General features: G+C 38.3%; 2 protein-coding genes across 9 annotated transcripts; one reads left to right on the top strand and one right to left on the bottom strand.

The window, feature by feature from the left end:
• The first annotated feature begins 25,625 nt into the window (after nucleotides 1-25,625).
• mak (male germ cell-associated kinase) lies at nucleotides 25,626-63,621 on the top strand. 6 transcript variants are annotated; one of them, XM_084103380.1, is made up of 16 exons: nucleotides 25,626-25,692; nucleotides 25,778-25,812; nucleotides 33,473-33,704; nucleotides 34,700-34,754; nucleotides 35,414-35,535; nucleotides 36,995-37,077; nucleotides 42,862-42,994; nucleotides 44,807-44,978; nucleotides 46,252-46,419; nucleotides 51,150-51,398; nucleotides 52,691-52,857; nucleotides 53,154-53,296; nucleotides 56,945-57,073; nucleotides 58,881-59,000; nucleotides 62,346-62,441; nucleotides 62,907-63,621. In XM_084103380.1, exons 3-16 carry the CDS (start codon nucleotides 33,604-33,606, stop codon nucleotides 63,065-63,067), a joined length of 1,899 nt encoding a protein of 632 aa, XP_083959506.1. In that variant the 5' UTR covers nucleotides 25,626-25,692; nucleotides 25,778-25,812; nucleotides 33,473-33,603; the 3' UTR covers nucleotides 63,068-63,621. The 6 variants fall into 6 exon arrangements, with proteins under 6 accessions (XP_083959506.1, XP_083959507.1, XP_083959509.1 ...); XM_084103381.1 differs by lacking the exon at nucleotides 36,995-37,077 and adding an exon at nucleotides 35,709-35,788; XM_084103385.1 differs by adding an exon at nucleotides 35,709-35,788 and having other exon boundaries at nucleotides 25,673-25,812.
• On the bottom strand, nucleotides 43,828-68,767 carry tmem14ca (transmembrane protein 14Ca). Of its 3 annotated transcripts, none has more exons than XM_084103386.1 (5): nucleotides 68,647-68,767; nucleotides 68,241-68,325; nucleotides 67,258-67,359; nucleotides 67,024-67,111; nucleotides 43,828-44,119 (listed from the first exon to the last, which is right to left on the bottom strand). In XM_084103386.1, exons 2-5 carry the CDS (start codon nucleotides 68,317-68,319, stop codon nucleotides 43,981-43,983), a joined length of 408 nt encoding a protein of 135 aa, XP_083959512.1. In that variant the 5' UTR covers nucleotides 68,320-68,325; nucleotides 68,647-68,767; the 3' UTR covers nucleotides 43,828-43,980. The 3 variants fall into 3 exon arrangements, with proteins under 3 accessions (XP_083959512.1, XP_083959513.1, XP_083959514.1); XM_084103387.1 differs by having other exon boundaries at nucleotides 43,836-44,119; nucleotides 68,651-68,753; XM_084103388.1 differs by lacking the exon at nucleotides 43,828-44,119 and adding an exon at nucleotides 63,654-63,862.
• Between the last annotated feature and the right edge of the window lie 3,322 nt (nucleotides 68,768-72,089).

Raw genomic sequence — 72,089 nt, 5'->3', positions numbered from 1 at the left:
CCGTGACGGGAAGGCGGACCGGGTGCAGCTGGACGGACTCCAGGATGGTCCAGGCGGTGACCTCCCTTCGGTTGGTCGAGGAAGAGAAGACTGAGCAGGAGACTACCCCTCGGGCGGTCCAGGCAGAGCAGGCTGGTCAGGGGACCATGGCGGTGCAGGCTGAGGAGGTGGCCATGGTGAAGCAGGCTGAGGAGGTGGCCACGGCGGAGAGGACCCTTCGGGTGGCCATGGCGGAGAGGACCCTTCAGGTGGCCATGGCGGAGAGGACTTATTGCCCCCCAGAAGACTCTGTGCTGGACGGGACCAGAGGTGAAGGCTCTGTGCTGGACGGGACCAGCGAAGAAGGCTCTGGGCTGGGCAGGACCAGCGGCGAAGAGGGCTTTGAGCTGGGCAGGACCAGCGGCGAAGAGGGCTTTGAGCTGGACGGAACCAGCGGCGAAGAGGGCTTTGAACTGGACGGAACCCGCGGCGAAGAGGGCTTTGAGCTGGGCAGGACCAGCTGTGAAGAGGGCTTTGAACTGGATGGAACCAGCGGCGAAGGGATCTTCAAGCTCGGCGGGATAAAAGAAAACAAAAGCTCTGCGGGCATGACACTGTCAGTCTCTAGCTCGGCGGGCATGACGCTCACTGTCACAGGCGCGGCGGGCATGACGCTCACAGTCTCAGGGGTGGCGGGCATGACGCATACTGCCTTGGGCTCGGCAGATCTGGCGTGAAGTGCGGGCTCGGCTGGACTGGCGTGAAGTGCAGGCTCGGCTGGACTGGCGTGAAGTGCAGGCTTGGCTGGACTATGGATGAGGATGGATGGTGTGGCGAAGATGGCTGGAGACGGTGGCGTTCCGGACCGGGACGCAACACTCACCAGACACCGGAACACAGTCTCTCTCCAAGATAGCCCGGTGGTGTCTGGGAGGTCGAGGGGACGATGGAATGTGATCCCGATCCGGAACAGGGTGCTGAGGGTTTCATCCTCCAGGGAACTGCTGAGGGCGAGATGAAAAAACTTTCTGGAGAAGTCCAGGATATCGTGGTTCCCCTGAGCCAGGTTGATGAACTGGATGCGTTCCTCCATATTTGTGGCTGGTTATTCTGTAACGTCAACGGGTGGATGAAGAAGAAGAAGGTAGGCGAAGATACACCATACTCAATATTTATTTCCATAGGCAGAATCCAAACAAACTCGAAACAGTGTGCGTGCACAAACAGAGTGCTAATCACACAAACAATAACCAGCAATGAAAAGGAGTGAGAGGGGAACTTAAATACACAGATAATGACAAAGACAACAGGTGACGGTGATGATGATGATGACGGTGATGAGGAGCAGGTGCAGGTGATGATGACAGAGGATTCTGGGAAGTGTAGTGAAGACACAGACGATGAAGAAAGCGGTGAATGTGACAGATACATTTATGCTTATCAAAGCTAAAGTTATTCGCCACAATAATCGCCACACAATCATCATCAGGTTTATTAGACTGCAGACACTTTAAGCCCGAATGCAGATCTAATACATAACATATTTTCTCGCAACTATTTACTTTAATTTAAGACAAATGGTGTTTAAGTGAATACTCGGCAAGCTGGTCATTTTGACATATTGTTGTGTGTATTTGATTAGGTGTAGTAAAGTATAATTTGCCTGTCTAAGGTCCATTTCGGTGCGCACACACATAAAGCCTCTCTGAAGTTGGAAACAGTGTCTCTTTGCAGATTATTGTGCTTTTAATACACTGTGCCACTTGTGTGGGTTGTAGACTCCGTCTCATGCTACCACTAGAGTGAAAGCACCGCCAGCATTCAAAAGTGACCAAAACATCAGCCAGGAAGCATAGGAACTGAGAAGTGGTCTGTGGTCATCACCACCTGCAGAACCACTCCTTTATTGGGGGTGTCTTGCTAATTGCCTATAATTTCCACCTGTTGTCTATTCCATTTGCACAACAGCATGTGCAATTGATTGTCAATCAGTGTTGCTTCCTAAGTGGACAGTTTGATTTCATAGAAGTGTGATTGACTTGGAGTTACATTGTGTTGTTTAAGTGTCCCCTTTATTTTTTTGAGCAGTGTAGCTCTTTTTATTATCAAACACATCTCGCAATTTAGCAACAGTAGAGACTGCATTTTACAATAATCACTGATTGTGCTGATTCTGGCATTAAGTTTGTGTTTTATTGGGAGAAATGACAGCGCACCGCTGTAAAGCGCAACGTGGCTAGTTTTTAAGAGTTTTATCTCAAATATCTTTTTTCATAATCATTGGATGCCAAAATCGAAATTCAAATTAGATGAATATCACAGGCCTAAAGTGTAACCAGACATTTTAATGTTTAGTTCTCTCGGCCATCAATTCTCATTAAGCAGGGGCTGGGTTTCTGTACCCATCCCTAGGAACTATACAGACTTTATCAAAGAAGTATTAATTGTTGGTGATTTTTAATATCCAGGGCTGCATTTCCCGAAACCTTCTTAACGCTACGCCGTTCTTAAGTTATACCTTAAGCTATATACGTGTTTCCAGAAACGTTCTTAGTTAAGTATACCTTCTGTAAGTCATATGTTCCGAAGGTTGGTCTGGACCACTCTTAGCTTTCCCTTATCACTGTTAACAGGTGGCCACCACTGCAAAAAAAAAAAAAAAAACACACAGTGTTTAATTAGGCTAGTTCAATTTTTTTCATGCACAGAATAAAATTGTAATTACACTGATTGTTGTTAGCTTTTTAATTATATTAACCAAAGGTACATCAGATGGCAAACCATTAGGCAGTAAAGGCTTAGGAGTCTATTTAATGGCAATGATTGTGAATGATTGCTCAAACTATGGCAGCGATACAGCGAATAGTTGTGCTAAATGAAAGACAGCGCCATCCTCGGAGCCCTTTTAAAGGCCAGTGAAAACATACTGTCAGTTTAGACGCTAATAGTTTCTCATGGGGTCGTATGGTATTTTAAAAATTTACAGGGGTTAGTCTGTGATTTTATTGCTGTCCGAATCCAGAATGTCAGTGTTTTTCTCCCACCACCCGCATAAAAGTCTCCAGCCAAATTACCTAGGCTACTGTTTTTTGACAAACACCAAGGTCGTGTGGTGATTTAACTGCCGTCCAAATCCACATCTCTAAGTTTACAAGAGATAACTTCAAACTTCACTGTTTAATCCTTTTTGATCACTGCCGAGCACCGCATGTACGATATACACTTTTATTACCGAAATGCTCGAAAGTATTTACAGTAAGTAAGAACACCGCTTTCTCACATAACGCAGTGAAGCAGCCCCTGCATAAGTGAATAATTGATTCTCGAGCCATCGATATCAACAAATTCAGCACCATCGCCACGGTCAGCACATGGTAACGTTGCACGTAAGAAGGTATATCTTAAGCCTTGTATGGTGTTCGGGTCTGTAGGACCCGTTTTCATTTTTTATCAAAAGAAAAATGATACGATTAATTATTTTTTCAACCTCAGACTCATTGGCCATTTTCTGTGAAGAACATATATCAGAACACATTTTCAATGACCACACACTGTACACATTTATATTACACAAAGGATGTTCGGGTCCACTGGACCCGGGGTTAATAAAAGTGTGAAAATTTTAGGTCCTGTTTACCTTTACTCTGTCCTTCTCCTGTCAGGGCTTGCTGTTATTGTGTGTGTGTGTGTATGTGTATGTGTGTGTGTGTGTGTGTGTTCTTGTATATGGTTTATGAGGACACAAATGTGTATAATGACATGGGTATTACAACGTAAACATGGTTTATGAGGACATCTGTTTAGGGGTAGGGTTAGTGTAGAGGGATAGATTATACAGTTTGTACATTAGTAAAACCATTACGCCTATGGAGAGTCCCCGTAAACCACATATCCAAGTGAGTGTGTGTGAGTGAGTGTACGTGAGTGTGTGTTTGTGTGTGTGTGTGTTGTGTGTGTGTGTGTGTGTGTGTGTGCGTGCGTGGGTGTGTGCGTGCATGTGAGAGAGATTGTGTGTAAGTGTGAGAGAGTGTGAGTCCAAAAGTGAGTTTTGTTTCTACCCCTGCCGTTCCCGCACAAGGTTGCAATTCTTAAATGTGATCTAACAAAGCTAAAGAGGAAATATTAACCATATATGCTGTTTATATTGCTTGTAATTGGGATGAAGTAAACATCTGTTGAGTATTTTAACATAAATTGTTTGATTATGTTGAATTAAAAACCCCAAAATGCAGCTGGTCCACCAGACCCACGAACACTGGCTGAATAACAAAAATATGAACACCACTCAAGGGTTAAGCAACTTCCTAAGGTATGGTTCGGGGAACACGCCTAGAAATGGTATACGTTTAGATGAGTCTTAGATGTATCGTGCTAAGAGACAACGTTATCGGGAAACGCAGCCCTGATTGTTCCAATCCAATCTGACTTCTGACCTATAATGCTGTCTGAATCATAATCATACACTGTTCATTCGCTGGCCAGAGAATAACTGGCCCCCCAACTGAGCCTGGTTTCTCCCAAGGTTTTTTCTCCATTCTGCCATCTGATGGAGTTTTGGTTCCTTGCCACTGTTGCCTTTTTTCACCTTTGTTGCCACTGGCTTTTGGCTTGATTAGTTGGGGACATTAAATTTACTATCACTTCTACCACTAAAGATTTCTTTATAAACTATCTTCCGGATTAGTCTCAACTCCTCAGCATGCCAGATAGCTTAGAAGCACTCAAAGTTGCAACAAATTCTTGACTCTTTTTTGTCACTTTAGACATGGTTGCTGTTTCACGCTTAAAGAAGATTAAGGAAAACAGTCCGACACTGTGGAATAACGAGCACTTTCATGCCCTTAAGAGAGCAGCCCGGAAAAATGCAATGCAGCTGGAAGATAAAACTAGAGCTATATCGCATTGGGTGGAAGGATAGTGTTGCTGGCTACAGTAAGGCATTAAAAATATCTAGGTCTGCTTACTTTGTGACTCTCTCGAAGAGAACAAACACAACCCATAGGTATTTATTTGATACATTGGCTAATGAGAAATAGAGCTTCAGCAAGTTCAGACATTTCTCAACACCACAGCAGCAATGACTTTATAAATTTCTTCACTTGCAAGATTGATACAATTATAGAAAAAATTATAACCATGCAACCTCTGTTATAGGTCTGGTTGCAGCAACGAGAAAACAGGATCTATATACAGCAGTCTTTATTAATCATAAACTCAAACTTACAGAAATACTCACAATACTAGTGAGTACACAATCAAAGAAACAAGACACATCTGACATGACTTATGAGACAATGACTGATTCTGTCCATGGCAACTAAGGAGTGGCAGAAAAAGTTGAGGATCTGGTGAGCCAGCTTATATAAGGGACATGACCGCAGACCCCCCTGATGGTTTATGTAAGATACCATCAATGTGTTGTCTGTACAAACAAGCACAAGTCTGGAGGGAAGTGTTTCAATGCCTGAAACACGGCCAGTATCTCCAGGCAATTTATGTGCCACGAGAGCACATATGACCAATGATGGTCCCGCCACAGACCCCGAGCCGAGCGGCCTAGCTTTAGCTTGCCTCTAACTGAGAGATTTGAGGCGATGTGAGCAGGAGACAGACGTACCTGCATCGTCGTCGAATTCCATATTACACCTAGAAAAGTGGTCCTTTGAGTTGGAGAAAGCACATTCATCTTGGCATTCAGCCTCAACTACAACTTTCTCATATGGGCGAGAACGATATCTCGATGTCGAATGGCCAGATGCTCAATTGAGATAAAATAAACCAATCGTCAATATACTTAGTAAGCAGATGCCCTGGAGTCTGCATCCGCACACTTCGTGAAAGTGCGAGGTGATAAAGCTAGGCCGTCAACAAATCTACTAGGGGAACCAGTCTCTCAAGACTGGCCTCTGGTGTAGCTTGAGAAGCCAGTTCGGCACCCTGAAGTGGCGAACCGGTAGGGAACAACCGACTTGACTGCTCTAGTGCCCTCCTCGGAGGGAGCGAGCATCCCGAGGGGGAGTACAGGTAGCGACGCTCATCTTCCACATTTTGGATGTTAGAAAGGGCATGAAGCGCTCAACGCATGCTTTCACCATAAGCATGGATTTTAGTAAATAGAATTTCATGCAGGCATCTAACTTCTCAAAGCTGTTTTACTTAATTTCTCAAAATTAAATGCTGCCAAAAACAAACAGACAATTAAACACGGTCTGAATGACATGCTGAATATTCATATTAGAATCTAAAATACAAAAAGAATCATAAAATCACAGCTTGCAAACACAATATTTGGTTGGCAAGCGATCATCGGAACAGAGAGAAAGGGAAAGTCCCGTCAACTCAGTTCCCTCCGTATATTAAATAGATTGCAGATCCATGATCTACGCAAAATTGCCTCAGCAAACGGGAGATCCGAGCCACTAGATTATTTTGTACAGAGCCATAACCTACGCGCTAATGCAAGATCAAATGCGAGATCTGAGCCATTAGATTCTTTATTGCAGGCCCGTAACCTACGTGCTTTTCTTACACACAGGGACATTTTATAAATGAACAATGTCAGCTGATGCACATGTAGGAGTCTGAAGTGGATCCTGTCTCGATACTAACAACATCCAACTCCTCAGAACTGGATAATAGTAGTCACCTTCATTTATATAGCGCTTTTAACAATATAGATTGTTTCAAAGCAGCTTTACAATGATAATAGGAAATGAAAGTAACAGAGATTGTTTTGGCTTTACAGCAGCTCTAGAATAAAGTTATTGTCCAGCTAAAGTTAGTTTTGATTGATTCACTTCCATTGTAGAACTTGTGTATCGCTTGTTTCTCTGAGTAGCCGTAAAGGCAGAGGACCTGTAACCAGTGCCTTACTCATGGTTTTAGCCGTCATCATGTCTGAGGACCTGTGTATCGCTTGTTTCTCAGTGAGTAGCCGTAAAGGCAGAGGACCTGTAACCAGTGCCTTACTCATGGTTTTAGCCGTCATGTCCGAGGACTTGTGTATCGCTTGTTTCTCTGAGTAGCCGTAAAGGCAGAGGACCTGTAACCAGTGCCTTACTCATGGTTTTAGCCGTCATGTCCGAGGACTTGTGTATCGCTTGTTTCTCAGTGAGTAGCCGTAAAGGCAGAGGACCTGTAACCAGTGCCTTACTCATGGTTTTAGCCGTCGTGTCTAAGGACTTGTGTATCGCTTGTTTCTCTGAGTAGCCGTAAAGGCAGAGGACCTGTAACCAGTGCTTTACTCATGGTTTTAGCCGTCATGTCCGAGGACTTGGGTATCGTTTGTTTCTCGGTGAGTAGCCGTAAAGGCAGAGGACCTGTAACCCAGTGCCGTAGTCGTGATAGAGAACGTGTGTATTACTCGTTCTCGTTATGTAGCCGTCGAGGCAGAGGCCTTGTGTGTCGAGTGCCCCCGTGATCTTGTGTTGTAGCCATCAAGGCAGAGAAACTGTTTATTGCTCGTGATGTAGCCGTCAAGGCTGTGAACTGTGAAGTGGTCCATCGTCGGGTCGGCGATGCAAAAGCGTGGGGTAGATTGTAGTGGGATGTACTACTGCGTCTAATTAATCTAATGCGTTCGGGCGTGAGTTCAATCATAACGATGCGGGACCATATAAAAAAGGGTTTCGAGTCACTGTGTGTCGTCTGCGTGGTGCGTCATGGCCCGGGCACCACCTCTTGTTCCTGTAGTGCTTCCGCTTTGAGCTTCGGGATAGTTCGCGGCTGTTGGCGGCTCCAGCTCTCACGTTACATGCCTCTCTTGCAGTCCCGTGTCTCATGATGCTTTGAGCTGTGGCGTGAGCTTTGAGCGACGGCTGCTTCCCCTTTGCATTCCCGTGCTTCGGGGGATGTTGTGTCCCGTTTCCTGTGTATGCGTGGCGCGGATGGGCGACGGGGTTATGAATTTAAAGGAGGAATAGATGTTCTGCGACGCCTGGTGGGCAATGCTGATTTGACGCTGCTGCTTATATTAAGTTTATCTCGATAACAAACTCTCTTCCAACACACGTGTGTGTGCGCAGTCAAGCATCTTGTGTGACGCCCGCTCGTTCTCCAGTACGTGCCACTGTGACTGCTGGGTGTCTTCTACACTACGTCTAATTGTTTTGTATTTTGTTTGTCTTTGGTATTTGTTTTTTTGGTATTTATTTTTCTACCTTTTCCAGTATATTCATTTATCATTGTTTGTGTTACTGACTGTTCTGATTGGTTTATTTTGAGTGTTTTGCAGTGTTGTATTTGTTTGATTTGTGCATGTTTGGAGTGAGTGTCATTGTTGTAATTTGAGACCTATAGTAATTTCTTAATCTCGTTACAGGAGCCGAGGCTTCAGGGCAGGCCGCTAGTAGGCCCTTACGCGGTGGTGGAGGGCTCGTCACAGAGTGCTGTGTGGCTATTTCTTGACTTTAGTGCAGTGTGTGTGCTGATACTTGTACACGGGGTGCTGAGAGTGATATAGAAGCCTTGTGCTTACTGAGTTTGTGCATCTGCCGTCAAGCCTCGGCCCCGCTCCTCCGTGAGAGATACGAGACCGGTGCGTCGCGCACGTGTCGCTCATTATCAATCACGCCACCGGCCTCGCTCCGTCCTCCCACCGCCCTCGACCTCATCGTGCTCGCCACATCAAGAGCTCAAGTCGAGCCTCAGGTCCTACAACCACCATCAGCGCCTGAGTGGATAGATTCAGTGGCTCCGCCTCCGGCCTCAGATCATCTCGCTCCATCTCGCTCCATCGACCTGTCGGTTCCACCTTGGCTCCTCCCTCCTTCGGCTCCACCAGACACCCTCTGCCTTACAGCTCCACTGGGTTCCCTCGTCCCACTGGCTCCCCCTTGGTCAGTTGTCACACCACCTCCGCCACAGACTTAAAAATGTGCAGCATACAGATAAACGTTGGGGTTGTAATGTTCAGGAACAGTGTTTAAAATAACTTTTAACCACTCTAAGTTCGTCAGTCATAGGAAGGTCAAACAAATGAGTTTTGGAAAGGGGGTGGAAAAAACAGTGTTTCTCTGAGATAGTGACAACACTGTCTTCTCTAACTTAGCTCAACCAGGCCTCGTCCCCTTTTTTCATTCCATGGATGGATTCGTTGAAGTTCTTGGAAAGTGGATTCTGTTAAATAAAATATCTCCCTTTGGAGTGGACTTTGAGCTTTGTAACCTTGCAAATCTTTTTATACTTATCTTATACTCAAACAGCAACATTACACACTAACTAAAGTTAAAAAAGTGAAAAAGCATAATCATAATCATATCTTATATGATTCATATCTTAATATCCTTTGAATGCTCAGTCGTGTACCTGAGTCACTGTGGCACTGATGTATGTGCTAGACAACACTATAAATACAATATAAAGTAGCTAGACCTAAATCCGGAGGATCACTCATATCATCGCTTTATCGACATATCGTCCAGCCCTAAAATTTGTTCTATGGTAAAGAGTCTTCTCATGCAGGGAGACATGTTAATGTTTGTGTGTTGCCGAAGTGCAGAGGAAATATTAGTCATCACTTTGCGCCTGGCTAGGATATGTGTATGGGGGTGGTTAATGGCCAGAATAAGCTAGAAATCTAGTCTTTCTGTGCAACACCTGAGGAACAGTCAGGAGAACATGGCTTCAAATATTAATGAGCATTTATTAGAGAGTCAGCATTAGAATGCTGCTCCAGCGGGCAGCATTCCACATCACTATATCCCCGTACCTGCACCAAACTAAGTTTTCAGAAACACACCAACACAAGTCACATGCAGTTATCAACCTAGTGTCAATTATCAACCTACATGTAACACCTGATTATACATAATAATTAAAATATAATAGAAAAATAATCACTATAAAACAGTGGAAAATCAATTCATGCTTTGAAGATTTTTTTTCAGACTGTAATCGGTCCGATGATATATTGAATGCCACAGTATTCATAATTAAAAAATAATAACCATCAGAAAGGCATATCCTTATGTCATCCATGCATAGGTGTGGCTGATAACTGAAAAGCAATCTTTATGCATGCATTCTTACTCTGCCCAAGAAAAAGTTTGCACAACCTTGCCTTTGAACCACAGACATTCTGCTTTTAATCTCCATATCTGAATCAAACATCACATTTATAGCACATTACTTTAGACAATGTTTGGGCTGAAATCATCAAAGAGCTATTATGGGAAACTCAAGAGTAAAAAAAAAAAAAAAAGAGTTCTGATAAGTTTTCCAGTGGGGTTCAAAACCAACCAGAATGACTCAATTTGTTTTTACCTTTGAGAGGTATTTGTATTAGCTTAAAAAACAAAACAAAACAAAAAGCAGTTAGATCATTGCTTGGAGATAAAAATAAATGAACAAAATACTGTAGAAGTCTGTCCTAACTAGGTGTGATTTGACAGGATTCCAGCAGCAAGCAATTGGTCTATCCACACTTAATGGCTGGTTAGGACAAAAACTCTGATGCCTCTTATTGCTTGTCGCTTTATAGAATCTTGTTAGGACACAATGTGGAAGTAGGCTACTAAAAAATACAAAATGGTTCACAAGTAACAACAGTTATCTCTCTGGTTGGTTATTAGAAGCATTGTGCAATCAAATATTTATGTATAAAGAGGGCTAAACTTTACAATTGATTGTCGCTCCAAACAAGTTTTTCCCTACATAAACAAGCATTTAAACTTTTAATGTCTCTCCTATCAATTCAAACTTCACATATTCAAACAACTTATAAACATATTTTGTAAGTAGCAATGTAATAATAGGCAATGTATATTATCTCTTAGTGGCATTTTGCATGCTGATTTGGTGTTTTGTGTGTGGAAAAAAAATAAAGCTTCAGTTACACATTATTTGAAGGTGTTCTTGTTACAGTGTAATTACACCAATTAGTACTGAGTAATATTAGCTTTCTTACTAAAGTGTAAGTGTTTGGTTCAGTGTTAGTTGCTTGTACAATAGTAAGCATATGTGTAACAAGGATAGTGTAAAATAAAGTGTTTCCTAAGATCTGATTTACTTAAATAAGACTGTCTGTTATTGTCTGTTATTTGAATCTATTTTTATTGCTACCTTTGAAAATATCAGATAGAATGTTTCTAATGATACAGCTATACTGCACAGGAAATTTTAGAATTTTTTAACAGACGCTTGGAGACCTGTGGGTGAACTCTGCGATTGAAAGCAGGGATAAAAATCGAGAGATGGTATCCACCACACAAGTCACATACAAGACAATTCATTCAAATATGTAAACTAGAAATAAGTCCTGCTACGTTGACAGAGTGGGCTTGTTTACTCTTTGGTGGATTGCACAATGCCAATTCTGACATGCTTTAGTGCCGGCATATTAATCATTCTTGGTAACTTGCACCATCTTAGGTATAACTTTTGTCATCAGCATCTTCAACAACAGAAGAAACTGGCTGCATTCCAGACAGACAGCAAGCCGACCTGAAAATTGTGGCAAAACATCGCACCAGTCTCTTTGTAACCCAATCCCAGATGAACAGATAGAGCACAATGCTTAGAACATCTGTTGAGGCATACAATGCAAAATTATGAGTAGCTTCAGAAAGATGAGCAAAATGGCAGCCATCACATTTTAAGCCTTCTTAGTTTATGTGTCTGGTCTTTGTATACAATTACATTCTTTGCAATCTCCAGACATCAATGATTCACAAAACATGCTTTCTTGTTTAGATGATGTGGAAATGCTGATACTTTATCAAAGCTACCTGCATGAACAGGAGTTTTCTTGGCTGCATATTGGCATATGGCCCATAAGCGTCAGTAATGTCTACGTGCAGATCAGAGATCTTGAGAGTGAACTGGCAATGGTTTTCAGCTTTGTCGGGAAGATTAAAGACATTTCAGTGAGTCTAACCTGAACAGTTCGGCATCAGCGACTCATGCATTCATAGTAAACATTTCTGAGCATATCACTTCATGCGCATACTCTTCCAGCGTGCAATGATCTCTATGCTGCTGGGAACGGTGTTAAACTGGTTAATAAAAATAAAAAAGCAAGATATATAGATAAACAATAAATTATATTTTTCAGTTTTGTGAGAACATCTTTAAGTTATTTTTAATGGGTCTAAAATGCATTATTTTTTTTCATTTTCCAGCAAATGAATAGTGAAAGGAGAAAAACGTGGGACACAGCTGAATATTAGGCTTTTGAAAATTACAGTGAGAACCCTTTGGCCTGTTTACTTGCTGAGATTAAATATATTGTGTACCAACAAAGAGGAAGTATTGACACTGTAATTTGGCCCATTGCATGTTTTTGTTATTATGCAGGTAACTGCCCTCATGAATAAAGAGTTAGCACCACAAGGCTGTGTTTTGAGCCCATACGCTTAAAGCTTACATGCGTTTCTCCACAGGATGTATGGTGTGGTGGTGGTAGCCCCGTGGTTAGGAATGTGGACACAGTGGTTGCAGGTTCAGTGGCAGATAGAGGTGACCTAGGATTGTGTCCTGTCAATGTGCCCTTGACCTGCTACAGTATGAACTTTACCTTATCTTTGAAGATCAAGCTGTTTCATGTAAGCTAATGCACATACATTTTCAAAAAGTAGAATCTATTAGACACTGTCACATGCAATGCAAAACTTTTGAAAATGTATTTCCTGAATTAATTATTGCCATAGATTATTTCTCTAAGAGCCTGTACTACAGTACTGGTTTTACTACCGGTAAGGGGTGTTTTTTTCATTTTTTTTATTTTTTTATTCTTGTCATGCTTAAAACCCCCTTAACCCTGGCAAAGTGAATGTAACATACTCATGTGACTTATTGCTTTTATAACATGGATGACAGTAATATCTTTAACACATTTCTGTCGGGAGATTGGCATGGTAATGGATATGGCCATGTTAATTTGGTCTTGACAGTATACATCTGCTACGCTGCTGCTGCAGAGCAAATACCGAGACTTGCTACTGCCAATACATTCACAGACATTGCTGTGAGCATGTAAGATACTACTGCACATGTACATACATGATTTAACCCCCGTAGCAGATCTATACGGGTGGAGCTGGGGAAGGTGGAGGGTTTCTGAAAGCGCGCTGCACACTGCTATCAGCAACACGCCTGTATTTGTTTGAATGTTGAACCTCAGCTCATTGGATGCTGATGCAACAGCGACCAATCAGCTGTGCCATGTAGAGAATGATGTGATCACTACCAAATGAGTCAAAAGGCTTATCAGCCTGTGCCATCTAGAGTTTCATGCCAGAACTAGGTAATAACTGTAATAAAAATAAATTGTGCAGTTGTGTTTTTTCTATTAGTCACAGACAATAAATCACTAAGCCTACTGTAATGGTATTGCAAACCTTACCCTTAATATCTTACAGAAGATTATATTATTTAATATATATTTTTTTTTATAAATAAATCTATTATTTATTAAAACATTGCCACATATTGTATAACCTACACTGAAGTTATGATGAGGCCAAGTGTCAGACTGTCACAAGTGGCTGTAATGAAGCACACGACGTACAGTAGGTGCATAAACAGAAAAGTCTTTAATAATAAATCCAAACACCAAACATACAGATTACCAGGAATAGAGCATATACTGTAACACAACCACATAAACTAAAGATGACGCAAAACAACGAACAGAGGACACTTAGGGGCCTTTTACACTTTTTATGCGTTTTGGCCAACTTTTGAAAGCGGGTTTCAAAGTGCAAGTTTTTTAAAACGACACCCTTATCATCTCTGTGTAAACTACAAAAATGCAAATCTGTGAAAATGGTGACGTCATGCACATAATAATAATTTGTTACATTTATATAGCGCTTTTCTGGGTACTCAAAGCATACATGGAAGGGGGAATCTCCTCAACCACCACCAATGTGCAACATCCAACCTGGATGATGCGACGGCAGCCATATTGTGCCAGAACGCCCACCACACACCAGCTTACTGGTGGAGAGGAGTGATGAAACCAATCAGTACATGGGGATGATCAGGAGGCCATGATGGACAGAGGCCAAGGGGTTACACCACTACTCTTTTTCGAAGGACATCCTGGGAATTTTTTATTGACGATGCTTTTTGACAGTATAGTGTCCCGTCACTATACTGGGGCATTAGGACCCACACAGACCACAGGGTGCACACCCCCTGCTGGCCTCACTAACACCTCTTCCAGCAGCAACCTGGTTTTCTCAGGAGGTCTCCCATCCAGGTACTAACCAGGCTCAACCCTGCTTAGCTTTAGTGGGCAACCAGTCTTGGGCTATAGGGTGATATGACTGCTGACATGCATAGGCTGTTAGGTCTACGTGTTAAGTTTTAGGCTTTTTTTTTTTCTAATTATTTGTCACATTAATTCAGAGTAGTCACCTTTTCCTAAAAATGATTCAATGATCCCAGCAGAGTTTAATTCTAATGTAAATCAGCTTTGAAACTATCTGCATTGTATAAAGCACTATAAAAATAAAGGTGACTTGACTTTATTGATAGGGCCTATTTAATGCATTCATTAACATTTGGGGTAAACTAAATCAAACAGTATCTATACGAATAAATAATTAGGACTCTGACTTTAAATTAAACGTGAATATAGTGTCAAAATTTAAACTCATATCAAAATGCCATCTGCAGCTTCCTGACAGAATGGTGCATGATTATTTAGTCATTAATTACATAGGTCCATACTCTAATTAAATGTGGAAAATAGACTAATAGCTACCACTAATAAACTGAATTTGATCTAAACTGTTTTATGATTTTTATTGTACATAAATGTTTAGTCATAACTACTTTTCTTTCCGGTACTACAGTATGTAGGGTTTGTTTCTGGTGGAACACTCATTGGTGGAACACTCATTAGTGGCGCACTCTAGGTGCTCGCTCACATTAGTTGTGTTGCTACGGTATTGCTGGCATTTTAATCTAATGTTGACTGCTTTGGTAAACCGAATTGATAATTAAAGTCATGTTTGCATGTGTTTTGTATTGGGATTTTTCCAGGAAGTTATGCATAGTAATTAACTGTATTGTTTTGTAATGTATTTGTATGCTTTGATTAGCTTGTGTATGCGCCATATTTGATTGTAAACGTGCCTTGTGTGTGTCTTTACAGGTGTGTTTGAGCTTTCTTTTGAGGGTAGCCTATATATGTTTAATAATGTAAATGAATAATAAAAGTTTTTATTTATGTTTTAAATATATTTTTTTTTGTTTGTTTGTACTGCTGGTGTAAAGCAATACAAATATTCTACTAGTGCATGTTTAATCGTATTTTATTTAATGATTTGTTAATGCCTTTATTTTTAATGACTTTACTTGAGAGGGCCCATCATTATTAATGATTATTACTACCCACACACTAACATCAACTGATGGCTTGTTAATGCATTATTTTGTCATTACTTGAGAGGGCCCAATCATAATTAATTCACAGTTAACTACTTACCAAATTCAGCTCATGATTTATCATTAACTTACTATCAAATACACATTTAACACAACGAGTATTCAGCCCAGTTAAGTGATGATGTGTGGCTTTTCAAGAAGTCAGAGAACAGAGGTACAGTATCATCACAGCCTGCGTCTGGATGGAGAGTGAACTGTACTGATCCCAGCAAACGTTCCCTGACTATGTTCCCAGTTTGGTCGTTCCTTTGGGAACTGTTCCACAAATATTCTCTGTGGGTTTAAAAAATAAAAAAAAATTATTTAGCTGTGCATAGTTGGGTAAGTTTGAAGGGAAAGAGAACATCACAAAACAGATAAAGACCTTTTTCAAGTTCAGTTGTTAGTGTATTTTCTATGGTTGAAGAGGAGGATCAACTAATCCTGTGCCATCCAGTAATGTTTATGACAAAGCTGCAATCAAAAGAAAAATATGGGTTTTACTTTTTTTTCTTCTTTTTTTTCATGAGGTTCTACATTAAGAGGTTTTTTTTTTTTTTTTTGTCATGTCTATTTTAAAGTCAGTCCAAAAAGAAACCGCGCTGGACTACTGAGTTTTCTGAGGCAGTTCAGAAACGCATGGAGACTGGTATGAGCGGCATCATTCTGTGCTGTCGTCTGCGCCGGTTTCAAAACACATGTGACACAACCTTGTTTCTTGCAGCGACTTTCACCATGTTTCCTATAACAATGTCTGAAGTTTACGTTTTACGTGCCGTGAGAAAGTCACATAAACCATGCAAAATCCGATCAGAGCAGTCAGAATGAAATAGGTTTCCAGAAATGCGATTTCAAACCACATATGGATGCTCGGAAACGGATTTGTAAAATGCTCGATATTGGATTTGTAAAAATCGTGTTTCATGTGTTTTTTGTTGTTGTTGTTTTTTTTTTGTTTTTTTTGTGCCATTCATACTAAATCTGATAGGATTTCAATCAGATAGCCTATACACGAAATTGGATTTGGACTGACAGTCTGAACGTAGCCAAAAATACAATTAACCATAATCCTGACATGCACAGTCATAAAGTTCAGCTAAATTTCTACTTTATTATAGTAAGTTAGGAGAAATTTATTAAAATGAAATAAGATTAAATTCTTTGCCAAAGGGCCACTAATCACCATGGTGATCATTGAAACAAAATGCAGCTATTATTTTTTGACAATTATTTATATTGCAAAGCCTGCCCATCATCTCTGTCCTGGTAATTGAGCAGGATTTCTCAAGAATGGCTCAGTTCTGAGCTTACTTGAGTTGAGATAAGGCTGAAGAGGACACCTTTCCGTGAGAATCCTTATCTCAGCAGGAAGAGAAAGCCAAAAATGTACTGTCTTCTTAAAGAGGCATGAATCTGCTGGCTAAGCCACCGCCTTCCTGATAGTCATCTTATAGTCAGGATATTGTGCATCTCCAATGATAAGCAATCTGCCAGCTGCCTCTCCTGAACCCTGGATTCCATCAGACTATATTTGCTTTTTCTCTCCCTCTCCCTCAATCTACCTCCTTCTCCTGTTTTTTGCCCTTCTGTTTTTGATCATCACCAAGTGGCATTACTAGCAAAACAGCCATTAGCTAGAAGCCACATCTGAGGCGCAGCAGGGGCAGGATGGGTTTCCCTCTTTCTTTCTTCCCATTATTGGAAAAAAATAAAAAAATTGGACGTTTGGAAATGCGATCACATTACACTGATATAGTGATTTATTTCTATGTAGAATGAAAGCATTTGTGTGTAAAAAGAGATGCACTGATTAGCTCTTCACAGATGAGAGAGAAGGTGATCAAACAATTGATTGTGTAATAGATCTGTCCTGACGTAGTTGGACCGTACAGAGATAGGAGACTCATCTGGTCATATACTCGTAAGTCCTGGAGCCATAGGGGCCATTAGGAAAGAAACGATAAGAGCTGCTGCACAGCAGCTTTCAGCATGAACATCACCACTGAATGAAACCAGAACATTCATTGATATTAAACTATTTATGGTAAAAGGTGATTTTTTTAGAACTTGCATTCATAACTTATATTTATTTATAAAGGTTTTCATTGTTTTTTTATTCTATCTTTTAAAAAATCAAACATGATTATTACTGCTCATACTTAGGGCTAAGGCTAAGTATTAAACTATCAAATATTAAATTTTGTACATTGAGAAATGCAGTTAAAATTTAAACCTAATGCAGTTAAAACAATCAGAACATTTTAGCAACCTCATAGCAACACCTTAGCAACTACCCAGACTACTTAGCATTGCAGTGGTGACTGGTCAGAAGGTAAGCAGCACTTACATTTTCTTGTTTTATATTCTATTCTCGCTGACAAAAAATAAAAAGTAAAAAAAATAATTCTGATTAGAACAACACACCATGTACAACGTGTTCCACTGATCACATTTTACCTGCCTTGTTGTTCTCTTTATTTTTCCAAACACAGCTAATTTTCATGACCATGTTTTCTTGCGTGGGCCTTTGCACATGTCAGTCTCTGTTTGAGTAGAGAGATCTCTGATTGCCAGAGATACGGGGCCCCGATTTCAGCCTCTAGTCCTTTGATGAGTCCACAGTAATGCTGTACTTCAGAAGCTGATAAGCATTTCAGTTGATATTATTGTCTTCTGCACTGATGAAAGTGGACTATACTATGATGCTGCTGAACAGGCATAGAGCATTTTCTTGGGGGGGTGGGGGGTGGGGGGTGGGGCAGGGAGGTGTAGATGATTTAGTGCCACTTTAAAAAAAAATAAATAATTAGTTTAATTTTCCTACCTCAGTATCAGGGCCATAAAAACCACAGACAGTGGGAAACATGTGCCACTCCAATTACTGGTCAACCAATATGGGTTTTCATGTCACAATCATTTTAACTTTCAAATGGGCAATCTTTATTAACTTCAATAACTACCCCTAAAGCTACTCCTGTCACAGTAACACTAGAATTCATATAAGATAACTGTTTTGAACGGATAAGTTCTGCTAGTATCATTCAGATTTTGTGTGCCTTGTAACTGATATCATTAATATCAGTTATGAATGTGATATAATAATAACTGATATTAATGATATTTCTTTTTCAAAACATGCTGTAAAAAACAACAACAACAACTGTTTATTCCAAATATTTTTATGAACGTAATAGAGTTGAAAATGGCTGACAACCTTTGCTAGTTATTTTCACAATAGCATGTTATTTACAGAAAGTATTCTTGTGCAATTTGTGACAATCAATCATTCAATCAATCAATCAATCAATCAATCAATCAATCAATCAATCAATCAATCAATCAATCAATCAATCAATCATTCAATCAATCAATCATTCAATCAATCAATCAACCAACTTATCAATCAATTAAACACTAAAATCTGGTTTTGTCCAATAATATATTTAAAATATTGTTTATACTTACAGTGGTTTGGCCATTACAAGTATAAACATGGTGGTCAACTAAAGACTTTAAGAAAATGTCACAGTGGTTGAACAGAAAATGCAGGGACAATGGCAAATTTGGCATTTTCACGGAAAATAATTATCAACAAATATGAAATTGGCACTTCCACTTTAACAGTAGAATAACAGGTTCTGAAATCCTGATCATTTAAAAGCCAATTGAAAATTCCCTGCCAATGTATCTTCGTTTTTCATCACACTCGGTTTGCCATCCAAACATAATTTTTAAAAGAAAATGTTTTTCAGTGAAAAAATGCCCCTTTGTAGTGACCTCCAGTGTGTGCCCCTGCCTTCAGGCTGCGCTGGTGTTTGGATTGCTAGTGTAATGAGGGGGAACAAAGAACAACAAGCAGGAGCTGCCCAACATAAACATACAGGGGAAAGTATTTAGTGCAAACTATGAGCCCAACAAGGCTGAGTGCAGTCAACGGCCCCTAATTCTGCTCTTTGTAATCTGATGCGTACTATAAACACACATCACACCCACTCACACTCACATAATCGATGGACAGCGCAAAACTCAACATGAACAGGCACACCTGGCTGTCAGGTGTAGTACAGTCAGGTGTGTTTCCAGGAGTCAAAGGTTAGGGGTGCTGTTTGATTTATGATGAGGTGATGATTTGAAAATATTATCTGTATTGTTGTAGTGCAGGTAGATCTGACTATCTATATAAATCTAAATAATTTGAAAAGTTATGCTGCATAGCATTGTAAGACCTTGTCAATGTTTTCCAGACTGCAAAAGCTATTTAAAGCGGAAAATCTTCTTCCTATTTCTTTTTAAGATCTCTTATTTATTTTTGTGAACAGCCATAAGAAACCTATATTTAATTGTCAAATGAGTTTTTTTTTCCTTTGTTTTACATACATTTACCATCATAGTCATCAATACTTTCCTTTTCAGGAGAGCTTTATAAACTTTCATTGGCTATACATTACTTTAGTGTGTGTCCCCTTATAAGGCAACCCCCCCCTAAATATTACTAAATATTAAATATATACCTTCAGTTTGCCACAGTATTAGATTACATATATTCTTTTTATATTCTCTGGTTGTGGAATAGCAGAAATCAACAAGAAGTTGATTCAATCATCAAGAAGTTACCAACTGAATTCATCACATGAACATCAAGAGGATCATGTCATCTATGTAGTAAAATGACACACTGTGCACATTTGTGTTTACACAACAAATGTGGACAACTCCAAGCCTGAAGATATGTACATTTAGATCCAAACCAAAACGTTGTTTGCCTTGCTTGAGGTGTTACTAGATTATTACCTGAAAATCACACATGCTGGTGCTGTTCTGTTGGGTTTTTAGAAGCCTTCTTATGTTGAGAGCTCCTCTGACCAAATCTAAAATAAATAAATGAATTGAACAAAATTCAGTTTGTCTTAATAATAATCCTTTACTGAAATTTCTAGTATTAAACACAGTCTATCTGCGTAGCACAGACAGCAACAAATCCCACCTGTCAACACTTCATTGGTTTCACATGGTGGGTGCATATCATCTTTGGCTTCAAGTGAAAGAGTCACTTGACTTTTTAAGAAAAAAGATCTGCATTTAAAAACAAAACAAAAAAACAATTCAGTCCCTGCTGTGGATTTGTGCAAGAGTAATGATTAAATAGGAAACCTGAATAAAACATATCCAATATTTATATTACAATGATAAATAAAAAAATGCATGCCATATGAATGGAAGGTATGGTAGCACAAATGTCATTGTCAGGTCACTTTGTGTGTGTGGCTCCTAGACTGAATGTGGAAATGGAGGTGGCAGAATAAAGTACACCCCTATGAAACTTAACCCAGACATCTGCAGGATATCCCCCTTTACGGTGATGCTTAATGAATTCCAATGCAAACCAAATCATGTTGAACTTCTCAATGACAGATGGATTAGTCTTGCATTAAGTCAAAACAGATTAAGCTATGGATTTAATGTATTTGTGTTTTCTGTATCACTAACCCAGGATTGCCAAGCTATAAGAAGCCTCAGATTGAAGAGCAGATAAACTAAACTCAGGGTTCGTACAGATTCTGTCAAATTAAAATTTCAAGGACTTTTCAAGCACTACTTTTTGGGATTTTAAGGACAACCATCAGCAATTATCAAACAATGTCTTTATTATTTTATTTTAATTTATTTTATTTGTTTTATTACTCAAATTAGAGATATAAGGTATTTGACGTTTCACTTCATAGAGAACCATCCATCGACCAGCATCGTCAGGTATGGGAAAATCACCTTAACCAAGGAAAATCTTCTTTTTTTTTTTTTATCTCTAAAAAATAAAACACTAATTTCATGTATATTGTATGCCACTAATTCAAGCACTTTTCAAGTACCACTTAAAAAAATGGCTGTTTTCAAGGGTTTTCATGGACTTAAATTTCAAAAAGTCCAATTCAAGTACTTCAAGCACTTTAAGAATTGTACGAACCCTGTAAACTAATGTGAAACATCCTTTTTTATCCTGCAGTCATCATATCTTTCAGTTCAGATTTATTTGTTCCTCACCTTTTTAACATTTACTTGTTGTTGATTTAATGCTAGAAGTTCATTGATAAATATTGGGTATAAAGACAGTTTGTACACTTCTGTAAAATTATGAAATTATGGTATCTCAAAATGTAAATATACAACTATCTAAGGAATAATTTTTAGTAATAACAGAAATCTAATCAAATATATTATAGTGAGATTTTCTATTTTTCATAAAACAGAAAATCACCGCTGCATAGTGGCAAATAACGCTTTACAGCTTTGTTGGCTTACAAAATGAAAATCCTTGTAGTGCTGTAGTTAATGTTACTATTAGGGTGTGTTTTGTTTTGGGTGAGACCTAAGCTGCACAAAGCCCTTCCGATTAAAGTGCAAAAACAAAGAACAGTAACTACCATCATGTTGACATATGACATCTTTAACTACCTCACTGCCCATCCGGCCTGACCTTCATAGGCCTGTATCAAACAGCATGGCCCACTGGCTTTCACCTGCTCATATTCATCTCATTTTGGTATAAACACGCAGCAGCACTTCCGCTGTGGGACAGCACTCTGACCTCTGTGACTGTTAAGAGTACTTGACACTCTTGCAGGGCCTTCAATCTGTACCTGTGCACCCGGACTATAGGATATGAAAACACATATATGCACACACACAAAGATAGAACTGTTGTAAGGTCTTTTAATTTTAAAATGTACTTAAGATATTTTTCTGTTGTATTGTACAACACATGACGAAAGTTTTATTATTTAAATCAGTTAGCATTTTCAGCTATCACAAGAGGCCTGAAGTTTAAAGGAACTTTTCAACATATAAGATATTTAATTTGAGTCACTTTTAACATAATATTTGCATTTGTTGAAATTAACTCAATATGCAATATTAAGGCAGAAGGTCTAAAAATCAGGTCATTGTTTACACATGAATGAGTTGTATTTAATTTAATGTAGATTTTAAAATATTGTAGGTTTGTGTTTGCTAATGAGAACCCCTAAAAGAGACAACAGTTTTGTAAATATTTTTTTAAATAACATTTCCTTTTACACAAATTGTTTCTCCATTTTCAATAAAAAGAACTAGAATTTTTCATACTGGAACCATACAAAATCACATTAAGCTCCCTTCTGCCCTTATAATAAAAGTGATGATGATAGTAGAGTGCAGTGAGTGAATAGGTCGAAATAATGAAGTAAAATCTTGCTCTTCTACAACTGATGTCAAACTGGCTTTCCCACTTAACTCGCAATGATCTGGAGCTGGGTAAGCCGATTGCGCCACCTGTCGGTGAAACAACTACGGGCACAGTATAGGCGCAGCAAGGAATTTCTTAATTTTTTTCATATGGAGTTTCTACCAGTAGCTCACGGCCTCGCAAAGTCGTACTTTTCCTCTTGGCTCCACCTCCCCAAAACACAAGTTACTCTTTTAAAAATCAGAACAAGTTATGATATATCATATATAGACTAAATAGATTTAAGTATTGTATAACATAGCTCTCAGCCACTTTCATTTTTAAAGTAGTTCTCAAATGAAATAAGGTTGGAGACCACTGGATCATTCTACTTTCTCCTCATCAGTAGCCTACTGCCATCTGATAACTTGGACAAGAAACTATACCTTCTCCTAATTATGGCTACTCCTCCTCTTTCCGCAAAAACATGAGAGCCAAAAACTCAACCAGCACCGTGTCGTCTTAAGCTCCTCTGGTATTACTTCCAGCTCCAGGGGTTTTCAAACCTGTCCTGTAACACACCCAATAGGCTACTGCACATTTGGTAGGCAAGTCGTCCTTATCTAACACACACTGCAGGGGCCTCATTTATAAACGTTGCGTACGCACAAAAGAAGGCGTACGCCGCTCTCTACGCAATAATTGGTATTTATAAAAAGCAAACTTGACGGGAAAATGTGCGGTTCTTCACGCAAACTCTGACCCAGGCGTAGGCTACACACAAAAACGGGTGAAATGAGAAATGACGACACCGTCGGCAGATGGACGAAACACGTGAAAGTGTGTGAAACAGACCGTTGTGTAAAAGAAATGGCAATAGACTGCCTCTCATAAATATCATGAAGACTTCACAAAGCAAGTTTTACAATTAACAGCCTACACGAACACCCGTTTGATCGATCTGCAGTGTAAAACAAACAAAATCAAACGAAGATTACAACAGAAATGCAAATTAACACATATTTGCAAAAAGAAAAGTGAAATATGTTCTGCAATAATATTGGCATGTTATGCAATTCATCCTCATAACACATCTGTAGCTTTCCCCTTTCCCCCACCCGTGGCAGGCACACGCTAGACGCTTTTTTGCATCGACTTTGATGTCCGACCATTTCTTTTTTATTTCGGCCACGGTCCGATGTTGTGAGGCTGCAGCATTAACGGCGTCTGCAACCTTTTGCCACTCAAGTGCCTTTTTGACATTAATGCCCACACTGTGCCCTCCAAACAACATTTTACTCCTCTTTTCCACCTCGCCAACGATAATTTCTACTTCACATTGAGTGAAGTTACGTTTCTTGGCTTTCCTCTCTGTGTTTGCCATGATTTCGCAATCGATAAATATTAACTTGTGGGCGTTTCACGGACTATTTATGGGCAACTATGGGCGTGACATGAAGCCGCAAAAGCTGCACTACGTTTAGAATTGATTGTGATTTATTAAGGGAAAACTGCGTAGGATGTGCGTGCGCACGGTTTTATAAATCCGAATATTTCTGTGCGTACGCACGTCCTTCATCCGTACGCCACTTCTGACGCAATTCCTACGCAAAGTTTTATAAATGAGGCCCCAGGGCCCGTATTCATAAAGAATCTTAATGCAAAGAGTAGCTCCTAGTGACAAAATTCTAAGAAAATTCTTAGAAATGTGGGCGTTTACTCTTAAAATTACAGAAAAAATCCTAGTAAAGAAAAAAGTAATTCAGAAAGCATCTTAACCCTTAAAAGAGGTCTTAAGGTCAAAATTGTTAGGAGCACGGACGAGGACTTTTAAGAGGCTTAAGAGTTTCTTTAGCAGAGGAGAAAATGGCAGAAAGACAAAGAGGGAGAAGAAATGTGTTGCAGACAATGGATGACAGTGAGTTAATAAGACGCTAGATTAGATCGTGCAGGGATCATGTCTGTGACAGATCTTTTTAGAGACACACTAACATCTCCGACACAGCGCAGAAATGCCATAGCGCCTGAAATGAAAGTAATCACTAGGCTACATTACGATATTTGGCAACTGGGAAAATTCCATGTTTGATACATTAAAACCAACATTCAAACCACCACTTAAACAGACATGCCAACAATCAGTGTAATTGGAAAGAGTGGAACAATTTTTATCATTCTAAGCCAAGCAAATACCTTATAGGAAATTAACAGCATGGTAAATAAAAAAAAAGGATTTATATATATAATGTGTGTGTGTGTGTGTGTGTGTGTGTGAGAACGGTCAAATAGGAAAAATTACGCATGTAATTTCAAAGTGAAGGCTTAGAATAGACCCTATAATTAAATCACTTTTTTCCCCCTTCTTGGACAACCAACCAATCACAGTCTTCAAAATATTGTGTCATACATAGCAACGGGGTCAATCCCGCCTCCTCACTAAGATGAAAGTTTTTGTCTTTTCCTTACTCAGAGTTGCTCTGAGAGGATTCTTAGAATCTTTATGAATACGGGCCCAGGTCTTTTAGGGTGCTTCTCAAACGGAAGGCTGCATCCTAGGCTGTGTCCTTAGTCCAGGGGTGCTTCTCATTTCTAATTTTTGCATTTCCTATCGAAATATTTCTTCATCGTTAGTTGTCCTACGATTAATAATCATGTTCTACGGTTTCTCTCTCCACACCATTCATACAACAAGATATTTAGATGTTTAGATATTATATCTAGTGTTTTATTTAGACCTTAATTATATTTTCTTGTCTCCTATTTTTTCCACTAGCGTTACTCCTTCCTCCTCCAACTTTTCATTGTACTGAATAGCCTATTATGTCTTCCTTTGATTTCTATTGCCATTTTAGCAGCATTTTATTTGCTCTATTATTGACTTGATCTAGGCTGTCTTGCAATAATGTACTTCACTGGCTACAATTTCTTCTTCCAATGTTTATTTTTTTATTATTATTATTATTTATTTATTTTATTTTTTTGCAGGTCTATCAGCTTTTATTTTCATTTAATTCCCACGTGATTAAAAAATAATGGAACAACAATGAACAACAAGCCCCATGAACCTTTGCGTTTCCACGTGACCCTCAGACTTCCGGCTGGCTGAGTGTTGTTTGCTGTCGCGCGTGTCGGTTGCCAGGGTGAGGATGGATCACACCTCTTTAACAGAGAGATAAACTCACATTGTATATCTTTTAAACACATCTGTCATATCTACACACACAGGCAAGGACTAACAGGGAGGAGTGCCATCACAACGGGTGAGTTTACGGAGCAGAACTATGCGGAAGATCATGCGAATGAGCAAAACATTTACAGTCAGCCCACAAGAATAAAATGAACACATTTCAGATGAATAATGGTGAATAACAATGAATGATGCAAAGCTAATAACTCTTTGGACGTCTTTATGTTGCAATTCTAATAAAAAACCCAAAGTGTTGATAGATTATGCTGGTCATATTTAAACGCATTCTCGGAACACTCGTAAAATCATGTTTCTATTTATATTTTATGTTTATAGGTTGATTTTCTGTACCCCCCCCATGTTATTTTACACGTGTTTAGCTTATTGAGTGACCTTGAAGAGCATCTTAAATCCATGTGTTCTCTGTTGATCCAGTAATACCTCTTAAACCAGATTACTGACAGAGATCTGTTTTGTGAACATCATGTACTCCGTTTCACATACAGAACACCATTCATGTTTGGCCTCTTGCATTTGGGCATATTTATAATATATGAGGATTTTAAAATCAATTTAATTATGTTATGTTAGTTTTTTTTTCCCCTCTGTGTGCTGTTTAGGTCATTTTATCAGGATGAATTGACCTGAATGATGAATTGACTTGACTTTAGCCTGACCGATGTGAAGGCCTTGCATTAGAGTGAATCTCATTAAGTGTTTTAAGAACATATCAATCTAGTCATAGGCAAATCTTAAGAGTCTATGATTGGATCATAATTGCAGTGATTATTATGTCTAAAGTGTGCAGCTTTTCATTTATTAAACAACCATGTAGGAAGACATATCATGGCCATATTCCAGGATGCAGTGTTGTAGTCGAGTCACCAACTGTCGAGTCCGAGTCGAGTCTCGAGTCCCCGTGTTCGAGTCCGAGTCCAAGTCCGAGTCACCATTACCTGAGTTCGAGTCCGAGTCGAGTCTCGAGTCCCCAGTGTTCGAGTCCGAGTCGAGTCATCAAGGTTGAGTCTGTGTTATATTTCAAGACTGCCTACATTTCTCTACTCTGGCACCTTTAAAGAGCTGATATAATTATAAAAGAGGGTCTACATTAAACAAAAATGACACCACTGTGTTAACAAATATAGGCTAAATAATAAATAAATACAATATAAATAAATATAAATAAAAACTTTTGATTTCAATAATGTAGGCTATTAGTAGACTAAATGTTAAAATGAACATTAACAATGCTGTAGAAGTGCAGTTTATTTTGCCTAAATGTTAACTAATGTAGTTAACTAGAGTTTAATAAATGGAACATTATTGTAAAGTGTTACCGATTTGTTATACACCGATTCAGACGTCTCGTGAGTTCGTTGTTGGACAGATGGACAGTTGTTTTAACCATTCATTAAAGTGAATCGTTCAAAGGAGTCATTAGTTCGCGAATCGGACGTGTCATTAATGGACGTGTACCCTACTGCACGCCTTGTGTGATTATCTCGGCAGTTTAGGACAGGACAAGATTTGTGTCAACAGAAAACATTTCATCACTAGATAGGTCTTTTCGTTTATTGAAATTGTGGCAAATGTCAGCTGAATGTGCGGAACGCTTTTCAGAGAAGATAAGGCAAACGTTTTTTTTGTTTTTTTTTCAGCACAATTCACACCCCGCGGTAATTCAGGAGAAAAAACTCTGAATGATCTACGTGAAACTTCGGTCTTCCGACCTTTTACTATCGTGTCAATTGATTTTGATTAATATGCGCGAGGAGGGAGCACCGCTTGTGTTGTTTGAAGATGGTGAGAGAGCGCGCGCGCGGCTGGGGCTTTCTCTCTGCTCGTTCTTATTTGCAGGAAAAAAAGAGATTCCGTCCGGTCTTGGAGCCCAAAACAGGAAAAGTGTACCATCTTATATCAAATTTTAAAACTAGTCAGAAACTTCATCCAACGTCATTCATTTGATGAATGCTCAAGTCCGATTTTATATATCCTCGAGTCCGAGTCCAAGTACGAGTTATCAGTCCGCGAGTCCAAGTCAAGTCACGAGTCCTGAGAATAGAGTCTCGAGTCGGACTCGAGTCCAGAGAATAGGGACTCGAGTCCGAGTCCAGGACTCGAGTACTCCATCACTGCCAGGATGACAATGTCAATATTCATCAGTATCAAATTATGAAAGAATGGTTGGGAGGGAGCATGAATAATCATTTTCAGTCCAGATCTGAGTCCAAAATTTATTGAAAGTCTTTGGGATATGCTGGAGTAGACAGAGTGCTTGTCAATACAAGATCCAGACCAAAAATGTATGCACCTCTTCATGGAAATAAATGTCAAGTCACCTTTATTTATATAGCGCTTTATACAATACAGTATGTTTCAAAGTAGCTTCACAGTGATAACAGGAAAATTATGCATTTTGGCTGTTGTTCAGCTGAAGTCAGTTCAGTGTTGATTCAGTTTCGTTGTAATATCACCAATTATGTAATTAGTTAATTTCATCTATAAATAGGGCTGGGCGATATATCGCATGACATTGTTATGCGCATCTTGTCAGTAAAGCTGGTTCCTTGATTAGTAGTAAATCGCCATCACCTGCTTTCAGATGGAGCGGCATTTACTACACAGAGCCGTAGTTCACTGACAAGCTGAGCCATATCGCATTAATTATCACAGGCGATACGTCCGTATCGCGATATATCACCCAGCCCTATCTATAAAGCAGTTCTGCAAAAAATGATGTCATCATCCAGCTCAGTTCAGTTCTCATACAACACAGTCAGTGCAGTCAGATCAGTAATATTGTTGAATATTAAGTGTGCCCAACTAAGCAAGTCAGTTGTGACATTGGCAAGGAACCCGAACTCTATTAGGTGACAGAAATGGAGAAAAAAACCTTGGGAGAAACCAGGCTCAGTTGGGGGGCCAGTTCTCCTCTGGCCAATGACGGAACATTGTGTCATTATGATTCAGGCTGTTTCATACAAGTCAGAGTTCAGATCGGGATTGGTAGCATTCAAATATTTGACCAGTTCCTTTTGTTTGAAGATCGATTCATAACGCCAGTGTGGAGCCGAAGCTTGCCATAGGGTCTGTGCAGAGGACCTGTCTGGTTCTTGAGGTCTCTGTTGAGGATCTGTGCCAATGGCTGTCATGTCGACAAGGCCTTCACAGGCTATAGTCTAGTAGACATGGTCTCTGCTGACATTCGGGGCTGTGTTTTGGTCATGTCTAGGTGCAGGTCCACCATCTGATCTGGATAAGGACCAGATCCGGCTGACTGCGATAACCTCGGGATAAGGATGAGACAGACAGACTAATATTAGCGTAGATGCATTTCTTCTTACGATGTAACAAGTACATTGGGTATTATAGGAAGTGTTCGCGGCGCATGGGTTGGAATTGGGTTTCCATGGCCGAGCAGCTGCATGCAAGCCTCTCACCTCCAAGTACAATGCCAAGCATTGGATGGAGAGGTGTAAAGCACCCTGCTGTGCGCCACTGGAATCATGCTTCTCTGTTGGCAGTCTGATGGGTGATTTTGGGTTTGGTGGATGTGAGAAGAACGTTGTCTGCATGCATCATGCCAACTGTAAAGTTTGGTGAAGGAGGGATAATAGCATGGGGCTGTTTTTCAGGGGTTGGGCTTGGCCCCTTACTTCCAGTGAAGGGAAATCTTAGTGCTTCAGCATACCAAGACATTTTGGACAATGCTATGCTTCCAACTTTGTTGGAACAGTGTGGAGAAGGCCCATTCCTATTTTAGCATGACTGTGCACAAAGCAAGGTCAATAAAAACATGGTTGGGTGAGTTTCGTGTGGAAGAACTTGAGTAGCCCGCACAGAGCCCTGACCCCAACCCCATCAAACACCTTTGGTTTGAACTGGAAGGGAGATTGTGCCTGACCATAGTGCCTGACCATACTGGAGCATACTGGATGAATTCCCACAGAAATGCTCAAATCTTGTGGAAAGCCTTCCCAGAAGAGTGAAGGAAAAGGCGGGCCAACTCCATATTAATGTCTAATTGTCTATGTTTAGAATGCAATGTCATTACGGTCCCTGTTGGTATAATAGTCAGGTGTTCCAATGCTTTGTGCTTAGTGTACATTAACATGTTAAAAATCTACACACACAAGGGTAATATTGTTGTATTGCTTTTAATTATGTTTTTTTAAAAAATTTTTAAGTTTAACACAGTACTGTACAGAACTGAGAATCTAAATTAAAATCCCTATTTGGAATAATGATAATTACCAAGAAAAAAAAAATCTAGATGCATAATGGACGGTACAGAGAATTTGTGAGAAATGTACTGTCATGAATTGCAATGTTAAGTAATAGTCAAGTCAAGTCACCTTTATTTATATAGCACTTTTTACAATATTACAGATTGTTTCAAAGCAGCTTTACAGTGATAATAGATAACAATGATTGTTTTGGCTGTACAGCAGCTCTAGGAGAAAGTCATTGTCTAGCTTAAAGGTGCACTGTGTAATATTTATTTAGGAAGATCTGTTGACAGAAATGCAATATCATATACATAACTATGTTTTCAGTGGTGTATAAAGACCTTACATAATGAACCGTTATGTTTTTATTACCTTGCTTAGAATAAGCAGTTTCTATCTACATGTACACCACGGGTCCCCTTATGTTAAGTCGCCATTTTGCGCCGTCATGTTTCTACAGTAGCCCTAAACGGACAAACGCACTTCGTCACTATGTTGTTCTTCATGCAAAGAAATTAACTAAAGTCAGCGAATAAAACACTGACACAATGATGAACAAGTAACAATAATATTTGCAATAACATTTAATTTTACTGAATAATTAAGTAAACATAATTTCTTACTTCATAAGACAATGGCATTTTGGTGGCCTGAGGACACAAACTTTGAAGTTTTCAAAGTGCAAGTTTTTGAAAACGGGTTTTGAAAGCGATACTGTTGAAACTTCAAAAACAGGAATCTGTGAAAACGGTGACGGCATGGACACTCTGCGTTTGAATGCGTATGTGCACGGGCGTAGTCTTTCTTTGCAAAGTGACATTACTTGTCTGACATGCATAATACAGCGTTTGTCGTGAAAACAACACAACAACAGCAGCCTTTTTGTCATGTCTATGGGGCTGTTTACACCTGGCCACTTCATGCGTTTTCTGTGATCGGATAGCTATCCGATCTTGAAAAGACCAGGTGTAAATGCCCTCCGAAACACTTTCGAGACGGATTTAAATCTGATCGCTCAAACCACTTCAGGAGGTGGTCTGGGTCGCATTCCAGATGAAACTGGACAAGTGTATGCATCTTGTTGTTGAAACCACATATGTAAATTTTACTCCTCCCAACAATGCTAAAAAATAAACGTGTGAGAGCGTGTTATAGGCTATATAACATGTTATAGCCAGATATGACAGCGCTACTGCAACATGCATCACCGCAGATGAGCAGCTGAGCATCTATTCATCAAGCCAATGCACAAACTACCGCAAATCAAAGTGAAAGTAAGTCGCAGACGCTTAAAACACAATCATCTTCATTAAAAGTAAAGAAATGAAATGATCTTACCAGGGCGGTTGCCGCTCTCTCTTATTTCGGTCTTTGATTTTGAAATTAGCTGATGATCAATAAATTGCAGCTCATATTGCATTTGGTGACGTGAACTCCATTAAATCTGCATATAGCATATAATATATATGCACATTATAACACATTTATGTGACCAGGTGTAAATGTAGGCTAATCAAGATTTATCAAGTTTTGATAAATCAGATAGCTATCCGATCTGAGAAAACGCATAATGTGGCCAGGTGTAAACAGCCCCTATGAGGCCTTTGCAGGGGATAGTCTAGTTGACACTGTCTCTGCTGACACTTCAGGGCTGTGTTGTGGTCATGTCTAGGTGCAGGTCCTTCATCTGATCAATAATTGAAGAAATTGATGTAATTGTCCAATAACCTCTTTATCAGGTATGTATTCAGTTGCTGTAGTGTGCTGTCCCATGCAGCAATAATGCAGGAACACATGAGATGTATTCTCAAATAACCAGTCAAAGGCCAAAATACAACACTGAGAAGGTACACTGTGCTCACAGACAAGTTTTATTTGTAATTGTTTGATTGGTGTATACTAGTATCTCCTTTTAGAGATCTCATTAAATTGGAAATGGACATGGGTAGTTGACATCTTTTGGTTTGACATGCTGTGCTCCATTTTAAAATATTTTAGACAACATTTTTCTAATTTGCTAGCCTATAAAATATTCATGCAGCTTTTATGGCCTCATATGAACTTAGAAAGTACATGGCATGTTTAATAAAAGGCAAATTATGAAAACTTAAAATAGTCTTTGTCATGATCAGTTACAGGACCTAAGATATTCTTCATATCAATTTTAAAGTTGTCATGAAATCAAAATTGACCCTATTTATTTTCATGCATGTTGTTGCTATTATTGTGATTAAAATAATTCATTATTTTTTAAAACGTTTTTCTCTTTGGAATCAAAATGTTATAACTTACGAATTAATGATGAGAAATACGGTAGTAAAGTCGGTCGGAACTTCCATTTCATGCAGACTACGCTGAAATGTCCAAAAAAAATGTCCATGGATATGTTATGCGTCAACTACTATTAATAAACAAACTACATACAAACTGTGCACATACATCAGAAATAGTTCTTCAAATTAATTTGCTATCAGTAAAATCTTGAAGCATGATTAATGTCAATAAATTAGATGACGCAACATGATACAGGACTTTTACTCCATAGATACCGCATTGTTCCGAATATAAGACGACCCTGAATATAAGACGACCCCCCCCCCCCATTTTCAAGATGCACCTATTTGGAAAAAGGCTTTTTGAAGACCAAATCCTGTCTTTTAAATTTCTCCTTTAAAATTTCATATTGCAAATTTTTCATATTAACATTTAGAATTTTTGTATTTAACGTATGGTAAATTCTGGTAAAATGTACCAAAAACCACATTCAGAAGTAAACACTTTATGGCATAGCTACCATAAAAATAACCTGAAGTTCTCATTTAGTAGATATGTACAGTGACAGATGCTAACATGTCAAAAAAACACAGGTGTTTAATCTGCAGTTATAACCTATCTGATCCAGGGAATATGAGTGTTTTTTCCTTAGGCCGATCACATAGCGCTGAAAAGACAGCAGTTTCTCCCTGAAGTCGGATGGCAAGCGCTAATCCATTACGCCGCATCGAGGATATTGACAGGCAGTATGTAGCTGAAATAAGAAATGATGGGCCTCGCTGGTGGGTTTGAGTTTGAGGCGAGCTCTTTGCCGATTTCCAGTGCCTTTAGCTGGATGACGGCTGTGGTTATGGGCAGCCCCTCATTTCTTTTTTTCAGCTACGTAGTGACACACTTACCTGTCAGTTTCTTTGAGCTGGCCGCATTTAGGACCGCAGTAAGCTTTTCTTTGACTGTTAAAATTTTTAATTTTTAAGTCTTTTTGGGCTCGGCATCTTCTAACATTACGCTCTGACACAACGTATTTCTTGGCTGCTTCATAAATTGTTTGATGACTCTGCTGCATTTATTAGTCCTGGGCGGAACATTCGTTTTACTCATTGCGGGTGTATTATTGATGTTAAAGTTTAGATCCTGAATGTAAGACAACTCCAAAACATTGTCTTATATTCGGAACAATACGGTACATTAACCAGTGCATGATTTTCCATTTTCTGTATTTGTTTTTAGTGCTAACAGTGGGATGGAGTGGCTTTCACTGCTGGACTTCTCTTAAGCTCATCTACAGGACAGGTATGATCAGGTGATTTGTGAGGAGAGACGTCCGTCTGTCAGTACTGCTTCTCTGGGTGAAGGTAAAGATGAACCGTTACACAACACTCAAGCAGCTGGGCGATGGGACCTACGGCAGTGTTCTGATGGGGAAAAGCAATGAGTCTGGAGAGCTAGTGGCCATCAAGAGGTGCGTCAAACAATTACGTTGCGTCCAAAACCAAAAGCAAACCAAGAACAAACAAACCAAAACTGCATCTGCACATACTTCCAGTATGTTACTATGTTATATTGCATTCTCTGAGGATCTTCTCTTTTAGTGAGTGTAGTAAAAAATAGTTACCGCCTCACCCAGACTTTCCTATGGGATGCAATTATGCAGTTCAGGTTCACCCAACACGTACTTCTGCTCATTGAATGGGGACTGGTGATGTGAATTATAAATGCCCCTCTTAGGTGTAGTAACTGTGCCGGAACAGTTGATTCACTATGCAAATTGATACCTGGGTGACGGTGAAAGCAGTGAAAGTGGCCAAGTCTGCCTCAGTATCAACACTGCTCTCTCTTACATAATTCCAAGTGGGCTTTCAGGCTCAGCTCTCATGCAGTCCTGTATATCAGCTGCTGGAGAGGGGCTATTATAATGAAACTAAGAATTCTAGACTTTTCTTTCAGTATCTTTTAGAAACTGGAACATCTGACATGGACGATGGCTGGCCGCAGTGGCCGGTGTAGAAACGAATAAAGCACAAAGTAGATTTTAAAATGTTCAATGCAAGAACTAAAATACAATACGGAATCTTTTTCACTAAAGGAACGCAAGCAAGAGTGATATTAAATCATATTCATTTATATGCACCAGCATAACTGTACATAATAATAAACAGCAATACCAACATAACTATTTTTTACTACACACATTAATATATATATAAAAAAAGCCACACAGACACTTCTGTGAACATTTCTAATGATGACACAGATAAATTGTTGAGTTGGAGTTTAGAAATGATTCTGAGACTAAAAAAGTGATTCTATGTAATCATGAACACACCTGATGAAATCACATGTAAAGGTATATTAGCATTGTTCCATTAATAACGGGGTGGTAGATTCTGATGATTGACAAACTGTTTGTTAGCAATGACACCATGGAGATGAGATCAGTCATTGTGTTTCTCACAGAATGAAGAGGAAGTTCTACTCTTGGGAAGAGTGCATGAATCTGAGAGAGGTCAAGGTACGAACAAATTCAGGAATAATAATCCAAAAAAGAGAAATTGTCATCAGAACTTTAGAATTTACACTGTGCCTTAATCAGACCAGATGCGACAATATTCCAGCAATAAGCTATTTGTCCACACCAGACGTGACAAGGCTACAAGACATGACAAAATAACAGCCTAAAAATAAAATAAAATAAGAAGAGCCTGTGGGTTGGCTTTAAAAGTGCTGTCTTAAACTTGTAAATAATCAATGAAATAATCAAATTTATACAAAATTTAACTACCTATAGCATACCTATTGACGTATACAATACAATTGTCATGGAATACACTTGTTTGTTCAGACAGAGTTCATAGTTTGAAAGTTCTTTCTTTTTTATTTTCAAGATCTGATATATGCTATCCAGTGTTAAACCAAAATTAAACCTTTTTATGATAATACAAAGCACATAATCAGTACCTGAGATTATCATTGTCATTAGACACACACAGTTTTTTTTTTTTAAATTCTTGTTTCCAGCTGTGACTTCGCAGAAATAGAAACCATATCAAAAATAAAATGCCTTGTCACAAGGCCTGTATCGCTGTTGTACTGGTTAGGACACTGTGTTAAACTGTTAAATCTGGGTGTTCATAATGAATTCTGCTGGTTTTCTTCATGTCTGTGTTGCAGTCACTGAAGAAACTGAATCATGCTAATGTGGTGAAGTTAAAGGAGGTGATACGAGAGAACGATCACTTGTACTTTGTCTTTGAATACATGAAAGAAAACCTCTACCAGCTCATGAAAGACAGGTATGAAGAGATTCCATATTCCATCTACCTTTTCCTGTTATTAAGTGCCCATGATGCCTTTGATATACTAATGAAGTCAAACTTAACCTTGGTCACAATATTTTGAAATGGTCTTTGTGGCTGATTAACGGCACATTGATTGTTTGACAGCTGTGCTGATTCTCTATCTCCAGAACCAAATTGTTCCCAGAGTCAGTCATCAGGAATATAAGCTTTCAGATATTGCAGGGACTATCATTTATTCATAAGCATGGTAGGTCACAGGGCCGTCATATTCATGTCCAAAAAACTAGAACAACTGAGTCTTAGTCCAGTATCAGACAGACCTACTGCAGACTGAATCTTTCTTGGGACTGTTTCTGCTAAAGACTCAGTTGTTCTTGTATCTCTGTGGTGACAGGGTGTGTGAGTATCTCAGCTGCTGCCAAAATGTTAAACTAAATCTGATTATCTGAAATGCCTATGACTTCCCATCAGACAAATTGTATTATAAGCAGTTAAAGGGGTCATATCATGTTTATTAAAATATTTTTCATGTCGGTGCCTTATGATTGGCTAACCTCTTGCCATGTAAAATGGTTCAGCAGATGTGTGTTGACTATTGTTTTATTGCCCCATCCCTCAATAACATTTAACAGTTGTTGCTGAAATGTGCCTTCAAACTGTTAAGATCAAACCAAAATGATTAGGGATCATATTAATAATTAATTTTAGCTACTCCTTTCCTTTCTCATTCACACTGGACTGACAGGCGCTAACCAACGGCAATGGACATTTTATCTGGTTTTGTTAGATCAGCGTTTTTTTTTCCGTTGGTCGGCTATTTTCGCCCACTGAACATATTCCAAATGCATTGGTCAGTGCCTGTTGCAGTGTGAATTAGCATTTGTGTTTATATTTATCAGAAGGAAATGATAAGCTGCAGTTGCTTCTCACAGCCAGAAACAGCCGTTTAACAGATTTTAACACTTTTTACACATTGTTTGTTCTTCTAGCATTTATTCTGCCTTATTACCTTACCTTGAATTGACAGATTGAATTTCTAAACTTTAAAAAAGGTGTTGTGGATGTGAATGAGGGATAGTCATATGTTAATGTTTCATGTTTCTGACATCAGAAAGGTCGGAAGGCATTTTCTAGCTTAGTTTCAATAAATGCTCTTTTTGTACTGTGAAGGACATTTTGAGTCCTGCAAGTTGCAGTCTGTTTTCATAGTACAATGACCTATTAAAATCAAATTTAGCATTCCATGATATGATCTCTTCAAAGAAGATAATACATCTTCAGTGGTAGCTTTCTCAGCTTATACCATTTTCCCAAGAGCTGCAATCAAACAGAAAACCATTGAGTCTCACACATCTTGTGGGTGAATTACTGTTCCTCTCTTATCTTCTGCCTCTGTTTCTTTTTTTTTTTTTTTTTCTCTGTCTCTTTTCTGTGTGAAATTCTCTGACATCAGGGAAAATAAGATGTTTACTGAGAATGAACTAAGGAACATCATGTTTCAAGTTCTCTCTGGTTTGGCATTTGTGCACAAGCATGGTAAGATTTCCTTTCAATACATTGTTATTTGTTCTTCTCTAATGCTTTAAGGAGATTTATAACACCCTTATAAACTCTTAATTAGTACATTTTAAATAGTGAAATGTTGCATATAAAAAATAAATAAATTAATAAAAATAAAAAAACTTTTTACACCCACATTCAGGGGGCGAACCTTTTTGCCCACCAGACACAGGCTGGTGAATGCCTTTTTTTCCCTCATCACCTTAAGAAATGATATATCTTAAAGGGGTCCTATTATGCTTTTTCACTTTTTCAACTTTAGTTAGTGTGTATTTGTATTGGGCTGGGTATCATTAAAAAATGTTCGATACCGATATCTTGACTTCGATACCGGTTCCTGGACGATACTTATTTCGATACCAATTTTATAAAAATAAAAAAATAAAATCTGTTTTAACAACATTACATTACCTAAAAAAAAAAAAAGTTTGTTGACTTTTTTACACTCATATTTTGAGTCTGTAAAAAAACACCAATGCTAGTTTTCTATGTATCCTAATGATTTAACATGTATTCTTTAAATTAGCTCATTGTTTCTGCCTTAACTGTTAATGCATTTTTTACAATGAAACTGAATGAAAATGTAATTGAAATGCATTAGCCTACTTACACACAGTCACCTCTGATAACAGATCACTCTAAATTGTAATTTAGACACATGCATTTTCTGTAAAGCTGCTTTGAAACTATATGTATTGTGAAAAATGCTATAGCTACAAATAAATGTGAATTGAATTAAATAGGCTACTGGGGGTGGAATATATGCCTGGTATATGCCACATAAAGCTTGCCGCAAAGCACGTGCAAAAGTAGCCTAATGATTATGAATGTGCCGGGGAAAAAATAGCAAGGAGACATTTTAATAGTTTATTAATAAACTAGTGTTTTCTGAGTCAGTGTTGACTGCAAAGATGAAGATGCCGATGCTGACTCGTTATTCCAGCAGTATAGTGAACGCACGCGGCTATAGAGAGAGATGCACCTTTCATTTGGATTACAATATATTACAATTTGTTTCGAATTCTTTTAAAAGTAGACATTTCAAGCTTTCTATGTGCCTATTTCTCATGTCTATGAGGCAAGTATCCTATACGCTGAGTTTCGGTTTATTTGTGATGCGCTGCAGTTCTTGCTATCGAAGACTGATCAACTTTCTGCTCTTAAGTTTATTCCGTGCACTGTCAAGTGCTTCATCAGATTTGTCAAGTTGCCGATCTTTGCAGCAATCATCTTGTTGCAAATATTGCATTGTGCGCTGTTGGTATCGAGTCTGGTGAAACGTAGCTACACTTTTGATCTTTTCCACATATTATCTATCTATGTGGGTTAGGACGCTTACACACACACACACACTACAGCCTCATGTGCGAACCACGTCTTTTTGGGCAACCGCGTAAACTAGTGTTTTTCCACCACAGCCAATCATGCCGCATGCACTGACGTTTACGAGATTAACCCCTTAGGTATCGAAATTTGGTACCGAAAAACAAGACAATGTTTCGATACTCGATAGTATCGAGGCAATTCGGTCGGTGCCTAAAAAGTATCGAACTCAATACCCAGCCCTAGTAATGTATGAGCATAAAAAAAGATCTGCAAGGTTACAAAGCTCAAAGTCCACTCCAAAGGAAGATTTTTTTATTGAACAGAATCCACTTTTCAAGAACTACAACAAATGGCTCGTTTAGACTACAACACACTTTTTCTGGATCTTATGAAGTCATAATGTTCCTCATTTAAATAATCCCCACCCACGGAATAAAAGTTGCAGAGGCCTGGTTGAGTTGCGCAAGAGAAGATGAAGAGTGTTGTCACAGGTTTTTCCACTACGGAAAAGTTTGTCCTTAGGCTGACAAACTTAGAGAGGTTCAAATTTATTTTTAACACTGTTCCTGAAAATTATAACCTCAACGTTTGTCTGTGCGCTGCACATTTACGGAGAACAGCAGACACAGAGTACAATGCAGGCTATAAACACAAAAGCTTCTCCTGAAAGATGTAACCGTTCCCATTTTGTCTGGATAATCTGTTGTTTATGAATCACAACTTGTAAGTATGTCTTATTATTTGTAGTTGTGTTTTCTATTAACAGTTCCAATTATAAGCTTTATGTAGTTGCTATGATAGCTATGATGTAAACGAAGGGCAAAGCTTTGCCTCCGCTAGCCTGCTAACCAACATTACAGCATTGATGACTTTAGCTTTTGTAAGCTCTTGCTTTTCTAAGATTGTTCACCACCCCTTAGGAAAATTATCCATGATTTTGTGATCGGTTACTGTTTGTATTACCATCGTTTTCCGACAAATATGATTAAATGGTGGATAACATCGTATCTTTAAGAAAATTACAAAACAAACATACCATTCTGAAACACCCTGTGCAGTCTGTGCTTGCAAAGTCCATGCTTGAAATCCGTTCAGCACGATCCTCTTGTTTGTTTACATTGTCAGGGTCTGAATTGGGCTCGAAATGGTTTGAAATTGACGCCATCGTTAATATTTACATCTAAGCAGAGCTTGCGGTTATGAAGGGGCGTGATATGTCCTGAACACGCGCTAAACGCTGCCAATCACAACACACTGGGCCAGCTAACCAATTACAGCCCATTTCGTATTTCGGAAGGAGGGGATTCTTCGAAAACGACATGTTCAACCAGACTGGAGATAATGTAATAGTGTAATAATGTAAAATATGTGAAAAATAATGTTTTTGTTTTTTTTTTACAATCAAGCATGAACATATTCTAGGATACCTCAAAAACAAAATCAAGACTTCGTAAAAGGGCATAATAGGACCCCTTTAAAGATATGAACAATATTTTTGAAAAACCTGTTTAAAATGTACACATTTTCACAAGGTGAACACTCCGGTCATATCAATAGCTTAATTAAAGCAGGTCACTTTCGAATGGGAACTTGCACTGCGTCCTAGGATGCAAATGGGAAATGCCTCCGGCATGACTGGTGTCTGAAGCACATGACAAAACACGACAATAACATTGGCTGACGACAGCCTATGACGTCACTACTGGTGCGACTTGAGTTTAAAATGGTGCCTCTAGTACACGTCATCCTATTTCGTGTCTTCAGGAGCCGTTTGTTTGTGACGTGTCGAAGGCAGTTATGGCAGTGAAAGTTTTCAGGAAGTGTGTACATCCGTGTCAGTGCACCTGATGATACTTACAATCTGTGCATGATTTACTTGGTCGAGGAGCATGCTGGCTCTGTCCTCGAGGGGGCTGAATACGTTCATTGCGAGAGTTTCTCTATGAGGAAACTCCACTCTAGTTTGTCCCTTTTTTCGAGGGAATTTGGACAATCGTCTGTGCCCTGCGGATCAGGACCTGCTGCAGCGAGGAGGAAACTGAGATGTGGGGCTCTCAGATAGAGCTTGCAGAGGAATTCGAGAAAGGTATGGCTCTTTATCATTCTTCAGTAGCTGATGGGGGTGAGCTGCTGGAGGGGGATGTGCTATCACTCACATCCTCCGATCCTTGCTGCGAGAAAAGCAGTATGTGGCTGTTGAGGACAATGATGTCTCTGAATCCTCACAGCCTGCCTGCCCCACATATGACAAGTTGCTGGATTAGATGTGTCATGGCGGCTTGAGAAAATATTCGTAATCATAATTGTCCAGCTTTTGTAAGTCTTCTGTTTCTTCTGGATCTGCATGCTGAGATTGAAAGATAGTGGAAGAAATTATATTCGGCCTGCATTCATCCATTTCAGCATGCAAATTATGCTTGAGTGAAGGGGATGCGTGAGCGGAAATGAGTCGATGCCACGAGTTGAAGAGATGCTGGCCAGCTACCTCTCGCTGGGGGAGGCATCGACGTTAAAGACTCCTTTTCTGCCGACCAAACCGCTGTGTGTGACATCACATTTGAATGGCAGAGTGTACGCTGCAGCAGGTCAGACCAGGGCTGTCCTGCATACAATGGCTGCGTTGCCAATGGCTGGTGACCTGGCCAGGGTCAGGGGCTCCCCACTGAGGCGGTAGAACCACAGATCTTGCTCTCTGTGCCACCAAGCAAACTGCTGCCGCGATCGGCCGATCTATGGCGGCAATGGTGGCCTCGGAGAGGCATCTGTGGGTGACGCTAGTGAACTCATTGGTTATCTGTGGAGTGTTGTTAGGTCTCCTCTCGCTTTAGAGAGTCGTTATGCCGAGGACTCTGTTAATAGAGCCCAGTCGGGGTGGTGGCTATGGGTTGTATGGCTCTCTGTAACATAACATTCTCATTTTCCACTAGATATTTTCCTCTACATCTCATCAGCAATTTCGATTTTGGCACGTTCTGCAGCAGCTGACCACTAAGGAGCGAATGTACAGTGACGTGACATAACTGCCAGATTCAAACTGTGATTTCGCGCTATGGTTGGCGCTGAGCCAAAGATGGATGCGCTCAGCGCTTGTCATATATCACAACTATTCAGTGTTTTTAACCACATAATGTTTATTTTAGGTTTCAGACTTTTAAATACATATAATTTATAGCAAAACAATACACAATGGTGTCTATGGAAGCAGCAATAACAATCCATTCAAATATATTTGTCGACCTGTTTTATTCATATCAGATACACAGTGTGAGTAACTCTATTCTTCTCCTATTTCACCGGCCACTTACTTTCATGTATTTCGGGAGAAACTGATGAATTCACGTGTTTTAATAAATCCAACAGACAGGAATCTCTGAACTGCGGCTCATCATCGTGATGTCTGTCAGCCATCGCGATGGACGATGGCATCGTCTATCGGCCCAACCCTAGTATCAAGTTGTCAGGCTCTTTTTTGAGCCTCCTTGGTAAGTGGTCCTTAGCATAGAACATAGTTAGGCCTCCTCTCGCTTTTTATCCTTGGGCATATTCCCTTTAAGGTATTATTTGAATACCAGGCCCTGAGCTAGGCTGCCCGATGTAGTCAGGGTATCTGGCCCAAGGGAACAGAGTCACGACGACCGCTGGTGCGTACCCCTAGGAACTGTGACTCCATATTAGTTCTGTTGAAGTCATTGACTTATGTCAGCCATACGGCACTCATTCCTTTAGCATGGTGGACTGGGCATTTCTTCCCTATTAGCATCACAGGACGCAGTGCGAGTTTCCATTTAAAAGGGAATGTCTTTGGTAACGAATGTAACCTTGGTTCCCTAAGAAGGGGAACAAGACACTGCGTCTCGTTGCCATGCTTCAGGCATGTCTGACCACATCTCCTTCAGACAAGAAGTGGATGATGTGTATTACAGGCACCCTTTTAACCTCTGGTCGCACAAGTAGTGACGTCATAGGCTGTCGATGGCCAATGTTATTGTCGTATTTTGACACATGCTTCAGACACCGGTCAAGCCGGAGGCATTCCCCATTTGCATCCTAGGACGCAGTGCAAGTTCCCATTCGAAAGTGACCTGCTTTAATTAAGCTATTGATATGACCGGAGTGTTCACTTTGTGAAAATGTGTACATTCATCTTTTCATCTTTTTAACAAAACGGGTTGACCACCACAGTGTCTGGCAGTTAAGGAAAAATACCAGCCACTGGCAAAAAATACCTGGATTTGACTGGTATTGGGTATTAATTTTCCACCATGTACATAATCTAAGTATAATGTGGTATTTGTTACTTAAAATCTTAAAAAGCTTTAATGGTGTTATATAGGCTCCATATCTTTGTATTTACATTGGGTGCAAACAATACAGATTAAGATGCATTCTAATCTGCATGTTGACTTTTACTATATTTTTGCCATTATCCTGTAGGATTTTTTCACCGGGATATGAAACCAGAGAATTTGCTGTGTATGGGTCCAGAACTGGTGAAAATTGCTGACTTCGGACTGGCTCGAGAGATCCGCTCTAGGCCTCCTTACACAGACTACGTCTCAACACGATGGTAAATTAATAAAAATAGTTTAATGGGACATCACATTATCACTATTTAGGAGGGCTGATGATTTTTTTTTCAACAAATGTGTGATTTTTACAACCTGAAAAATGCACAACAACATAAACCAGCAAAATTAAGCAAATTCTTTGCTAGGAAAATTGTGTATTGAGACATGCCCATAATGTTAGGGGATGGCCGAGAGCAGTGTAATTTTAAAATACAAATCTGCCTATTATCTTTTAGTAAAAATAAATAAATGTGCATTTTATCTGGTACTAATTCCTCTAACTGTCAGGTATATTATGTGTTTCAAGCAGAAGTCAAAGTGGGATATAAATTATATGAAATGAGTTCAATTGTTTTTACTAAAACACTAAATACTAAAATATAGATAAGCTAATAAATCAAGGACAGCCTTGATACTTCAGCAACAATGATACTTACAACAATAGATATGAAATAAAGTATGACTGAATTGAAAGACTGAATCTTTAAAATATATATAACTAATATTATTGGTAACACTTTACAATAAGGTTCATTAGTTAACATTAGTGAACTACCCCTTAGTTAACATTAACTAAGAATGAACAATACTTCTACAGCATTTATTAATCTTAGTTAATATTAATGTCAGCATTTACTAATACATTATTAAAATCAAAGGTTGTATTTGTTAACATCAGTTAATGCACTGTGAACTAAGATGATCAAACAATGAACAGCTGTATTTTTATTAACTAGCATTAACAAAGATTAATCAATACTGTAACAAATGTATTGCTCATTGTTAGTTCATGTTAGTTAATACTGTCGTAAAGAAGAGATAGGATCCAAATGCGAACGATAGTCAGAGTTTATTGAGAGAGCAAAAACAAATAGCTTCTTCAAACAGGAACACAGGTAGCTTGCAGGTTATGCAGTAAAGTCTTTAGAAAGGAAAACAGGACGGACTCAGTAGAAGGTCCCCTTTAAACGGGTCAGCAGCTCTCTCACAACTCTCGCTCGTAGGCTGGGGTGCAGCAGAAAGTCAGGGAGACCGGCCAGTAGACTTCAGACCTCTCGTCTCCACGTACAGAGCGGCAGCAATGCAATGAACACAGCACAGGGCGTTCGTCGACAGCGGGAGGGCTGGACACAGTGTAGAAGAGATGATTAATAGAGAGTTGAATAAATTAGCTGACCTGAACCAGACTGTTGACAGGACTGGGACACGACAAGACAGGACGGATACAGCAGGGTTTGTAAATAGCCACCAGCATAATACTCTCACGAAATAATCTGGCAAATGGCAAGGGAACAGAGAACATTAAATAGCTAGCGGGCTAGAGGAAAGAACAGGTGAAATGAATAAGCGTGATAACAGCTAATGAGAATCAGCTGAAGAGGGAAGAAGGGAAAGAGAGAGGTGGTGACCAGCAGAGGGGGGAAAAGGAAAGGAAAAGCCCGAGAGAAGAACCAGACTCATGACAAATACATTAACTACTGTTAACTGATGAACCTTATTGTACATTAACTACTGTTAACTAATGAACCTTATTGTAAAGTGTTACCAATAATATTAGTTATATATTTTAAAGATTCATTCTTTCAATTCAGTCATACTTTATTTCATATCTATTGTTATAAATGATGCCTGCTAATGACAGTGATGGTATCTGCAATTCACTTTCAACCAACAACCTAGAGATAAAAGAGAGAGAGCTTAAAAGTTATATCAAAATTCCTGTGAAGTGAAACTTGTGCAACTTGCAGCAGTTTCCTCTACTGGCTGAAATGTGAGCATTTCAAAGCTCTCTCTTATGTGTTTGTGTTCAGGTATCGAGCTCCAGAGGTGCTGTTGAGGTCACCAGTGTATAGTTCACCCATAGACATCTGGGCAGTAGGCTGCATTATGGCGGAACTCTACACGCTACGACCTCTGTTTCCTGGCAACAGTGAGGTGGATGAGATCTTCAAGATCTGCCAGGTCCTTGGTACAGTAAAGAAGGTATGATCACATGTGAAGATGAACCAACTTTATCAGGGAATTTAGAGCATGTCACAGCAGCTTAAGTTGACTTGAAACAACTTGATTTTGAGGACAGTGATTTGTCCGTTTTCTGTATGAGAAAAAGTATGACTGCATGAGTGTCAGCCCCAGTGACTGAATGATAATTTCAAGCAAGTCGGTTGTTGACTTTGAGTTGGTTGGGCCGTTAATTAATTAATTGAGAGTTGAGCCCTCTGGTAATTTATGTATTTTGGTTGGAGAATCAGAGTATATGAGCGGGGTGGAGTGGGAGCGGAGCGGCATGATTTTGAATGAAGTGAGGAGTTTTTAAAAGTGTGTCGTGGCTTTCACTCGCTGCGAGAGCGCCCCACTACCGCTCCATCACGAGTACAATTCATGCCCGAACAACGGCCCATAATATAACTGCATTTTTAGCAAGAATTCACACGTTAAACACATTTAGCTAACTTGATACAGATGGATCACTCAAATCAGAAAGAATGTGGAGGTTATGATGATGGCAATGGACATGAGCGGGTGGTTATAGTTTGTTTGTACCTTCTAAATAGGCTACTAAATATGATCGGGTGAAAGCACATTTTAAACAGGTAGCACTTATTTACACATTCAATTGCTCTCTCACTAATGCATTCAAACAAATGTAATCTTACAGTTCTACTTTATCTGTATCCTATTTCGAATGAGCAGAAATCTGTAAGAAAGATAAAATAACTGATGAAAACGTACTGTTATTTTCATCTTTGCACTGCATAAAGCAGCAATGATATTTAACTTTTAATGCTGATAACCATCTAATAAGCTTAATATATGTTATGAACAGAACTTTAGTGAGATTTCAAAGCATAATACTTTAGCCGCAAATTTCCTCAGGGAGTGAAGACGGATCGTTGTTTCTGATATCAGTGAGCGAAAAGTGGAGTGGGAAATGGTGAACCCGGAGTAGAGCTGGAGCGGAGTGATTATTGAATGCTTAGAGCGCAGAGGGTAAATTGTTGCCGCTCCACCCCGCTCACATACTCTGGTATGTGCAAAATTAGCTGGTGGCATAAGATTTTGGGCCTGTAGCGACTGACCTCCAGGCATCCTTCATATATGAGGATGAGCTAAATGCGACTTTAATAATGATTTGTTGTCTGTGATCAGTTTATGATGTGTTTTATTTAATTCATCTCTATTAAAATATTTAGTTTCATGGGTAAATAGGTAAAAAATGCTTGATGTAATAAACATTGATTATTTTCCCTTGCAGTCAGAATGGCCGGAGGGTTATCAGCTAGCTGCTGCGATGAACTTCCGCTTTCCCCAGTGTGTTCCTACACCACTGAAAACTCTGATCCCCAACGCCACCAATGAGGCTTTAGACCTCATGAGAGACTTCCTCCACTGGGACCCAAAGAAAAGACCCTCTGCTGCAAAGGTACATATGTATGTGTTCATGTGGACTCCAGGACAGATTGCAGTTTGGTATGTAATCTGACAAAAGTTTCAGAACTCGCAGTCAACCACTATTAATCCTTTCACATGTAAGTTTAAAATATTCTAGCTGACCCCCCCAGCGTGAGTTTTTTTATGGCAACCATTATTTTAGAACGCATCACCTTATTATTTCCATGGCGGGCTTGTCAGGCTTGTCATGTGACACACCGCAGCCACAATAGCACTGTATGACCAGGGCTCAACGCTAAGGAATTTTTCTACTGGCCCAATTGGGCCAGTGGTTGAAATTTTTACTTGCCCTGCCAAAATTTTACTGGCCCCAACACAAAAAAGTAATAAATAAATAAAATAAAATAAAATCGGTTTCAGTATTGTTTGTTGTTTTTGATCAATTTAACCTTAATAAATAAGGTTATGATACCAAAACCTTCTAGCCTAACCTCATAAATTTTAAATATTGTTAAAGCCAGTCAGTATTAAAATAATATAAGACCATATTAAGATAATATAAGACCTCTGGATAAGACCATATTAAGCAACTATAGACCGATCTCAAATCTTCCTTTCATAGGCAAGATCATTGAAAAAGTTGTCTTCAATCAGCTGAACAAATTCTTAATCTCAAATGGATACTTTGACAATTTTCAATCTGGTTTCCGACCGCACCACAGCACAGAGACAGTGCTCATAAAGATAATAAACGATATTCGCTTAAATACTGATTCAGGAAAATTATCAGTGCTGGTACTACTCGACCTCAGTGCTGCATTTGACACTGTCGATCATAACATACTTCTTGACAGGCTCGAAAGCTGGGTGGGGCTTTCTGGGATAGCCCTAAAATGGTTCAGGTCATACTTAGATGGGAGAGGTTATTATGTGAGTATAGGAGACCATAAGTCTGAGTGGACATCCATGACATGCGGAGTCCCTCAAGGCTCAATTCTTGCACCACTCCTGTTCAACCTGTATATGCTCCCAATGAGCCAAATAATGAGAAAGAACCTAATTGCTTACCACAGCTATGCAGACGACACACAGATCTACTTAGCCCTTTCGCCCCATTGACTCCCTGTGCCAATGCATTGACGAAGTCAACAGTTGGATGTGTCAAAACTTTCTTCAATTAAACAAAGACAAAACTGAAGTCATTGCGTTTGGAAACAAAGATGAAGTTCTCAAGGTGACTTCTAATACCTTCACTCTAGGGGTCAAACAACTAAAAATCAAGTCAGGAATCTTGGTGTGACACTAGAGTCAGACCTTAGTTTCAGTAGTCATGTCAAAGCAATAACTAAATCAGCATACTATCATCTGAAAAATATTGCAAGAATTAGATGCTTTGTTTCCAGACAAGACTTAGAGAAACTTGTGCATGCTTTCATCACCAGCAGGGTGGATTATTGTAATGGACTCCTCACTGGCCTTCCCAAAAAGACCATAAGACAGTTGCAGCTCATACAGAACGCTGCCGCCAGGATTCTGAGCAGAACCAGAAAATATGAACATATCACACCAGTCCTCAGGTCTTTACACTGGCTCCCAGTTAGATTTAGGATTGATTTTAAATTATTACTGGTATATAAATCATTCAGTGGCCTAGGACCTCAATACATTGCAGATATGCTCACTGAATATAAACCCAACAGATCACTCAGATCATTAGGATCATATCAGCTACCAAGGGTTCACTCTAAGCATGGCGAGTCCGCTTTTAGCTATTATGCCAGCCGCAGCTGGAACCAGCTTCCAGAGGAGATCAGACGTGCTCCTACAGTAGTCACATTCAAATCCAGACTCAAAACACATCTGTTTAGCTATGCATTTACTGAATGAGCACTGTGCCGCTGTTCATCCGACTGTTTGTACTGTACTGTATTTTATTTTATTTTATTTTTCTAAACTGTTTTAATTATTCTTATTTCTTTTTATTATTTTAATTTCTTCTATGTAAAGCACTTTGAATTGCCATTGTGTATGAAATGTGCTATATAAATAAACTTGCCTTGCCTTGCCAATAACAAATTACAATATAATAATAATAATAATAGTATATTATGTGCAATAATGGGTTAAAATCACATTACATTCTAACATTGTAACATTATAATCTAAAAACAAAATAATGATTTTATTTTTAAATTCACTAAGCTAAAAATTAAAATAAATACAAACAAAAGCAACAACTAATTAACCTACATTTGATTAGGTCTACCCCATTACAATAGTCACTTTACAGTTACTGCTATCATAAAAATACACTTACTTGTAGGTTTAAAATTCTACAAATTCACTCCTGACCGCAAAATGGAAAATATTTGCACAAGTTTCTAACATTTACAGATGAAGAATATACCTGTGAAATGTAGGTTATGCACTGTGGAAAGCACAACATACAGTGGGGAGAACAAGTATTTGATACACTGCCGATTTTGCAGGTTTTCCCAGTTACAGAGCATGTAGAAGTAATTTTTTTGTGTGCAAACCTGGTCAAGAACTACAGGAAGCGTATGATCTCTGTAATTGCTAACAAAGGTTTCTGTACCAAATATTAAGTTCTGCTTTTCTGATGTATCAAATACTTATGTCATGCAATAAAATGCAAATTAATTACTTAAAAATCATACAATGTGATTTTCTGGATTTTTGTTTTAGATTCCGTCACTCACAGTTGAAGAGTACCTATAATAAAAATTACAGACTTCTACATGCTTTGTAAGTGGGAAAACCTGCAAAATCGGCAGTGTATCAGATACTTGTTCTCCCCACTGTATCAAACACATTACACAGCAGCGCAAGTATCTATCTGTCAGCACATCTATCTGTCAGAGCGTCTGACGGGGCAAGCCGCTTTAAAGGGTTAGTTCACCCAAAAATGAAAATTCTGTCAGTAATTACTCACCCTCATGTTGTTCCAACCGCGTAAGACCTTCGTTCATCTTCGGAACACAAATTAAGATATTTTTGATGAAATCTGAGTGCTGGATCACTTCTCCATAGGCTGCTAGGTGGCCGAAACTTGCTGGCCCAGAAAAGTTATTAAAGAGATTGTTAATATAGTCAACGTGTAACACAGACGCGCTTCGCAAAAACACTACATGAACCAACTAGAGGCCCAGAGAGAAGGAAATGAATAGTGGAATAAAGTCGTTATTTTTGTTTGTTTTTGCGCACAAAAAGTATTCTCGTCACTTGATATACTTAAGATTGAGCCACTGTAGTCACTTGGACTATATTAACGATCTCTTTAATAACTTTTCTGGGCCAGCAAGTTTCGGCCACCTAGTAGCCTATGGAGCAGTGATCCAGCACTCAGAATTCATCAAAAATATCTTAATTTGTGTTCCGAAGATGAACGAAGGTCTTATGCGGTTGGAACAACATGAGGGTGAGTAATTACTGACAGAATTTTCATTTTTGGGTGAACTAACCCTTTAAACTAATGGTAAACGTTTAGTTTGTAGCGCGAGTACCAATCTGAGAGTACGCGGGTACTTTAGCGTCTACGTGCGCTTGAATGTTGAAATAGGCGAGGCTTAAAAACACACAAATTATCAACTTCCGTGAAGATGCAGCATTGGCCCGATCGGGCATGTGACACTTCCGTTAACTGGCCCGAGTGTCTTTCACGCTGGGCCCGAGCCATCGGGCAGTCCTGTATCGCTTTTATTCTGCCACCATGTTAGTTTACGCCACAGTTCAGAGAATCGGATCTGTAAACGTCAAGTCAAGTCATCCTCATTTATATAGCGCTTTTAACAATGTAGATTGTTTCAAAGCAGCTTTACAGAGATAAACGTATAATTTAAGGTAATAGAGATGTTTTGGCTTTATAGTGGTTCTTTAATAAAGTTATTTTCCAGCTAAAGTTAGTTTTGATTGACTCGCTTCCGTCGCAACGATCATTTGTTATTAAATTAGGGGCCGCTAAGATGACACCATTCTCTCTACATAGACTTTAAACACTGATGGCGTTCACATGCGCATTAAGAATTGGTTCTATAGTTATGTGTGTTTGAATATATGTGCGCAGGTTTGGAATTCCCTACAGACCAAGCCAAAACAAAGTACTGGTCTTTCCTTATAAATTTTGATTTTATTTTATTTTTTAAACGTGGTTGAAAACAGTGAATAGTTGTGATATATGGCAAGCACTGAGCGCGTCCGTCTCTGGATCAGCTCCAGCCAAAGCACGAAAGCACATTTTAATTTAGCAGCTGATCACGTGATGCACTGAATGTTCTAATCACACTGGTGTGATCATACGCTCCAGGGACCAGCCTAGACTGATCACACTGGTGTGATCGTTTGCGTCAAAGGGTTAATGATGTAGAAGTATTACATGATTGTCTACTAATAATAGTATAATGCTTCTTTCCACAGTAAGCATCTCACATTCTTTGCATCTTAAAATGGCAAATCAAATCTGTTACTTAGCTATGGCGGTAAACAGATGCCACTAGTATTAACTGTGGTCTGTACATCTGAAAAAAAAGTGTCACTGTTTAGACCCTTGTAATAATATGTAATGTATATAAATATGTAAAGAGATTTGTGAGCAATGGGGGAAGGGGGTGGTTCATCAAACCAAACCTAACACAAAATAATCTTGAAAGAATTATTATTTTAATTTAGTTCATTTTAGACATTAACAAGCATCATTTTTTAATCTTTGTTTGTGTAAGTAATTGTTTCTAAACATAATTTCAGGCGCTCAGATACCCCTACTTCCAAGTGGGACAAGTTTTGGGTCCCCGTCCCATGACCCCTGATGTACGGAAGGCTCAGATAAAGACCGTCCTGCCCAGTGAACCCAGATCAGAGCTGCAGTGTGTCTCAGAAACAGTGCTGCCATCACAGACTAAAGGCCAAAGTAGAAACTCCCATCAGCCACTGCAGCAGATTCCTCTGCCTCAGTCTCTCTCTCAGACAGACCCTCTCGCTTCATACACACAAAAGGTACAAAACCTCCATATCAAATTTAAAGTCACCATGAATTCAAAATAGGCAATCCTTATTTTTTTTATATTGCAGTATTTATTAAAAATAATGTATCTGCACATATATATATATTTTTTATTATGTGCCCTCAAAATCTTTAATCAACACATTGGAAATCAATGGGGCAATTAAACAACACCATGAATGAATCTTGAAAATAGGCAACTAATTGTCAAGCTGTTAACATTAACAAAAGTTTGTACAGATCAATAGTTTGGAAAAGCTTTTTAATGTTTTTATTAAACATGTAATCATATTAGAATGATTTCTGAAGGATTTCACAGGAATAAATTGCAAAAATAATAATATTAAAATGACTAAATTGTGAAATATTTAGTCATTTAGTCATTTTAATAAAACATTTTTTTTTGACCTGTAGTGTAACCATATCACTAAAGGCTGATTTATACTTCTGCGTCGGACCTACGCCGGGGCCTCTAAACTGTAGGCTATGCGTTGGTTTTCATTTATACTTCTGCGTCATTGTCCGTGTTGGCGTGCAATTACACATACAGAGGGAGCATGTGTAACCCGAGGGAGGGGTTCTAGCAGACCAATCACAGCGCTTGCGGTTCACGTAGAACTGACGCATTGTTACATTTATGGAGGTGCACGTCAGGGTACGCCGAAGGGTACGCCTGCTACACACAGCCTACGACGTAGCTACGGCGTGAGTTTGACACAGAAGTATAAATTGGGCTTAATACCTTTTATATGTTACTATGAGACAGTTGTATTAGAATCACTTGCCAACCTTGTCTTTGCAAAGTTACTGTATATCCAATCAACTCATGACATGATCAGCAAAAACAAAAAAGCAAAGAAACCCAGTTACTCTTTGGTTCCCACATGAGGATACCAAAATGGGACATGAAAGATATGCAATTTTCTATACAGCCCCTTTTCCTTTTTCACAGGAATTACATCAGTAACACATAAACCAGAAACAGAAATCCATGCACCTCTATGATGGGTGAAATAATTTTCTGTAGTAATCTCACAGTTGCAGTACATAGGCATAAAAAAGAAAATGACCGAACATGTTGGTAATGGTATGTTGAGGTACAGTCTGTTACTTATATAAGCCAAATGTCCACTAGGCCATTTCTGCCTTTCTTGAAATTTTTTTCTTTTTATATATATATATATATATAATATTAACTCTTAAAGATTTCCTGTAGTAGTTCTCTGTTGCATTTGAATACCCATATGAACATCAGCAGAATTATGCTTTGTTTTCCCAACATGAGGTGGTCGGGGGTGAGAACAGTTTGAATGGACTGAAGAACGGTCGTAGAAGGTGGGGACAGTCAAACATGAAACCATCAGACAGCTGGGATGAGTCTGACTGTTCTGATACCGCAGCTTCCCTCTCTAAAAAACCCAGCAAAGGCCTTGAGGAGAAAACTACTCCACAGTATGATAGAAACTACTCCACAGCTACTGTATATTCAAAGATTAACATCAGCAGTATTTACACTGATTTCATGTATAGCACATTTCAATGAGCACACTATTCTAAAACCTAGTATGCAGCCTTGCTGTCTACTGACCTATAAACGTGCCTATGAAACCTACAAATAATATCTAGTATAATGGCTGCTGACTAGGTTTGAGAACATGGCTTTTATGTTTCTCTATTTCACTTTCAATTTCAATTATTCCATTTCAGATTTCACTCTTTCCTTCTTTTATGCTATGAAAACTTTGCAGGCCCAAGGACCAGAAACCCCTTTACATATTTAGCACTGTAACCAAGTTACCGAACACCAGCAGACTGAACCAGCCAGACTCCAGTCACCATGTCACCTCTTCAGCCAGACAACATTATCTGCGCCAGTCCAGATACCTGCCAGGTAAGGTCTCAGTTGGATTTAGTCACTTCATGTGTGGTGATTGATCTTTTGTGTATAAATTGCAGTGTTGCACAATACATCATATCATGAACAAGGTGAATGATAATCAATGCATATCAAACCCAAGCACAATGAAATTCCTGACACAGCTTAATAATCCTGCATATAAAGATAATTTGGAATGGTAAACAAATATTCCTTTCATGTAGCAAATCACTGTGTATGTGAACACCCTTTTTGGCTATTTTGCTGAAAGGGGACCTATTATGCCCCTTTTTAAAAAGATGTAATATAAATCTCATGTGTCCCCAGAATTTGTGAAGTTTCAGCTCAAAATAACCCACAGATAATTTATTATAGGATGTTTTAAAAGCCCCTATTTGGATGCAAAAACACGCTGTTTTCGTATTAAATGCAAATGAGCTGATGCTCCCTCTTGCTTCGAATAACTGTGGTCAAGCCAGGCTCCACCTCGAAATGCACAGTCAATCTAGCCGCCATGTTATTTTGCGGTTCGCGCACACACTGGCTATTACAGTAAGACCGTCAGAGAACTGATCTGAAAACAAGTGATATAACCGGAACGAGCATTGGAAACTCAGTTTTTCTCTGAATACTGAAGCCTGATTGGTTCACATCTGTGCACCTGCACAGACAGATTACTTTTCAGCCTACCTATTTAAGTCGTGCTGAAAGCCATTTTTAGTCCGAATTTTTCGACTGAGGAGTGACTGTGTAAGGCCTGCCCAGTCGGCCCAACTACGGTTTCCAATAGAGCGGGTGAAGGATAACTGCGAGTTCGGTCTTTTCAGTATGGCAAAGTATTTCTAATTGATTATTGGTCATTTATAATAGTTTAGCTGTGCATTTGATTATTCTAATTAACTCTAATTAACTCTTTAATGAATTTACACTCGTTCATTCGGATTCCTATAACACTTTGAGTCTCACACCAGCCGGGTATACAAATCTCATAATCACAAACTCGTCAGTCTTGGTCAATTGATATAGGCGGCGGACAATATTCTAGGCGGCCGTGCTCTACTTGCTTATTCTAGAACATATTATTGGTAATGGTAACTTTGTATAATCATGCCGTGGTTTCCGACGTACACTTAGGCCACATCCACACGAAGCCAGAGCTTTTCCTATCCTATCTTTTTTTCCCCTCATTCTAGAAAAAATTCCATACACACGGCGCCGTCTCAAGAAATATATGTGTACACATGAAACCACTGAAACCGACTCAAAACGATGTAGTATACATGCCAGACCAGTATGTGGTGCTGTAATTCTGCCACAGAGATACACTAAAAACAGAGAAGAAGACTTTGAGCATGTGCATAAACCTTGCGCGCTGTGTACAATAATACGCTCAGTAGCTTCTTCAATTTTTTTTGTTTTTTGTTTTTACCAAGAACTTTATTGAACAATATAAACAACCATAAATGGCCTGGTACAAAATATGAAATGTCTTAATCAGACAACAGACAAGCATCATAGCATAAAAAAGAAAATATAAATAAAGAAGTAAAATAAAGAAATAAAATAAAAAATACATTCAAGTAAATAATAAATAAATAAATAAAAGAGGTTCAGTAGCTTCTGCAGCACGAACACCTGCAGTTGTTGTTGCTGTTACGTGACGCATTCAGACTCTCTCTTGCTCCGCGTACTTTCACTAAGTGTGTAGACGCACCTCTTTCCCCTCTGAGGCAGACGGGAATCTGCATCCTCAACTACCTCGATGATTGGCTTCTTATAGCCCAATCAGAACAGGAGTTATGCACCCACAGATCCCTGTTCCTCAGTCACATGCAAGACTTGGGTTTTAGGGTCAACTTTGGCAAGAGCTCGCTGCCCCATTCCTGGGGGCAGTCCTCGACTCAGCCCAAATGAAGGCTTGGCTTTCTCGAGAGCGCATCTTAAAGATCAGTAGCATGGCGGCCTCATTCAAAGTGGGGTTCTTCCACCCCCTCAAGAGGTTTCATAAGCTCCTAGGCCTCATGGCGGCAGCTTCCTTGGTTATTCCGCTAGGATTGCTCCAGCTTTGATTGAAAGGCCTTGTCCCACCCCATGCATGGCGCACAGGCCGACATTATTCTCAAGATAATAAAGATAATTCTCAAGACGGCAGGATAGCCTTCAGCTCATGGGCAACCCCTATATCGAACTGGCACCATCAACCGCCTGGAAATAATGGTGGCAGTTCTGGCCTTCAAGGAGTTCCAGCCAGAACTCAGAGGTCATCATGTCCTGGTCCGCTTGGACAACATGACAATGCAAATGGAGACTCCACCACCGGGAGGTCAAAGCAATATGGCGCTCCTTCGGGCAGGCGGATGTGGACCTGTTTGGAATGAAAAAGAACTCCCACGGCTGAATTTATTTCTCGAAGGAAATGGACGCACTGGCTCTGAAATGGCAGAGTCGTTGCCTTTTATGCCTTCCCTCCTCTAGCCCTGCTCCTGCAGGTCATCAATCGAATATGGGAAGAAGCATGTTCTGTTCTTCTGGAGGCACCACACTGGCAGAACCAGCCATGGTTCCTAGAATTATTCCAGCTACTGTCAGCAGCTCCATGGCCCCATCTGGCACCCCCAACCGGAGTTGTGGGACATGCATGTTTGGCCCCTCAACGGGAGCCGTCAGGTCTTTCCCGGGAAGTCATGAGAACAATTTCAGAGGCAAGGGCCCCTTCTACAAGGCACCTTTACTCCCAGAAATGGTACATTTTCTCAAGCTGGTGCCTAGCTCAAAAATAGACCCCGCTGATTGCGATGGCATGTCAGTTCTCTTGTTCCTACAGGAGATGCTGGACAGTGGGCGCGCCCCCTCCACGCTCAAAGTTGATGTGGCGGCCATCGTGGCAAATCATGCCCCAATAGCCTGCCAATCGATTGGGAAGCACGACTTAGTCGTTAAGTTCCTCAGGGGGCCTAGGAGGCTGAATGCTCCACACCCTTGTTCGGTCCCAGCTTGACCTTTCCATAGTCCTTAGAGGATGCTCCCTTTGAGCCGCTCGAGTCAACTGACCTCCGGTCCCTCTCGCTTAAGACTGCCCTCTTGCTGGCTCTAGCGTCAGTCAAGTGAGTTAGAGACTTGCAGGCTCTGTCTGTGGATCCTCCCTGCCTCGAATTTGGCCCTAACAACAGCAAAGTGGTCCTTAGGCCAAGGAAAGTCTACGTGCCAAAAGTGCCTGTCTCATCTTCTGTCCAAACATACTACGCCGCCTTAAATCAATTATCGACTTTTACGTACACCAGATGACCCGTAAATGCGGGTTTCCATTTCCAAAAACTGTTTCCATTGCAGTTTTGCTAAATATTCCTTTTTCTAACTGCCTGTAAAACCACCTCATGCGAGTGTAAAAACTGTTTTTGCAAAATTGATGTGTTTCCATTAGGCATATTTTTGATTCGCAATTTCAATTTACGCAATTTGAAGGGTAATGGAAATGCAGCTACTGCTAATGATTTATGAGTTTTAAAAAAAGAGGAGTGGGTGGATTTTTAACACTATAGGGTGGTTGTGTACATACACTGCCGACACACATTCATGTTCAAACACCATGTAAAATTGAATTTTGCATAATAGGTCCCCTTTGAATAAGTCACAGTTTTTACTCGTTGATTCTGTCAATCCTAGGGTTAATAAGCAAGAACACACCATCTCTGAGCAACAAGGAGTCTCAACAAGACTTGTGGGACACCTCAGCTCTGATGAACAAACCTCTTGCACCCATTGGAGGAGCTCCAATGTCCAGAATCAGCCCAGGTGAGCACACAGCCACACACCTATATCTATTATCATACGTGAATTAAAGCTGAGACTTCAACAATACGCAATACACAATTCATTTGCATTCATCCAAGACATAGTGCTTGAGGTCTTTTACCCTAGAATGCATGAACCAAACAACCTAAACAAATGCATAAATTGGGTCAAAATTAACTACTGTATTTATTGGTTTTCTTAAAATGAATCAATTTCTTGTTAATGAAATAATACAAATAATTGATGATACACAAATGTTTGAATTTATCCGATGCTATTTGTTATTTGTTCAATAAAAAATAACATTTATTCTTTTTTAAATGCAGTTGTACTTTTTTAACACATTTTTTCTAATTTAGAACTACTCTAAATTATGCTGAATGAATAAATACGGGGTATAATCATTTTGGTAAATGTGTAAGCTAGATTTATGCCTATTTTTTTCACATCTTCATGGACACCACAATGATTTCCCTCATGTGGAATATTTTTCCTTGTAATTATGTATGGTTTGCAAAAATGGCAACTGCTGCGTCTGTGTAGATGAGAGAAGCAAAGTGCACATTATGCGCGTTGTGCACACGCTACATTATGGCCAAGCATTATGGCCTTAAAATAGCATCTGAACGCGCCACTGACTTTAGACTAGGTTTTTCCTGGTCTGTGGTGGAATTGTTTTCTGGAACTGCAAAATACCACCAGGGAACGTTTGCATATCAGGGTATAATGGGCATAAATTGGTTAACATTAGGAATATAATTATTTATGTTTTGTAACAAAACTTTTCAATGGATAATTAAATTATTTTGTATATTATTTTATATAAACTGTTTTGAATTTCTTTGAATTGCAATTAATTTTTAACCTTCCATTTTCAAATTCAGTAGCCAGATCACTTTCATTTAAATATTTTGAATTGACATGAAGCCAAATCTAAAATTCAGAATTTTGCCCAAACCGGCTTCATGTAATTCTAATTCTTGTCTACTTTTACTGTAATACTGTCCATCGTTTCTCCCTGCATGGATTCAGAGGGAAGCAGCAGTAAAGCCACAGATAACGCTAAAGGACACTAGAGCAAAATTAACAGGTCAATGTTGCTGATATAGCAACAGTGATGTTCTGCTTTTCCCCACATCATGGATTTTGGCCTGTGGTGTAAATGCCTGGAAGACATTTTTAAGAAAAATCGGCAGTCATTTAAGAAATTGATTACTTAAAGTCCCCCTGTAGTCAATAATTTAATCCCTTAAAACTCATCTTTGATCACCAAAATGACATATTTAAATGTTTTTTCCTTGAAAAAAACAATTATTTATGCCTTAAAATAGCTTGAATGTAACTCTACACCCTTGCCTCATTTAGTATACACGTTTCTATGAATATGCAAATTAGCCCCACCTCCACTCACTCACACCAGCTCAGAGATCCACTCTTGATAATCACACATTTACGTAATTGGTTACAAGGTTATTTGTGATGTCAGAAACACCAGAGATTTCAAACCACGTTTTAAGACTGTCTTTGGTTCAGTGCAGTTTTAAAGACAAAATACTCAATGGTGTTGACTTATGAATTTGCACATGGTTTGTCTTAAAGCATATTAAAAACACCACACGGATATATAAACAACATTAAAAGCTTGATTTTCACCACAGGGGGACTTTAATACTGACATTTGGTAGAATGAGTAAATTTAACATCTCTTAAGTGGATATATTTTGCAGAATTATAGAGAATCAAGGCCTTGTTTGTTTAGCTGGTTGTGCTCTCTTTCTTGACTCTAAGTTGTGGCCTCTGCTCACAGGAAACTTTGTAACCACCACATACAATCTCTCTGGAGGATACATGCCTTCTTTCCAGAAGAAGGAAGTGGGATCCGTAGGACAAAGGATTCAGCTCGCCCCTCTCGGACACCAGCATGCACGTAAGAGTTCAGTTTTACAATTCAATATCTAATAGTCTACTTCTCTAGTTTTGACTTTCTGTGTTTGTTAAAGGGAAGGTTCACCCAAAAATTAAAATTAGCCCATGATTTACTCACCCTCAAGTCATCCTAGGTGTATATGACATTCTTTTTTTCAGATGAATACAATCGGAGTTATATTAAAAAAATGTACAAGCTTACAAGCTTTATAATGGCAGTGAATGGCCGTTTCTGTTTTGAAATTTGAAGTCCACAAAAGCGCATCTATCCATCATAAAAGTGTATCCATCCATCATAAACAAACTTCACACGGCTCTGGGGGGTTAATAAAGGCCTTCTGAAGTGAACCGATGCGTTTGTGTAAGAAAAATATCCATATTTAAAACTTTATAAAGCAAAATAACTAGCTTCTGGCCAAACAGATTCCACTTAAGTCTAAGTGCGACTTATGCGAGAAATGCGACGTACTGCTGATATTTACGCTACGCCATGACGCACTACGCTACTTCTGACACCATAAGTTGCGCTTTATGCGCAAGTAGACTGCTTATGGCCGTTTGGCCACAAATATGTGATCAATACGTGTTAAATATGGATATTTTTCTTACACAAATGCATCGCTTCACCTCAGAAGGCCTTTATTAACCCCCCAGAGCCGTGTGGAGCACTTTTATAATGGATAGATGCACTTTTATGGACTTCAAAACAGAAACGGCCATTCACTGCCATTATAAAGCTTTGAACAGGGTTCGTACGGGTGCTTTAAATCCTTGAAAGTGCTTGAATTTTGATGATGTGTTTTCAAGGTTTGAAAAGTGCTTGAATTTTGGATTAAATGCTTGAAAATGCTTGAATTTGTAACTGTATTTCTTTCACAAGAAATATCTTTCTGACGAAATAGTTCTTTATTAAACGGAGAAAAAAATTTAGCCCTTCAGAATCAGATACATATTGATTTGCGTTACGCTGGCCAGAGCAAAAGTAGGCGGAGTTTTCATTTTGATTTCCGCGGTTGTTTGGATGCACCGTTTTTATTGGCCACGCAGCGGCAACAGTTGAACTATTTTAAACTTTGACCGCGGTGTGCGCGCGAGCTCGCTGAGCTCCGTTTTGGTCCGAGTCGCGCGGCGCAAGCCATTGAAATATATCGGTTTCATTTCATAGCGCAGCGCGGTCCGCGTCCTATCTGAAAGGGCCGTTAGTGACAGAGTACTTGGTCCGATAATGTAATGTAAGTATTACATGTCCGTTATGTCACATTCATTTGCAGTTTGCATATGCAGTGAACATTGCCAAAATTACAGAAGTGTAACGTGCAACCTGCAAACGTTAGCCCAGTGCATAACAACAGTCGTTGATTGCTGAACTGAAATCAGTCAGTGTCATAAGTAGTATACTGTTACTGTAAGGTTCAGGATGGCCCTATGCAATATTTACACTGCTCTATTACAGTAAATGTATTAGCTAACGTTATGTCTTGGCAATGAAATACATTTATCAGGCAGGTGCCTGTGCACTCAGATATTGTTCAAACCTTGTCTATATCAAGAATGTGTCCCAAAACGGGAAGGCCTGTCAAATATTTCTGTTCAAATCCTAAGTCTTCATATTTGAAATTATTTCAGTTTTACAGACTATAAATCACATTATCTGGTAAGCAATGTTTGGACATTAATATAATGAAAAGTATATTAATCATATGCTTTAGGCTATATACTTAGTGATACATGTTGAAGAATAAAACTTGTGATTGGCTTAAATATTAGGGCTGCACAATATATCAAAATATTGCAACTGTATATATTACAATATGCTTGCATATCGCAACGGCTTGCAATAACTGGGATCATGAACAAAATACAAAAAATCACTCACTGGTTTTGGCTGACTTTTGTAGCTTTAATAAGAATCAGTATATTTATAACTAAGCAGTGTTTATTTTTACATTTATTTGATTAATTAGTTTCTGTTGTTAAATAAACCTAATGTAGGATAACCTGAACCCCCTAAACCCCAGTGATGTTAAAATAACACTTCTTATGCTACAGTAAAACACTGATGTTCACTGTCTTGAAATTGTAGGGATATTTTCTTATCACAAAAAGAATGTGAAACATGTATGTGTAGGTTATATAATTTTAAAGATATTTTAAAGATAATTTAAGTTAATTTGACAGACACACTTTAAGCATTATTGTATTGCATATTGAATATTGCATTATTTAATGAGTTATCGCATATCTAATTTTTCTTCAATATCGTGCAGCCCTCTGCTTATGAAACATTTGGCTGTTTATCTCTTTTGATGTGATAAAAACACTAAATAATAATTTTAACTATGTATTGGTATGTAATTTACGGTAGTGTAAGGTGCTGGAAAAAGCTTTAAAATGGACCTGGAAAGTGCTTGAAAAGTGCTTGAATTTGACCTTGGAAAAAGTGTACGAACCCTGTTTGAAGAGCCAGGACATTTTTTAATATAGCTCCGATTGTATTCATCTGAAAGAAGAATGTCATATATACCTAGGGTGACTTGAGGGTGAGTAAATCATGGTATAATTGTATTTATGGGTGAACTATCCCTTTAAGACTGACATCATTGTGGAATCATGATTTTTATGCTTTTCTACATGTCCTGCATATGTTGATATAATTATGTTGGCTTCACAATACTGATATTAAATTTAAATTTAATATTTAACCACCCACTCCTCAATTTTGTAAAATATTTTCTTCTTTGTTTGAGCAGCCCAACCAACCAGAAAATTTCCAAAACAATAGAAGGCACATTAATATTCATGATGAAAGCAGCCTTCCGCCACCATCCTATGCATGCTATATATTATTAGACTAACGTTGCAACATTGCCTCCGATAATGGTGTAATGGTTTTTGGTGTGATTATCTGTTTGTCTCAGTCTAGTTTGAAATCCATTTGGTGACACTTAATGCCAGAAAACCTACACCAGTGTTTCCCATACATTGATTTATCTGTGGTGGCCTGCCACAATATCAACATTGACCCCGTACCCCCTACCCCTCTAGAGGGGCCAAGGTCCACCCACCAGTTTCACAAAATCCTGTGGGAAACACTGTACACGCTTTATCTTTATACTTGCTATTATTCTTCCCATCCCCAAAATTTTGAACTCCTCCTAGAGATTTCAAGCTTTTCATTCTTTTTGTTCTTGCTCTTTAAAAAACTGACATGCGTTTGCTTTATTTTTTCTACACATCTGTTGCTAGAGCTATTTTAAGATCTGTTGTATCTTTCTTCATTCATTTATTCATTCATTCACTCACTCTCTCTGTCTATCATTCTCAACTCATTTATATCTGCTCTTAGTTGATCTCTCTGCCACTGCTGACTCTAAAACTGGCAAAGCTAAACCTTCAAAGTCCAAACCTTCCTCTACAGTTTCAGTCAATGAGATCTCTGAAGGTAAAAGCTCAGAACAATAGTTGTCTTAGTCAACACCTCTTTCTCAGGGTCCAAAATGAACGTTGCCACACCTGCCAACTTTATTTTTTATTATTTTTTATTTGTTTTGTCTTGTATTGTGGAATTTTAACAGACTCCTTGCTATTAGTGACAGAAACACTGACAACTTGTATATGATGCTGCAAGTGACAATGTTTTCAGTCTCTCTGTGAAACCGCAACGGTCAAAACGATGTTAAGATGCATTTGAATTTAAATAGACTTTGATTTGAATAACTTGCACCAGACTGTTGTTCTTACATTGTGATGTAAGCCATGCTATGTTGCAGTTTCTAATAAAGTTACAGGTCAATTGGCTTAAGTTTTTACTTTCGTTTGGCACTTGGCAAGTGTTAATTTTGGACTCTGCCTCTTCATTGTTATTCTCTCAAAGTGGCCTTAAACTTTGGCTTTGCCGATTTCTCAGATTATGATGGATGGAAAAGGAGAGCAGACCGAACCCAACTCAAAGGAACGAGTTACTCAGCTCTAGGCAAAAACTCCGCCAATCTCATCGCTCGCGCTCCACCGGCTCAGCCAGTGCATGGACGGGTTGACTGGGCTGCAAAATATGGAAACCATCGCTAGTACATCTCATGTGAGCTACACACCATGAGGACTAAAGTCTGTTTCAACACTCGTAAATACTGTATAAACACATATCATATAACATCTTTGTATTTCTTAGATGAGCAGCTATAGGATAGATCCACACACCATGTAAGCCCATGGCTACTTAATTATTCAATAAAGGCAAGAATCTGTGAACAATGGCTGTTTAAAAACTTAATTTGATCATCTTCAGTCATCTTTCAGTTTTGTTCAGTTTATGCATCCAATGCCTGTAATCCTTTTACAATAAAATGGATAGATCTATATTATACATATTACATCTGTTTTTTGTAACCCTTTTATGGTATGCTGTTTTTGAATATATTGTTGTTTTCTTTTTTTTTGCATTACTGTGATTTATGCTGGAAGGCAGTGTTATGTTTTTTTTTATTATTATTATTATTATTCTCTTGTATCATTTACGGATTGTATACTTTTTCTGTATTGAGAACTATCACATGAACATATAATGTAGATAGCATTTATTGGGTTGGACCAAAGTCAAATCAATAAATAATGTTTTGTAAGTATTTTATAAGCATAAAATGGGCATGTTTTTAACACAAGTCTTTAATTCAGAAATTCACCTAACAGCAATTTTTTATTGTACATTTTATACAAAATACCTATACTGACTAAGAGCTGTAATTACATGTTGTTCAGCAAGAATGACTACACTTGAGAGAAAGTAGATGGTGATTTCTGTATGGGTATCATGATTGCTGAGGTTTCTGTAACATTCCAGCTCCAAGTTTTGCCAGCATCAGGACACTGCAAGGAACAATAACAATTAAAGGAATAGTTTAGCCAAAATTGAAATTCTATCATCAAGCTATATAAAAGACAAATGTTGGTCTGTTCTTTACTCAAAGCTATTGGATGAATTCAAAAGAAAATAAATAAAGAACTACTTTTATAATAGTTCTTGTTTTTTTGAAAGTCATAAAAGCTAGAAAGTCATACAGGTTGTTTTGTCTAAAGATGCACACAAGTAATTTTTTTTTTCTTCTTTTTTCTTTTTCAAGGGCAAGTTTGTAAAAGCTACTAAATGTCTTAATTGAACTAAGGTCTAATCCTGGCTTAATCTAAGCCCTGTCTGTGAAACCCGAGGGTTGTTCCATAAAACAAGATTAGAATACAAGCCAGGCTTATTTTGGTTAGTCAGACTTATTGTCGGTGGATTCTGTTTCATAAAGGAAACTTAAAATAGTTCAAACTCAGTTACCCTGGCAACTTATGCTGGGAAACTAGCCTGGTCCAGGGCAGGCTAACTGTCAGGCTAAGCCTCAGTTGTTACACAGATCCTCTAACACTGACCGACAAGAACACAATGATATTACCACTGACACTCTCTCATACCATTATTGGACTTTATTAACCACTATTAGTCCAGAAATAAATACACAGTATACAGAAAATCAACTTAAATAAGGCTACAATGATAAATTATACAATATATATATATATATATATATATATATATATATATATATTGTATAATTTATATATATTGTATAATTTATATATTATGCAAACACAAACTTTTATTTTGGATGCGATTAATTTTTTCCCAGCACTAAAATATATATATATATATATATATATATATATATATATATATATATATATATATATATATATATATATATATATTTTAGTGCTGGGAAAAAATTAATCGCATCCAAAATAAAAGTTTGTGTTTGCATAATATATGTGTGTGTACTGTGTATAATTATTTTGTATATATAAATACACAAATATGCATGTATTTATTTAAGAAATATTTGCATGTATATACTGTATATACATTTATATTATATATAAATAATTTATATATATATATATATATATATATATATAGATATATAGATAGATAGATAGATAGATAGATAGATAAATACAATATATATATATACTACAGGTTTTATTTTTTTACTGGCTGAATGTTTTGTGCCCAAGATTTAATTAGATTGTTTTAAAGATTTATGAATACATTTCTCTCTGGTTTTGTTTGGCAGCTGTAGTACATGTTTATGATTATTAGAAGAACATTAGAACACAATCTAAAAAAAAGCTTTTTAAAGCAGAAGTTAAAATCACAAAATTAAAAATAAATAATTACAAAAGCATTTGATTTACCCCATTACAATAGTCCCTTTACAGTTATTGCTATCATAAAAATACACTTGTAGGTTCTAAATAAGGGACATCTAATGTCCAACTAACAAATATTTTAGCATATATATATATATATATATATATATATATATATATTTATTTATTTATATATAATTTTTATTTTTCCCTTATTTTTCCTTCTACTTTTTTTCTTTTGTGATAATACCCACCAACACATAGCCTACATATGATTTAAGTGGAAAAAGACAAAAAAAACAATAAATAAATATTAATAAAAATTTATCATTCACATATTTATATCAAACTCTTATAATGAGACACAATACCTAGTTATTCAAGTAATATTATTTAAATATGAAATATTCAATATTAAATAAGTAAATAAATAGAATAACAGATAACTAGAAATAAAAGGGAGGGTTATATAAAAATGTAGTTAATGTAGGCTAATATATATTCCTTTATTTTATGGAATATTCTTTGATTTTTGAGTTGCACATATCTTTTCGAAATGTATACATTTGCTCTTAATTTCATGTTATCCTCTCCATAGTGTACTTTAGAAACTAAATCTAACCACTCATTTAAAACTGGGGATTCTTTCTCCAAAAAATGATTGCATTAAAAGCTGTAATTCTCAGCATTCTAAATAAGTATACGTCATCTTTATTAAGTAGTATAAGTCCTATACCCAAAACTATATTTTGTATCTTTATATGTTTAGTTTCTTAAAAAAAAAAATCTTCCATGAATTAGGCTACTTCTGTTCATTTTTTTTTTATTAGAAGTATGAAATATATGAGTGTAATGAGCTAGAAGTTCACTGCAACTTATCCAACATCCTAAAGATAAATTATTATAATTAGAAGATATTTCTGGTGTTATAAAATATTGCATATTAATTTTCCAAGCAAAATGTATATTTTAGTCAGAATTATTGCGCTCCTATTTGGCGCGCATGCGCGCAGCAGCGCTCATTCAATATGAAGATTAGCAGCAAAATGGATACATTTGCATGACTTTCTAACATTTACAGATGGAGAATATAACTGTAAAATGTAAGTTTTGCACTGAGGAAAAAAAAAAACATGTCACAAACGCATAAAACAGCACAAAATATACGCTGTTTGATGGTGGATCGATTTGATCCACGATCGACCTCTAGGGCTGCTTCAGAAACGCGTGCACACGCAATTATCTAGACTAGATAAACCTGGATCAAATGAGTGAGATTGCGTGAACTTCAATTACCTTTTATGGAACCACTTTAGCCCCAACTTATTTGTTAGGCTCATTCAAGTCCGGTTTTGGAGTTTAATCCCCGCTTTTCTAAGCGTCTTTTATGGAACAACCCTCTGGTCATAATGTTTTTTTGTTTTTGTTTTATTCTCCCCCTTTACACATTTGGCTGGAATCTGCATGTATGTATGCATGAGAATATGATTTATTTATAGATGTTAATTTATTTTACTAACAGCCAAGAACAAAAATAATTTAGGTTTTAGACCAGGGTTTTCCAAAAGGGTTTATGATTCGTTCATGAGGGCACTGCTGAGTTAATGAAGCACTAATAATTAATTGAATCATGAAAATGTAAAAAGAAAAAATAGTTTTAAAATTAAAACCCTTTTAATATTTTGATTACATGCATGTAATATGACCATTACCCAACATCTGAGAAACATAAATATGCCATTAAATTACCGCAATATTAAAATCTCAAAGGGGTTTGGCTGACTAAAATTTTGTGAATCCCTGTATTAGACAAATGAAGTGTGATGTGTGTTAGATACCTTGCTCCAGCAATGAGACCAGCTGGAATGATTTTGCGTGAGTTATAGAATCTCTTCCCCATAATAGCAGTAAGTGTACCGGATGCAGCTGAGAGAGAAAAACATTGATGACAGATGGTGTAATTCAACATCACCATTACTTAATTTTATTAAAAAACAATCACATATACTGCTCCTAGATTACTTTCTGACAGCAAAAACAATAATAATTGCTGCCCTGAAAAAAATACAAACCTAAAGACACCCAAATATTTTTTGGATCTTGTGATGTCTGGTAAGCACCGAAGCCAGCCAAACCCCCAAAGAGTAGTCCTGCTGCCAGGGACGGGACACTGCCTGCAGGACAACATAATTAAATCATAAATTGTACTAAAACACTGATGAATGGTATAAATTGTATAAAGTGGCGAGGTATTCAGTGTACAAAACAAAGTTGTTGTTTTTTAGCATTTAGATGTAATGTCAAGTCACCTTTATTTATATAATGCTTTATACAATAGATATGGGTTCAAAGCAGCCTGACAGTAATAAACAGGATAATAACTCAATGACACAAACTTTATCAAATATGAGACTAATCAAAATTCTGCCATAAAGCACCTCCAAAAAGACAATAGTATCATTATTCAGCTCTGTTGAGTAATGTCTGTTTGAGTTAGGTTTAATAACTTGATGTTGCAAAATTGCAAAAAAGAAGCAGCTCTACAGAAGACAATGGTCATCACCCAGCTCAATTCACTTCAAGTTTTGTTCTTGAGCATCTTATGCATGTTATAGGCCTAATCCAATAAAAAAATTCTGAACAATCAATAGGGTACAACAGGGCTAAACACTTCCTTTAAGGAAGTTTTCTGGTCCCAAAGTGTATGACATTTGTATCGAATATAGAAGAACCAAGTTTGTTGAAATTAAAAACGTAGTATATAAAGCATGTGTGTAAAATCTGATCAAGCTAGTCGTTGTTTGTCTGGTTTCCCAGTCTGACCAGCTAACAAAAAAAACCCAAAAAGCTGACCAATACCAGCCTGGGGTGCGTTTCCCAAAAGCATCGTTAGCCAACTATGTTCGCAAGTTCCGTCGTTATCAGCATAGTTCAACGAGTCAGTGTTTGGAACTTGCGAACATAATTGGCCAACGATGCTTTTGGGAAACGCACCCCAGCTTGGGCTCTAATGTAAACTCTATGAACATGATAACCTCTTGAGCTTTCTCATTACCAGCTTTGACATATCCTATGACTCCTCCAGATGTTACTAGTGCTGCGTATCCATAACCAGCCCAGTCTACTGCCATCATCAACACCTGAACACACAGAAACATTTTAAACACAGACAGTTTGCAGCCAATGTGTGCTTTGTTTGCAATCGTGCACCTGTTTAAAAATGACAATTGCAGTAGAATGCATGGGTAGAATATTGTACAGCTGACTCAGACACTGAAACTCACACGCACAAACTCATATCTCAGGTAAGTGCATGACCGGTTCATAAACCGCATGTGTGCTATCAGCTCTGAATGCAGAGGGTGACACAGTGTTTATTCATAATATTTTATGGTGTTACTCGAAATAAGTTAGGCCTATTCTAAATTACAGCAGTGCAATATAATTATTAATGTTAATACTCGCTGCCTGATGTCTGAATCTGTTCTGCCTGATGTCCTTGTCTGGTGGTGAAGTGTGTGATGGTGGTCGACTTGAATTGCGTAATGACTGACAAACTCAAACGCCAATGAAAACCTTACGCATCTGACGCACATCCGTTACAACGTTTCTGAAGTGGACTTATGGGAAATGAAGTTTACTCCAAACTTTCTAAATTTCACCAAAAAAATCTTTGATTGCTTGGTAAATGGTGCAAGACCTTTCTCCAACAAAGAAATACTGTGGAACATTTTTTGTCACATTTTGTCCAAAATAAGAATTTATGATCTTGTATAATGTCCCTCTGCCAGCAAGGACTTTTCAATTCTGTCATCAAAGTCGATACTAATTTAAGCGCACGTATTTAAAGCACATGCACATTTGCACACATGCACATGCACATTTGCACATTTGAAATATGGTCAAACTTTTATTGGATGGAGTTTGCCCTATATATTGATAAAAAGTGAAATACAGCAATATGCTACATTTCGATGCAAATGGAATAATTTCTTTTGACAATTTTCACTGCAAAACAGCATAGTCTGAAATGTGTTTTATTTCTAACAAAAAGAGAAGCACTACATTTTAAGATACTGCACAATAATCTCTCCAATTAGCTCCCAGCTAGCCTTGCTTATTTTTTTTTTTTTTTTTTTTATTTTTTATTAATGCAGTTCCTCAGATTTCATCTATTCCCTTAAAAAAAAAAAAAAAAAAAAAAAAAAAAAGATTTATATAAATACACGCTACATTTCTCAATTTTTTTGGCAGTAGGTTGAACTTATTTCTCGCTGGAATTTCCAATACTGTGATATCTCCTTTTTTTTCTCGCTTTATTTAGATTTTATCCACATAACCACATTAATTGCAGATATTCTTATTATTATTTATAGCCTACATGTAAGATATTTTAAAGTTTTGGAATTAACATACATATTAAAGGGATAGTTCACCCAAAAAGGAAAATTATGTACTCCCATGATGTACTCACCCTCAAGTCATCCTAGGTGTATATGACATTCTTTTCTCAGACGAAGACAATCGGAGTTATATATAAAAAAATGTCCTGGCTCTTCAAAGCTTTATAATGGCAGTGAATGGCCATTTCTGTTTTGAAGTCCATAAAAGTGCATCTATCCATCATAAAAGTACATACATCCATCATAAACTCCACACGGCTCTGGGGGGTTAATAAAGGCCTTCTGAAGTGAAGCGATGAGTAACTATCTATAATGAGTAACTATACAGTATAACACCTAAACTATCCCTTTAGATGTTATAAGAACATGATATCAATCAATTGTGTCTTACTGATTGAGATTTCCTGACCTGTTTGCAAAGTTTATTCTTTGCCATAAACAGTGTGTGTGTGTGTGTGCGTGCGTGCGTGCGTGCGTGTGTGTGTGTGTGTGTGTGTCTAAAAACTTTATTTGTGCCTTCATCACATCCCCAATTCACCTTTGCTGCACGTTTTTGGATTGTGTGTGTGTGTGTGTGTGTGTGTGTGTGGGGGGGGGGGGGGGGGGGGGGGGGGGGGGGGCAACTGGAGCACCCAGAGGAAACCCACACAGACACAGGGAGAACATGCAATCTCCTGGCTCAGTCAGGACTCAAACCACCAAGCCACCATGCCCTATTTTAACCTATAATTTAATAATTATTGCAATGTTTTTCACCAACTGAGAGAATAATATTAAAGGCAAATAAACAAATTAGGAATATATTTATTCAACAATATGTCAGTGTTTCTGTTCCTTGTGGTCTAGATAGCAGAGCAGAGTTAGGACATTTTTGTTGCCATGGTGAAACAATCTGGAAAAAGTCCAAAGACTCCAGGAAATCTGATCTTTCCCACACACCTGCCAAGTTCTTTTCCTTTAGTCACCCAACATCAATCCCACTTAACAAACACCTCCTCTCCCGGGAACAGCATCAGATCAGATTTTGAAGTTACTTATAACACATGCTCCATTTTGTGCTTTTGCTCCTCTACAGAGCATCTAGGGGTCTGTTGTCTTGTCGTATGTTACAGAAAACACTTTATTTTGATGGTCCACTTTAGACATTCTATTACTATAAGTAACTTTGCAACATGTCAACTAACTCTCAATAGAGTATAAGTAGACTGTTTGCATAATATCTGCTAACACTTTATTATGATGCTCCCCAACTGACATTCTACTGACTATAAGTAACTTTGTAACTACATGTCAGCATATTCTACTAACCCGAACCCTATCATCTAACCATAACTTAACAGTCTACTACAGTCTACTAATACTCCAAGAGTTAAGTGACATGTAGCCTAGTTGCAAAGTTAGGCTGCTTATTAGAATGTCGAGTTGACCATCGAAATAAAGTAACCGAAAAATTATTTGGGAAAGAAAATGTAAAATTAATAGTTGCAAGGATATGGCTTACTTTAATGGAAAATATTTTGCAGATCAGTTGTGGCATGGCATTAAAACTAAATCAGAAAAAAAAATGAAATTGCCTGTTGTGTATTTGTGTATTTTTAAAAAAAAATAGATTAAAATAAGTATTCAACAAGGCTCCTTAAAACTAAGGTATAGTATGTAGACATAAACCATTACTATTTTTTTTTCAGCCAGTTCTTTCTTCCAGTTTAATAATCTGGCCTGAAAGACGAATACAAGGGTTGTGTAGGCTATGCAATCTATTGAAGCAAATAGTAATTTTGTTGTAGTTTTAAATACCATCGTTAGATGGCGCCAGATGACAAAATTAGAAACATATTTAGTAGTCATATTTAATAACGTTGGTTGTGACAATAAAAATTAGTAATTGGAACAATTGCATGTTTTATTTTATTTTGTTTATTTATTTAAAAGTTGTGATTTCAATATTTATTTAAAGTATCCTATGCTCATAAATAGGTAGGCTATCAGGGCAGGCGTGTCATTTATGGCAAATTAGAACTTTTTTTAGGCTCTCATGGAGTCATAAAAGAGAAGGTCAAATGAGTCATTAAGGGTAATGGATTTTAACTGGTCGATGAGATGGACAGGTGGATACGTGGAACTTGCAAAAGATCTGACTTCTGCAGACTGTTCTCCAATAGAGGGCGCCAGATAACATCAGATGAATCAGAGGGAGAACATTTAGGCTACTTGACAATATTGTCTAGTCTAGAAAATGTCTCTCATATTTCACTATGGGCACAAAACGATAAACTGGTTTGATTATAATGAAATATGCAGTAGTTTTGTCAATATTGATATTAATAAATAACTAACTGATGTCTTGGATGTAGGCCTAAACGAAAAGCTACTTGGAGCAGGTTTTTTTTTTTTTTTTTTTTTTTTTTTTTTTTTTTTTTGACGGAGCCGCATTTTTGGAGCTTATTTGAAAGACATTTAGTTCTTTAGAAAAAGTTGAGGTTTAGATTGGCTATATAATA

Source organism: Abramis brama (assembly GCF_963993115.1).
Source record: "Abramis brama genome assembly, chromosome: 24".
Lineage (NCBI taxonomy): Eukaryota > Metazoa > Chordata > Actinopteri > Cypriniformes > Leuciscidae > Abramis > Abramis brama.
The sequence above is the reverse complement of the archived record's forward strand: the minus strand, read 5'-3'. Positions and strand labels throughout refer to the sequence as shown.

Bases quoted from the DNA above. Each gene is read 5' to 3' on its own strand.
- mak (XM_084103380.1), top strand. From the start codon at position 33,604: ATGAACCGTTACACAACACTCAAGCAGCTGGGCGATGGGACCTACGGC. The intron at 37,078-42,861 runs GTAAGATTTCCT...ATTATCCTGTAG, and splicing joins GGCATTTGTGCACAAGCATG to GATTTTTTCACCGGGATATG. The intron at 62,442-62,906 runs GTAAAAGCTCAG...CCGATTTCTCAG, and splicing joins AGTCAATGAGATCTCTGAAG to ATTATGATGGATGGAAAAGG.
- tmem14ca (XM_084103386.1), bottom strand. From the start codon at position 68,319: ATGATGGCAGTAGACTGGGCTGGTTATGGATACGCAGCACTAGTAACA. The intron at 67,112-67,257 runs GTTTGTATTTTT...TTTCTCTCTCAG, and splicing joins AAATATTTGGGTGTCTTTAG to CTGCATCCGGTACACTTACT. The intron at 44,120-67,023 runs GTATCTAACACA...CACTGTGTCCAG, and splicing joins GGTCTCATTGCTGGAGCAAG to CCCTCCCGCTGTCGACGAAC.